General features: G+C 33.8%; 7 protein-coding genes and 4 non-coding genes across 13 annotated transcripts; 5 read left to right on the top strand and 6 right to left on the bottom strand.

Annotated features, from left to right (window-relative positions):
- Positions 1-4,128: 4,128 nt before the first annotated feature.
- On the top strand, positions 4,129-7,802 carry LOC132036457 (uncharacterized). The gene is made up of 4 exons (XM_059426805.1): positions 4,129-4,666; positions 5,658-6,107; positions 6,581-6,890; positions 7,344-7,802. The coding sequence occupies exons 1-4, from the start codon at positions 4,256-4,258 to the stop codon at positions 7,481-7,483; spliced, it is 1,311 nt and encodes a 436-aa protein (XP_059282788.1). The 5' UTR covers positions 4,129-4,255; the 3' UTR covers positions 7,484-7,802.
- A 2,190-nt stretch (positions 7,803-9,992) lies between these two features.
- On the top strand, positions 9,993-16,348 carry LOC132036290 (EH domain-containing protein 1-like). 2 transcript variants are annotated; one of them, XM_059426593.1, is made up of 16 exons: positions 9,993-10,218; positions 10,309-10,388; positions 12,055-12,123; positions 12,221-12,278; positions 12,450-12,505; positions 12,586-12,625; positions 12,742-12,809; positions 13,123-13,236; positions 13,337-13,439; positions 13,532-13,581; positions 14,219-14,347; positions 14,431-14,682; positions 14,771-14,850; positions 15,350-15,476; positions 15,579-15,722; positions 15,913-16,348. In XM_059426593.1, the coding sequence occupies exons 1-16, from the start codon at positions 10,134-10,136 to the stop codon at positions 16,096-16,098; spliced, it is 1,641 nt and encodes a 546-aa protein (XP_059282576.1). In that variant the 5' UTR covers positions 9,993-10,133; the 3' UTR covers positions 16,099-16,348. The 2 variants fall into 2 exon arrangements, with proteins under 2 accessions (XP_059282576.1, XP_059282577.1); XM_059426594.1 differs by having other exon boundaries at positions 9,994-10,218; positions 12,745-12,809.
- Positions 16,349-17,228: 880 nt separating this feature from the next.
- On the bottom strand, positions 17,229-17,318 carry LOC132038809 (small nucleolar RNA snoR114). Its single transcript, XR_009410284.1, has one exon. It is a non-coding gene; the product is annotated as a small nucleolar RNA snoR114 (small nucleolar RNA).
- Positions 17,319-17,320: 2 nt separating this feature from the next.
- TRNAG-GCC (transfer RNA glycine (anticodon GCC)) lies at positions 17,321-17,391 on the bottom strand. Its single transcript has one exon. It is a non-coding gene; the product is annotated as a tRNA-Gly (tRNA).
- Positions 17,392-34,393: 17,002 nt separating this feature from the next.
- Positions 34,394-37,266, top strand: LOC132037236 (upstream activation factor subunit UAF30). Its single transcript, XM_059427729.1, has 3 exons — positions 34,394-34,538; positions 35,520-35,713; positions 36,809-37,266. Exons 2-3 carry the CDS (start codon positions 35,540-35,542, stop codon positions 36,935-36,937), a joined length of 303 nt encoding a protein of 100 aa, XP_059283712.1. The 5' UTR covers positions 34,394-34,538; positions 35,520-35,539; the 3' UTR covers positions 36,938-37,266.
- Positions 37,267-37,725: 459 nt separating this feature from the next.
- LOC132038810 (small nucleolar RNA snoR114) lies at positions 37,726-37,814 on the bottom strand. The gene has a single exon (XR_009410285.1). It is a non-coding gene; the product is annotated as a small nucleolar RNA snoR114 (small nucleolar RNA).
- A 2-nt stretch (positions 37,815-37,816) lies between these two features.
- Positions 37,817-37,887, bottom strand: TRNAG-GCC (transfer RNA glycine (anticodon GCC)). The gene has a single exon. It is a non-coding gene; the product is annotated as a tRNA-Gly (tRNA).
- Positions 37,888-39,058: 1,171 nt separating this feature from the next.
- LOC132038669 (grpE protein homolog 2, mitochondrial-like) lies at positions 39,059-45,158 on the top strand. The gene is made up of 6 exons (XM_059429357.1): positions 39,059-39,337; positions 40,623-40,788; positions 40,883-41,073; positions 41,179-41,346; positions 44,505-44,633; positions 44,809-45,158. Exons 1-6 carry the CDS (start codon positions 39,188-39,190, stop codon positions 44,887-44,889), a joined length of 885 nt encoding a protein of 294 aa, XP_059285340.1. The 5' UTR covers positions 39,059-39,187; the 3' UTR covers positions 44,890-45,158.
- Positions 45,159-45,469: 311 nt separating this feature from the next.
- On the bottom strand, positions 45,470-49,114 carry LOC132038671 (thioredoxin-like protein HCF164, chloroplastic). The gene is made up of 4 exons (XM_059429358.1): positions 48,832-49,114; positions 47,744-47,959; positions 45,930-46,033; positions 45,470-45,797 (listed from the first exon to the last, which is right to left on the bottom strand). Exons 1-4 carry the CDS (start codon positions 49,027-49,029, stop codon positions 45,515-45,517), a joined length of 801 nt encoding a protein of 266 aa, XP_059285341.1. The 5' UTR covers positions 49,030-49,114; the 3' UTR covers positions 45,470-45,514.
- Positions 49,115-52,362: 3,248 nt separating this feature from the next.
- Positions 52,363-59,628, top strand: LOC132036044 (trigger factor-like protein TIG, Chloroplastic). Its single transcript, XM_059426265.1, has 13 exons — positions 52,363-52,787; positions 53,985-54,068; positions 54,411-54,539; positions 54,785-54,873; positions 55,628-55,811; positions 56,088-56,178; positions 56,359-56,513; positions 57,364-57,456; positions 57,567-57,659; positions 58,416-58,496; positions 58,581-58,730; positions 58,893-58,988; positions 59,178-59,628. The coding sequence occupies exons 1-13, from the start codon at positions 52,497-52,499 to the stop codon at positions 59,253-59,255; spliced, it is 1,614 nt and encodes a 537-aa protein (XP_059282248.1). The 5' UTR covers positions 52,363-52,496; the 3' UTR covers positions 59,256-59,628.
- Positions 59,629-59,731: 103 nt separating this feature from the next.
- On the bottom strand, positions 59,732-64,398 carry LOC132036045 (phosphatidate cytidylyltransferase 3-like). Of its 2 annotated transcripts, none has more exons than XM_059426266.1 (11): positions 63,979-64,398; positions 62,844-63,076; positions 62,600-62,751; positions 62,283-62,424; positions 61,926-62,082; positions 61,179-61,226; positions 61,014-61,097; positions 60,447-60,575; positions 60,305-60,361; positions 60,073-60,153; positions 59,732-59,958 (listed from the first exon to the last, which is right to left on the bottom strand). In XM_059426266.1, the coding sequence occupies exons 1-11, from the start codon at positions 64,048-64,050 to the stop codon at positions 59,869-59,871; spliced, it is 1,245 nt and encodes a 414-aa protein (XP_059282249.1). In that variant the 5' UTR covers positions 64,051-64,398; the 3' UTR covers positions 59,732-59,868. The 2 variants fall into 2 exon arrangements, with proteins under 2 accessions (XP_059282249.1, XP_059282250.1); XM_059426267.1 differs by having other exon boundaries at positions 63,982-64,398.
- Positions 64,399-70,147: the final 5,749 nt, after the last annotated feature.

Genomic DNA, 70,147 nt, shown 5'->3' with positions numbered 1-70,147 from the left:
TTAGGACTTAAATCCAAATCCTGTGATTTAAAAAACATCCGCAAAAAATTGAAAAAGAAAGAAAGAAAGAAATGGAGAGGATAAAGAGAAGTAAACTCTTTGGTTTGTACATATATCTACTTCTGAATTTTATAATAATACCCATAAATACTACTACAATAAATATGAGGGGCCGAATGTCTGAATATTATTGGTCATGTCTTCAGTTCTACATCTCATCCACTAGCAAAAGCTTTAAAAACGAACTGTTGTGGCATTATCTGTGAGCTAGTTTGAAACACTTACTTCAACTTAGATTTATAGATTAACTTAGTATTTGTTTTTCCTTTTTCAAAAGATCCTCTAAAGCATGTGGTTAAAGACGTGACAGACCTAAACTTTTGTAAGGAATGACGTTACCCCTAATCTATAAGTCAAATCAAAAGAATTAAGACCAATAATGATACAAGGAGCAAAATAATTTGTCATCATCCTGGAAAAAAAATTATTATGAAATTGGAAGGAAAATTATTGAATACAAAAAGATTTATTTACCTTTTGTGTAAAGGAACCAGTGATACTCTTTATTTATTTATGGCGTGCAGTATTTTAGGAACAGTTCATCTAAGATATTAAAGGAGATAAATGAAGAGTGTTATGCTATTGACACAACACATCTATTTTGGACAAATAAAGTATTACGTAGTGACCTATCCTTTAAGGCCAGTTATAACAATTTTGTTATTTTTATAATAAATGTATTTCTATATCATGAATTGACATAATTCTCTTGTGTTGACTGTTTTGAGTGGTCTAGCTACTGTCCCCAACCAGATCCTCTAATGGGGTTTTGTCTAAAAATATAAGTCCTTGAATGAGACTACAAATTTATGAGACTACAAATTTAGCATGAAATATGCTTCTTTTTTGGTGGGACAGCGTAACAATCAAAGCATCATAAATAGAGGTGAAGCCAAATTTTTTAGTTTATAAATTTCAGATCATAATTTTCTTTATTTACTAGTTTTGAATTAAGTTATGTGTATATATTAAATAACTTTTTTAACACAACTATAAAGTTAGAGGCAAAATTATTGAGTTATGCTGATCTCATGGTTAACACCGTGGCTCCAACAATCATAATAAGTGGAGTAAAGGTTAATTTTGTTAGAGAAAAATATTTCACGTCCCTCATTAATTGTGTCAGAACTTCTAAAAGAATTTATAATATCTCGTGGCCACAACCATTATCTTAAGTTTTTTGATTGGACTCTCAATAGCGCCGGCTAGAGGGTAACCTCTAAGGCCGGTGCTTTAAGCCCCCAAATTTTGAGGGCCCCATTTTCTAATTATAGTATGTGTGTATGATATTTATTTTTAAAATAAAAATTATGAAAAAGTATAGTGTAGAATCTGTGAAATATTTACTTTCTCCATTCTAAAATAATTGGTATCTTTCACTTCTCGAGAGTCAATTGATTAATATTCGAAGTTAAATTAGATTTGATTAATTCAATATATTAAAAGTTATAAATTCAAAAACTATACGAAAAGTATTGTAAGTTACAATTTTTTTTTAATATCAATCTTATGAAAAGATACATCTTAAAAATGTCGATCAAAATGTTGCAATTTGACTCTTAAGAAACCAAATATGAAAAGTATGTTGGGATGGAACGAGTAAAAAAAAAAATTTTGAAATTATGATTGATATTAGTGTTGAAAAAAAAATTCATTTAGATCTTTACATTACCTCTAAATATAGATCTTTTTAGGTCATTTACATTTGTTATTCGAGTAAATGACACAAAATAAATTAAGGTCTCATATTGCAATTTGACTTTAGGCCATCAAATTTATTGAGCAGCCTTAATTCTCAAATTCCTTCGTATGAGTTATGTTACAATTCACAACTAGACTTTTAAGTATGTTACAACTGACTTTTTCTTTACTGCTCCTCTTCATTAACCTTCTCTCTTTCTCTGCTTAAAAGCGAAAGAGACAAAAAAAAATTGGTCCATATATAAAACCAATAATAAAAGAGTGTTCTAGAGAATACAGTTCATGTCTTTTACCGATTGTGTAAGGATTTTTAGTGGAGTATAATAATATCATGCACTGTTCCGCCCCTTACCTTCAAAATTTGAGTTGAATCCGCAATTTTCTCCATAAATTTTCCAAGGCTAAGAGTAAATTGTTCAAATGGCATATATATTAATTATAAAAAGCAAATTCAGAATCCTATGTAATAGACTCCATTACGGCTTTAAAAGCCAGTTGTGTTATTTTTAGCTTGAAGCACCGTTGACTTCACTGTCAGTGACATGTTTACGAAATGTACTGACACGAAATATTATTTTTCTAATATGAAAAGTGACATGTTTGGCAAACAACTACTTTGCACACAAGAAAAACACAATCATAAGACATCTAAAACAAATTAATTGGATTGCAACCAATCGGACGGTTCAAAGTAATGGAGGTTGATTGGAAGAATCCAGAAGAAATCCAGTAATGTGTACGCGTTAGACAACTTTTCTGCTTTGTTTTGAGGATGATGAGGAACTAGATTCGTCCAAAAATATTTAATAAGAAAAACTCTAATATTTCAATTTAGTTTAAAATCACAAATTGGAAATTTTTTTCTTACTAAATTATATGTCAATTAAGCTAAGTCACATAAATTAAGACTAAAAGAACGCTAACTACTAAGATCTAATTTATTTGCACTTAATGAAGTTTTGAATTTCTTAAATTTTAGATCATTTAGTGCATTTGTTTATAATAATAAGATTTAAGCATTTATTTGATGAGAATGGTCGATCTTGAACAAAATTTTAATAGTATTAAGAGGTATTTTCGTGTAGATGATTTTCACCACCACCACTAACCACTTTTACCATCACAATCACCATCACCACTATCAACCACCACCATCGTCGTCAACGACCAACCACATTTGCCATCACAATCACCACTAACAATCACCGCCAGTGCCAACCAGTATTGTCAGTCGCTATCACTCCTACCACCTCCATCATTATAATTATATCCACTGCCATCACCATCTCCATCTGTGCTGCCACCTCCACCATCATTATCAGCCACTACAGTCGATCCCTACTACTAACCACTACCACCATGACAACTAGCACCGCCGCCAACTATCACCAACACCATCGTCAACCACCACACATTCTTCAGCCACCAACACAGCCAACTACTAACATCAACCAACTGCACCACTACTATCAACTGTCACCATATATCATACCAGTTACTAAAACACCAACCACCTCCATCGCCGTTTTTAGCCACTAACATCAAGCATCACCACTACCACCACTACAAACCATCTCCACCAGTACTAGTGATACATATATATATATATCAAATAGTGACTTATTTTATTATATTTTTCTAATATTTAATTATTTTTATTTAAATTATTTATTTATTATGCTTAAAAATAAATTAATATGCATATTCAGAAGTTGGAAAAACAAACAATTGTAATTATTCAGTATCGAATCTCGAGATATTATCTTAATATTAATGCAAACAAATGGGGTCTAAGACTGTCTTTATGAATACTCCATTAAGGTGTAGGCCAAAGATGGTCTATATGAATACTCCATTTAAGGTGCATCTTAGTCTAAACCAATTACTACAAAATAAAAAATAAGACAAAAATAAATCCAAGGCATCTACAGTGCCACAAATTCAGATTTCGCGTTAGCTTCAATATCACTCTCAGCTGTAGTGTGCTGTATCTCCACATCAAGATTGTCCCCACTACCTTATATAAACCTTTCTCTCCAATAATCAAAAACCATAAAACCTCCTATTTCTGACCAGACCCACAAATCCCGGCGCTCTCTAATAATATTAATATTCTCTCTACAATTTCATCAAACACCCACAAAAAAATATTAATCTCTCTTCAATTTCATCAAATACCCAGCGATAAAAAGTTAATCTTTCACCAATTTCATCAAACACCAAGAAAAAAATCAATCTTTCTCCAATTTCATCAAACACCCACAAAAAAAAAAAAAAAAAAAGAATTAAACTATCTGCAATTTCATGAAAAACCCAGAGACAAAAAAATTAATCTTACTCCAAGTTCATCAAACACCTACAAAAAAAAAAAAAAATTATCAATCGCCCAGAAAAAAGATTAAACTTTCTCCAATTTCATAAAATACCCAGCCAAAAAAATTAATCTTTAGCCAATTTCATCAAGCACCCAGAGAAAAAAGATTATTTTTTCTCAATGGGGGACGAAAGCCAAAGCCAATCTTTACTGAACAACAAGAGCAAATTATATGCACGTAGTAAATCACATGCATACGATGAATTACGTGTATTTCGAAGATGGCTTAAGTGGATGTGTGTAGATCAATCAGACACTACATCTACTATTCTATCTTGGTTTGTTTTCATAATGTTTGCAATTGTTGTTCCATGTCTCTCTCATTTCCTATTGGCTTGTGCTGATTGTGATGCAAGACATGATAGACCTTATGACAACGTTGTTCAGTTTTCTCTTAGTGCTGTTGCTGCTCTGTCTTTTATTTGTCTTTCTGGATTTGTCAAGAAATTTGGACTTCGTAGGTTCTTGTTTCTTGATAAACTTTGTGATGAAAGTGAGACTGTCAGAAAAGGTTACATGGCACAGCTCAATGTACGTTTTTCTATTTCTTTTTCTCTCATATTATTTCCTCTTTTTTTTTTTTTTTTTTTTATTATTATTATTATTTTTAACCTGTCTCTAGTACCCTGTTGACCTCACTACAATCCTTGGTGTTTCTTTTTTGCTCAATTTTTGTCAAAATTAGCTGACTTGCTTTTTGTGAATTTGATGATCTTCTTTGTTTTTCCTGCTGAAATTACAATCTTTTATTTTCTGTATTTAGTTAAAAAGAACATATTTTGAAGATGAGATTCTGAAGTATGTTTGATGAAAGAGATCCCCTGTTTCTGCAGAATGAATATGTAGGACAAAAGACTAATATTTCTTTACATAAATAGCCGGCTAGACTCACTTTTACTTTTTCTAGGCGGTATACATAGATTATACACTGATTATACACATAGTATACATAGATTATACATATGCCGTTTATTTTTAGTTTAAGTAGTTGGATGGGTGGCTATTTAGGTTAATTTTTTTTTTTTAATGGTTCCTTAAAAAAACAAAAAGGAAGGACAAATCTTTGCGCCTCTTTTTAGAAGTTTAAGTAATATCTTGACTGTCGTGATCCTAAAGGAATGGAGGAGAATGTCCTTTATTGGCTTTGTAGAAGTGGCTAGCGTTAACTAGAAGTTTCTAATATTGGAGGATATTTTCGGTTATTTTCTTTGCATTTTGTAATTTACGCTCCAATGCAGGTCATTTGATTTTTACAGTATTGATGTACGTAATTCGTCAGGATTTACTCAGCCAATAATACAGATGAGATGAACTTGATTTTACTATTTGTTTGCCTAAGTAGTCACTAAAATTGTATTGTCTCTTTGTTCTGCTCCATTTTTCGATACAACCACAGACACAGTTGTTATATATTCTTATCTAGACGCGTCTCCTTTTGTTTGATTTTCAAAACAGAAAAAAGTCTCTCAGAATTATAGATTGAAGAACATGATGTAACATTAACATTTTTCTTGATATGCAGAGATCAGTGAAGATCCTATTCATTTTTGTCATGCCATGTTTCGCTGCTGAAAGCATATACAAAATTTGGTGGTACAGTTCAGGTGGAACTCAAATCCCATTTTTAGGCAATGTCATTGTGAGTGACACTGTCGCGTGCATTCTAGAGCTGAGTTCCTGGCTTTACAGGACGATGGTGTTCTTCCTAGTGTGTGTGCTTTTCCGCTTGATCTGTTACCTTCAGATTCTCCGACTCCAAGATTTTGCTCAGATCTTCCATGTCGATTCTGATGTTGAGACAGTGTTGACAGAGCACCTTAGAATCAGGAGGCACTTACGGATCATTAGTCATAGGTATCGTAGGTTTATCCTGTTGGCATTGGTGTTCGTTACAGCAAGTCAACTTGCTTCCCTACTCATGACCACACGATCAACTGCTGATCTTCATATCTACAAGAGTGGTGAACTTGCGGTATGACTTCTCATCAGCTCTCTTATTTGTCAAATGTAGGATCGTGTGCCTTGTTTTTTTAGTTATTTCTTTGCTAGAAAGCCTCTTTGATAAACTAAGTCAACACATGGGACTTACAGTTTCACTTGGACATCGATCACATTTTTTTTTTTAATAGCATTGAACTGTACTTCACTGTCCAAGCCTTTCTAACAATAGAGCAAATATACAACTAACATTCCCCACCATTCTTTATATAAGAATGTGGTTTCACTTCAAATCAGACACTTTTCAAGATGACTGGTAATAGGCTTGTTGTATCCTAGTTGTCTGCTATATCACGCCTCAAGCTTTCTTTATTTTTCTTTATTTTTCATTTACTTCATATCAATTTCTAACATGGGGAAAAAGCCTTAGTCTTTTGCCTTCCTGGATCGTCACACTTAATTGCCAGTGCTCTAACTTGAAGTAAACATCTTCTTCTTGATATGCAGCTATGCTCTGTGAGCCTTCTTGCTGGGCTGTTAATATTGTTGAGAAGTGCAGTAAGGATTACCCATAAGGCACAATCTGTTACATGCTTAGCAGCCAAGTGGCACGTGTGTGCAACAATAGATTGTTTTGAATCAGTTGAGGGTGAAACTCCTCCAATATCTCAAATAACCAGCAACCAAGTTTTCCCTGTGAGTTCCGAAGAAGGATCATCTGAGGATGTTGGAGATGAGGAAGATGAGCTCGACAACACAAAATTTGTCCACTCATATGCGTATAGCACACTTTCATTCCAGAAAAGGCAGGCACTAGGTATGATGGTTTTACTTGCTTTTTTATCCCCGGTGTTCAACCTACGTTGCTTGGGCTCTTCAAAGATGCCGACGGGAGTTTGTCGGATCCTACAAAACTTGTGCATTTTGGAGGATCCGACACGAGTCCGGCAACCTTTTTGGAGTTCTAATAAACAATTATTTTCAATATTAATCCAACTCCTCAAATGTGAGAATCAAACAAGCAACCGATTTTTATTAGAATCACTTTGTACGTCCTTGTTAGAAGCACACACTCCTCTGAACTCCAAATTATCCACATTCACCCATAAAGCGATAACCTCTTCCTTCGCATCACGTCATGCGTTACGCGACGAAGAGATAGCTTTTAGTAACACTTCTTGTCCCTTCCTTTGAGAAATGCGCAGTACTATTAATGAGGTTCTTTATCACGTGTATTGTTCGGATCGACTAACTATAATTTTTTTCGCAGTGACATACTTTGAGAACAATAAAGCAGGAATTACTCTATATGGATTTATGCTGGATAGATCCTATCTTCATACCATTTTTGGTATGGAACTAGCACTCATACTCTGGTTGCTTGGGAAAACTGTTGGCGCCATTGCTTGAATCATTGGGTACTGAATTGCTATGTTTCTCAGATTCTCCAAAATCTTTGCCGCACCCGTGTCTGATACTCTAAAAATAGACATTTTCGAAAAGTCCAAGCAACATAGTTGAATTGAAAAAGGTTTTGTTTTTGCTTGTGCTGTTGGTGAGAGTGTAACATATTCAATCAAAAAATGGGTGTAACATAAGATGGTTGTGTTGTTCCTTTGGCACAATGAGAGATGGAATGTGAGGGTCAGGTTGTATAGAGCTATTTGATTTATTCAATTTTCTGTTACTCCTTGTACTGGATCTATAAGTGGTGAAATGATGTTATTTACTTGTGTTTTTTTCTTGCTCGTGTTTATGATCATGATCTAAATTTTTCTTGAGCCGAGGGTCTTTCAGCCTCCCAGCCTTCCAAGGGAGGGGTAAGGTCTGCATCTACTCTACCCTCCCACACCCCACTTGGGGGAATACACTGGGTACGTTGTTGTTGTTGTTGTTTATGATCATGATCTTAATTTTTCTTCTCGACACTTTTTACCTATTATTTGAAAGAGTTCACTTATATACACCGACAATGAAGACAATTTTTATATTATCAGGTCGGTCAAAAAATGACAAGAGTACCATAGTGAAAATAAGAGGTCACAATTAGGTGTTGTAGCAAGTAGGGGTGTCACTGGTACGGTTTGGGCGGTTATTTTATAAAATTTATACCATATCAATTTTTCGGTTATTTTATTTTGTAAAACCAAAATTGGACTTTTCGAAACCGTCCCATCATCTCGGTTTTTCTTCGGTATCGGTACGATTTGGTTAATTTTTCAGTATTTTATAAAAAAAGGTCATATAGAATTCACAAGTAGAAGTTGTACATGATACCATGCACACTTGTATAAGACTTTGGCAAGAACTCTCTAGACATTTGATTGTTTAAAAGGTGAAGAATTAAGAAAATATGAATCACGACAAGAATAGAGATCCATCCCACTATTTCATAGTAGTGTGCGATAATATTAAATAAAGACAAAAATTTAGATCACACGAACGGGAAGTAATCAATCAAGATGAGACACAAGAACTGAGTCTAATAAGATTCGGTATCTAATAAAAGAATTTAAATCATAAGAGAGAAAAAATATCTAATACCTTGTAGCTTGCTACTAAAGATTGTTGGAATACCTTATAATTAGTTACTACTTGAGGTGCATGCTAGAACTAATTTAGTTTCAATAGGGGTAACATAACAGGTTTCGTAGTTTCATTAGTGTTAATTACTTGTTGCCGACTTGTAGTCATTTTCATCATCGAAGGCACAAGGTGAAAAATTTAATGGTTTATTAATTTTAAACGTGAATATATAAAATATATATTACACCTATAAATGTATTCGGTGTGGTTTGGTATTTTTTCAGTTTATTTTTATAGAATAAAAGACCTACCCAATTTTTCGGTACGGTTAGAAATTTATATAAAAATCGTCGGTTTTATTAAAAAAATTAATAATCGATTCGGTACGGTACGATTCGGTTCGGTCGGTTAAGTTGATTTTTACAAAACCATTGACACTCCTAGTAGCAAGTAACCTCATTTAACTAATATATTTAGATGAAAGATTTTTCACACTATTAGGTCATCTTGTATACTTGTATCAAGTAAAGACACTACGTAACGTGTTTCTTTCAAAATTATAAATTTCACTTTTTTATGAAAGGTTACCGGTGATGGTAAGTTTTGAATGAATTGATAGCGTAAACTTTTCACTACATTGTTGGCGTCCCTGTTCTTTTGTTCACAGCACTTAACTCTATGAGTTGAGACTTGGGACCAAAAACTGAAAAAGGGTGTGGCCTATTATCTTTGCTACTCCCAAAATTATTAGTATAGACTATTCACCATTTTATTTCTCCTTTAACTTACGTCTATATTGATAAGGCTGGTAAGGTAACTATAATCCATTTTAAATCTTGAAATGTTTTGTATTAAGAACCAAAAAAAAAAAAAAAACTGATATAACTAGCCGTCCACGCAAAAATAGCCACAAATATGTATATTGGCGAGCGAACATAAATATTTTTAGCCGATCAATCAAATTTATAACTTTCCAAAAAACCAAACTGTTATAATTGATACTCTACTCCCTCCGTCCCATAATAAGTGTCACCTCAACCAAAAAAAATTATTTCATAATAAGTATCACCTTAGTAAATCAAGACATAAATTGGCCTGTTTTTTTTTTCAATTCTACCCTTAGACAAAAACTAACAAGTTAAAGTAGCATCTAAATGATGATTGGAAAAGCCACATAGTAGCTTGGTATTATTGTATTTCTAATATCAAAAGATTTATAACTTGTGCATGCTCTAATCAATAGAAAAATATAATTTATTTTATTATACAAAAATAATTGAACCATTTGACGCATAATTAAGGCATTATAAATGGCTTCTGCAATATGGCCCAATGGGCTTTTGCTATTGTAAACTGACACTTTTAGACTAATGGAAAAAAGTCGCAGTAGCGTAGTACGTAAAATTAATTGAGCAAAATGATGGGGTTCTCGTAAACTGAAACTGATCAATAGTTAAAATACAAAAGATAGATCTTAGAAAATTTATTTCTTCAGTAAAAGTGGCATTTGAAAAAATAGGAAATCATTAGACAAATGGAGTTTGATACAAGTCCCATTAATCGATGTTCAAAAGAACACGAGAAGATCTATCAACAATGGTTCACTTTTGCTGATTCTGGTTAATTTACTCTCTCTATTTTCAGTGTTGTTATTATTCAAATAAGAGTTTTTTTTTTTAATTTGGAATAATGGAGTTAATTGTGTACAGATGGAGATGGACGTCTCACTGGTGGAGATGCTACCAAGTTCTTTGCCATGTCCAATTTGCCTCGTCCAGAACTCAAGCAGGTTTCCTTTGTTTTTCTTTTCATGTTTGTAAATTCTTGAAATGTTAGGTGTTAACTGTGATCTTTTTTTTTTTTTTTTTTAATTTGATTATTTGCTATCCAAAACTGCTATCATTTTTCAATCTTGAATAGTATTTTTATATAATGGTAGTGTTTAGACCAGCTTGCCTGTGCCTAGACTATTCCACCGTGTATCTACTACCTATATCAGTAGTAGCTACTACCGGGTAACAAACAAAGGCGGAGCCAAAATTTGAAGATTATGAGTTTGAGATTTTTAGTAGGCGTTTGGCCATAGATTTCAAATATTTTTCACTTTATTTGGAATTTATGGAGTTGGAGTTGGAGTTGAAGATGGAGTTGTGTTTGGTTATATTTTTTTGCAAAGAATATTTGGAAATTGGAATAATGTTCATGATTGAATGTACTTATATACAACTTCAAAAGTGAAAAGTGAGTTGGAAAACAGCTTAACCTGTTTTCCAAATTTGAAATATAACTTCAAGTTGGATTTGGAATTTTCATGGCCAAACTCTGATTTTCGAATAAAGTGTATTATTGGGGTCTAAATTAATGACTTGTACATATTAAATGAATTTTGTTACGACAAATACATGGTTTGAACCAAAACTAGTGGGTTCCGTCGAACCCTCTTCCTACACTTTAGCTCTGCTCATGTAGACTGACGGGAAGGAAATCGTGTAGCATTTCTGCTGGGATTTGAACATCTTCAATCTTTCATATTTTCTTAAAAAGTATGTCTAAGGCCTTATTCATCTTTTGGTAGTTGTATTGAAGGATAAGGTCTCCCCAGTTAGCTTCTAGGTGCTCCTTTGTTAAAGGCAACTTTTCAGTTCTTCTTCGAATCAATAGGTGAATAAATCCAAGTACTTTGGCTCCTAATTTATTGATGTGATAGTTGGATCCCAAACTTTAAGCTGCCGTTTGCCATCTAAGGTTCTGAAAAAGGTGATACTTTAGTCACTAGTCAATGGAAAGCTATTGTGCTAACTTCATTTTTGCAACTCATGAGAATGACCGAGTTATCACCTAAAAGATCTCATGAAAATAACCTACGATCTGGAATGCTAAACAGAGGATGCAAGACATGTGAGCAAGCTGTGCAATTTCTCAGGTTTTAGGCCTTTTCTTAGAAGATTAATATTGTCATTCGGAATGTTGGATAACTGATAATCATATTCAGGTTACTTGCTACCTTCTGGTGGCTAAAAAGTGAAAAATATTGAACCAGATGTTCAAATTAATGCATTTAGACAACTTCTAGTGATAAATAAGACTAAATTTAAATGGAAAAAAGGTGACCAAAGTTGGAAGGGAAACTGAATTTTCTCCCTCTCTTGCGCCTAAATCCTTAAATAAGGTGATTCTTGATAAAATAAAAATATAAAGAATCCGTAAATAAGGTGATTATTGACTTTTGTTGCTATTCATCCAGCCTTGTGAGCGATAAATTGTATTTTGACATATGTACAGACATTATATTAGTAGCTAGTGCTGAATCAGATTGACCTGTTTCAACAATTTTCTTTCTGATAAAATAATCAGATTGATCTCTTAAGTTTGTGGTTTCCTCCCAGTTTTGACAATTCATTTCTACCGCTTAAAATTGTTTCAACAATTTGTTTCATTTCTCTTCTTTTGCTAAGGTGTGGGCAATTGCAGATTCCAAACGACAAGGTTTTCTCAGTTTTAGAGAATTTGTTGTTGCAATGCAGGTACTACTTTTTTCTGCGCTCTCATTACAGTTTTTTTTTTTCCAGTTAATTCTAATCCATCTGAAACAGAGATCTTTCTTTGCTTTTCAATCTGTAGTTGGTCTCTTTGGGGCAATCTGGCCATGCAGTAACTAATGATCTTTTAAATGCTGATGGTAACTTGCATATTTTCAAGTTTTGTATTTTATAATGTATGCTAGTTATGTTTTTATTCACTCGTTAACAATGTCTAGCAGATTAATCGAACTGAATTTGTGAATTATTCCCAAAAAAAAAAAAATTGATTCCTGGTCATATACTGATCTTACATGTGAAACCCATTGCAGTTGACTTTGAAAATTTGCCAACTCCTGTAATGGAAGGTCTGGATGTTCTTCTTGCTGTAAGTATGCTAGATTCACCTTTTACCTTATTTTTCATTTAACACTGAACTGTTACCTAATTTTTATTATTTTAAAACAGAAGAAGAAGCTGGCACCTAAAAGCGAACCTGATCAGATTGGTAATATACGATATTTCATCAAAGAAGTTATTCTATTTTTACTTTCTTTGTGTTCTTGGAGTGTGAGGAATGGAGGTAAATGTTATGATTGCATCTAACTAATTTGGACTGAGAAGCAGGCAGTGCTCCTGTCCCGGCCACACCAGCAACTAGTTGGTTTTCATCATCAAAATCTTCAAAGAAGGTACGTCCTCTTTGTAACTAGTATAACTATCAAAATATTGCATCTTTTTCAGATTACTGAACACTGTTCCAAGTGTTATAATATGCTATACAAGTTCCAGTAACATACTCAAATTCTGCATGTGGTGTTTTCTCAATCAAACTAAGTTGTCAAGAAGTATCTTTGTCTTTATCCATCAGTATATTGGTCGAAATTATTGCATGGGATTCTCCTGCGCCCAAACTTCCCGAGCACATCCTACAACATGTTAGGACTTGTTGATGCTTAATTCTCGGTTTGCTCCTGAAACTTGGCTCTTTTCATCAACGTACAGGTCTCTTTAACCGCTGTCACTTCAATAGTTGATGGACTAAAGAAGTTGTACATCCAAAAACTAAAGCCGCTAGAAGTTGCATATCACTTCAATGATTTTGTCTCTCCTTTGTTGGTAGGTGGTGCATTTCATTTCAGTTATGCTTCCTTTTTATTGGTACGGGAAAAGTGTGATAAATAAACAGCTGAAGTGCTATGGTTATGTGCTGTAATAGGCGAATAGTGATTTTGATGCCAAGCCAATGGTGATGCTTTTGGGTCAATACTCCACAGGCAAAACAACATTCATTAAACATTTACTCAAAATGAGTTACCCAGGTTAGCTAAAACTCCTTTTTTCTTTGTGCAAGTGACTTGTTTATGTATACAAGAGGCTCTTGTTTACGTTTTTGCATCCCATATGTCTATAGGTGCTCACATTGGACCAGAGCCTACAACAGACAGATTTGTGGTTGTCATGGTATGTTCCCATTTTTTACTCTTACTGACCACTATGTTTATAATTTTCTTTCTGTTAGTCTACCATTTATGTTTCCATTTTCCATGTTAAGGAGCTCACTGCCTGATGCTTTTTCGCAATAGTTTCACCTATGGGTGGCAAAATTAGCCCATGAGAACATGGCCTGCCCAACCCCCTCAAGTTGACCAGCCCATTTATTAGTTCAGTCCCTTTTAGCCCAACCCATTTCAGCCCATCTGAAAATTGGGCTGATATGTAGCCCATTGGCCCATAGAAACTTTGTCAAATTTTTTTTTTTTTTTATTATTATTATTTATTTGATATGTTATACATAGCCATAATAAAGAAAAATATTAGGTACTTAAAAAATTATAAAAGGACAAAGAAATTAAAAGTTAATAACAATTGGGCGTCTTTGGGTTATGACCCGATTTTTAGCCCATTTCAGACCAAGTAACTTTTGGACGGGTCCATAATCCACCCACTTATTAACTCATCCATTTTGACCCGCCCAACCCGCCCATTTGACATCCCTAGTTTCACCAATGTGATACATGCTTGCTAATACTTTTCTCAAAACTTGCTGCATGCTGAATCTCTTGTTAGATTGGTGTTCACTTTCAACTTTGTTATACAGAATGGGCCTGATGAAAGAAGTATTCCAGGAAACACAATTGCCGTTCAAGCAGATATGCCATTTAGCGGTCTGACAACTTTTGGAACTGCGTTTTTGTCAAAGTTTGAGTGTTCTCAAATGCCGCATCCTGTGAGTTATGGATCAATTTACTTATAAAAACAACCTTTAACAAAACTCTGAACTGAACTTTTCCCTCTCTCATGTTAAAAAAGTTGTTGGAGCATTTTACTTTGGTGGATACTCCTGGAGTTTTATCTGGGGAAAAGCAGAGAACTCAAAGGAGCTATGACTTTACTGGTGTGACTTCCTGGTTCGCTGCCAAGTGTGATCTCATCCTTCTTTTGTTTGATCCTCACAAGCTTGATATAAGTGATGAGTTCAAACGTGTGATTTCTTCGCTTCGAGGTCACGATGATAAGATACGTGTGGTTCTGAACAAGGCTGACCAAGTTGATACTCAACAAGTAAGGCGATTTTTTTCCATCATTGATGTTTTCCACTTCTTTCTTGGATATGCTACAAGTTGATTTTATCAATTGGTCTCAATTGCAGCTTATGAGGGTTTATGGAGCATTGATGTGGTCTTTGGGGAAAGTTCTAAATACTCCTGAAGTTGCTCGTGTCTACATAGGGTATGATCTTTATAGTTTTACAGCTAGCCCAGTAAATGATTTAAATGGGCTTATTTTAGTCAACGAAACGTAATTGGGTTCAAATGGGCTTATTTTAGTCAACGAAACGTAATTGGGTTGCAGCTAAGCAATAGTATGAGAACAAAATTATTCAGAACGTGAGGACCTAACTGGTCCTTAATGTTTCGTCAAACTTCTGGTAATGAACTCTAAATCTTAGATCAATTGGTTGGACTTGCAAGTGTACTCCTTATAAACTTCACATTTGGTTAATAGATGCTATCATATGTTTAAGACAATTTCCCATCCCCACGCCATCAATTTTCTCTCTAGTCTCTATGCTCAAGTCCAGATTTAATATGGACACTTGAAAGTAAATATCTAAATATGTGTGTTCATTTCAAATAATGTCTTCAATTTAGATGGATATGCATAAAACTTTATTTTCCTTTTGTAGTTTTACATTTTTCATTAACTTTGTGGTGTTTCGCTTGCACAGATCATTTAATGACAAACCAATGAATGAAGCTGCAACAGGGCCACTTGGGAAAGAACTTTTTGAAAAGGAACAAGATGATCTCCTTATGGACTTGAAAAACATTCCAAAGAAGGCTTGTGATCGTCGTGTAAATCCTCAATCTCACTTTTTGAGTCTTTATATTGCTCCTATACTCTGCTCAAACTATGCTTTAAACAAGGATTGAAAAGCAGGTTTTTATTGTGTACAGATCAATGAATTTGTAAAACGTGCTAGAGCTGCCAAGATACATGCTTATATAATCGGTCATCTCAGAAAGGAAATGCCTGCTATGATAGGAAAAGCCAAGACCCAACAGAGATTGATCGATGAATTGGAAAAAGAATTTGGAAAGGTTTCAACCTCTTATACCCACACTTGCATATGCACTAAACTGTCATATACATGCCCACTAAGTAGAAATTTTTTATTATGTGACTCACTCAACGGACACTAGTTGTGTGAGGCACACAATAATTTTATTTGCATATAATTGGTATATTGAGCACTTGTATTGTGTGTTAATGCCCAATTCTTCCAAACAGGTTCAAAGGGAATTTCATCTGCCTGCTGGGGATTTTCCAAATGTCGAACACTTCAGGGAAGTTCTCAGTGGTTATAGCTTTGATAGATTTGAGAAGTTGAAGCCCAAGATGATACAAGATGTTGACGATATGCTTGGTTATGACATCCCCGAACTTCTCAAGAATTTCAGGAATCCTTATGACTAACGCGGCCCTTATAGCTGGTAGAATTTGCAGTTATTTCTACCCGTATTTGGTTTGTTAATATACAACTAAGTCATTGTATGTTGTAACATTATTCCTTTTTGGTCTCTCACATTGAGAATTTCTACAAACAATTTTGGGTTTAACAGGGAGTTGGGGACCAATGAACACATTATCAGCCAGCAATTATGGTGGCACATAAACAGAGATTCTTAAGAATTTTGAATACAGGATGATCTTTATTTCTGTGTTAGCATGTGCCCTTCTTTTCTCTTGTTGTGTTTTGTTAATCAAAATGCAGGGCTTACCTGAAGAGCAATAGAAACTGCACTGGACTCTAAAGTTGGCAGAAAGAGGAAACATACCAAGAAATTCTCTGTAATATAGGAAAAACTTATACCTCTAGTTTGTCATGGTTAAATACAAAACCAGGTAAAAATATGCAATAGAGTAATCTATTATGATTATGTGATATTAGTGTGTGTAAAACACTTGTCATCTATTCATTGGATTGGTGCAAACATCACCTGTATAGATAAGCTTTTTCCAAAATGTAGGAAGTGGACTTGTAATATAAAGATCTTGAAATCAATTTATTTTCAATAAGGTTAAAAACGTATGAAGGAAGTGCCAGTAAGACCCAGTACGATTGTTGTCGTATGATCAAGGTCACGGGTTCGAGTGGAAATAGTCTGTGCGGACAATAGGCTCTTGTGAGACAACCTTCCTCGGACCTCAAGATGTACGGCAGGCAAATTTTTTACAGACGGATCGCTTTTTTTTTTCCCCTTAAAGGTTAAAACGTGCGTTAATAGATTTGATTAGGTGATACAGATGTCTATAAGATAAAGTGTATTCATCAAACTGGATGTGTGTCAATTATTCTCCTGGATAGGTGACGGACTCAAAACGTGAAAATCTAGAACTCAATTTTGATGGTCTTAACTATTAATAACCAGTAGCCATAAAAAAGAAAATTGAAAATAAATAACGAAAAATGCCCTATCGAAATGTCAATCAATAGTATATGCAGTACCACAAGTCCACAAAATTTTCATGGGATGAACTAATTATATATATTACACAAATATATATTACACAAAAATAAAAATAAAAAGTGAAAAAAAAATGAAGAGCTCAGATGCGCTATTGTATCGGTCTTGGAATCAGACAAGTGCGGCGACCCTAATCACCGCTTGATGCACATATATTCATCACAGCTCAATGCACCAGCCGGGAATCGAACCCGGGTCTGTACCGTGGCAGGGTACTATTCTACCACTAGACCACTGGTGCTTGTAGTGTGTTTTAACGTTGTTAAACTAATCCTCTTAGCACAACCCTTAAATGTAAGATTACACACTCAAATTACAACTTGTTCAATTAAGCACCTGAATACGTGATAAGTATCCAATTATACACTTTTAATTCAAAATTTAGAAAAGCTTTTGCACAAGTTATCAAGCATCGATTTAGGTAGTTAAGCAAGGTGTAGCTATGTATAGAAGCGCTGGGTACCGAACCTCCTTCAATGGAAAATTACATTGTATATATCAGTGTTTTAAAAGGCAGTTTCGGAACTCGCCTCGGGGCTCGCCCCTGGGCGGGACACAGGCAAACGCCTTGGGGCTTACGTGTTAGGCTTAGTTCTGTGAGGTTTACGCCCTAAGCGCACAATTGTATGCCCTAAACACACCTAACTCCCAGTACTCGGGGCTCGCCTAAGAGTTCTTACACAAATTATGTGCCAAATTCCCCTGTTAACATTATTGACCCTCATAATTCTTTATTAAATGAATGATACTTAATAGTTTGCTTCATCTATAGAAATAAGACGATTGAGAATAACTCAAATAACGAACCGTAGTATTGCATATTTACTATTTGAGAACACTACGAGGGTGGACATCACTTAACATTTCTTTTAAAAATATATAGCTAAATTTTACATCTTCACTTGCCATTAGTCTTCACGTTTTTGTCATGTGCCTCAAAATTATCATAGTTTATTATTTTGCTATTTGAAAGTAATTTTATTTTTATTCATGAAGCAGTGATGTTTTAATTATAATTTGATAAAGCTTATTGATTATTTCTTTTAGGAAGGTAAATTGCATAGTATATATGATAGAAGTATGCTTTAGAAATTGTGATTCTTTTATTGTTTAAAAGTTAAGGGGTTAAAAAGGTTTGTATCTCACAATAACTTTTATATCATGCAATTATTTATACTTGTAAAATCATATAAGAAGTTTTGCATTCTATGAGTTTTCTTTAATCATGTTACTAACTTTTTAAAACTATTTATTTATATTTTATAATTTTTGTGTCATCATACTATTTTACTATATTATAAATTAAAAAATTAAAAGATCCACGGGGCTTACGCTCACCCCCTATTAAGTAAAACACCCCGCCTCACGCCCTCGCCTTTTAAAACACTGGTATATACAAGGTTAAAATCATATTTTATGTACATATAATAGATATTGAATCTCCTTGACTTCTTCGTCTGCTTACTTCATTATATTTTGAACTCCTTATTGAAAATTTTGACGACGTCATTGTAGTTGAGTTAACTACTATATATCAAGTATGTCATCTCTTTAATTATACACTTTAGAAACATGTGATTTTATTAGTTTATTGAGGTAGTGTGTATAACTAAAGAACGTGATATATTTTTTTCAAACTTTAAACAGACAATATTTAATAATCTATTACTCGTTCGGATGCTTAGTTCATTGCCAAGTTTAAGGCGTTGTCCCTTTATTAAAGCCAACTACTACTACTACAACTACTTAGTTATACGGGGCTTTTAATTAAAGGTGACAAAAAGGTTTGAAAATTGAGTTGGGATAACTCTAGTTTTTTTAATTGAGTAGGGGTGATAAACTTTGGATTAGTAATTAGGGAGTTTTGACTTGTCCCAAAGTTATATTTTAACACTTTGACCCCAAGCTTTCTTTTTTACACTTTGCCCCCAAGTTTTATTTTTAACACTTTGACCAACCCATATAAACCATAAAATACCCCTGCCCCTGACGCCCCCCACCCCCATCCCCCCCTGCCGCCCTGCCCTTGCCCCCACCCCCCACCAAAACAAATGTTTTTAAAAAAAAAAAATTGAAATTTTTTTTGTTTTGTTTTTTGTACCACCCACCCTCGCAAAAAAAAATATTTTAAAAAAAAAAAAGTTTTGAAAAGTTTTTGTTTTTGATTTTTTGCACCACCCCTCCCCCCGCCCTTGCCCCCCACCCCCCACCCCTAAACCCCACCAAAAAATATATTTTTTTAAAAAAGATTTTGAAAAGTTTTTTTTAATTTTTTCTGTGCACCGCCCACCCCCTACCCTCCGAAAAAAATTAATTTTATTTAAAAAAAATGAAAAAGTTTTTGTTTTTGATTTTTTGCACCACCCCCACCCCATCCACCAACCCCCCCCCCCAACCGCAAAAAAAAAAAAAATCTTGAAAAGAATTTTTTTTCTTTGGTTTCTTACTCCACCCACCCACCCCAAAAATAATAATTTTGTTTTAAAAAAAAGTTTTGAAAAGTTTTTATTTTTTGCACCACCCACCCCAAAAAAATTTTTTTGAAAAGAAGTTTTGAATTAGAGAGAGAATATCTCCTTCGTATGTTGATCCTAGCAAATCCGGAAGAAGGTGGACAAAGAGGAGGCGTGGAATCGGGGAATCATTGCGAACGAGGAAAAATAAATGCTCCTTATGCAAAACAGCTGGCACAAAAAACAACATGTCCAAGCCGAAATGCTTCATACTTGTTAATTGCACTGTGTTATAATAATAGTTATTTTTTGGAACTTTATGACATTTTAATGTTGTTCTTTTTAGAATGATAATTTATGTTCTTGGTGTTTGTGAACTTGGTTTATATGATATGTTGATGGTGTTCAAATCACAAATGTGTGTATTCTTGTTAATAAATTGCCGAACAGTTTTCAACAAGTAATGAATCTGTTGCAACAGCTTTGTAACTTGTTGGGTTTTATCCAAGTGATAAAAGATTTCCAACAAGTAAGAAATTTGTTGCAACAACTAAGTTACATGTTGGGGTTTTTCCAACAAGTGAAGTGACTTGTTGCAGAAACTGGGTAACTTGTTGTGTTTATCCAACAAGAGTAAGGACATGTTCAACAACTATGTTACTTGCTGCAACAGATACTATAGTTATTGCAACAGATACTACAGTTGTTGCAACAGATACTGCACTTGCTGCAACAGATATTACAGTTGTTGCAACATATACTACTTGATTCACCCATATTTAGTGATCAACAAAGGGAATCAATGATATTTAGTGATAAACAAAGGAAATCAACGATATGTAGTGATCAATATATAATACTTAATCAATTTGATGGTATTTTGAGTCAGGAAAGATGATCTACTAAGTCAGTATGCACTAAATCCAATGATCATTAGAGTGAATTGATGTGAACTACTTGATTCACCCATATTTAGTGATAAACAAATGAAATCAATGATATTTAGTAATCAATATATAATACTTAATCAATTTGATGGTATTTTGAGTCAGGAAAGATGATCTACTAAGTTAGTATGCACTAAATCGAGTGATCATTAGAGTGAATTGATGTGAACTACTTGATTCACCCATATTTAGTGATAAACAAAGGAAATCAACGATATTTAGTGATCAATGTATAATACTTAATCAATTTGATATATTTTGAGTCAGGAAAGATGATTTACTAAGTCAGTATGCACTAAATCGAGTGATCATTAGAGTGAATTGATGTGAACTACTTGATTCACCCATATTTAGTGATAAACAAAGGAAATCAACGATATGTAGTGATCAATGTATAATACTTAATCAATTTGATGTATTTTAAGTCAAGAGAGATGATCTACTAAGTCAGTATGCACTAAATCGAGTGATCATTAGAATGATTTGATGCGAACTACTTGATTCACCCATATTTAGTGTTAAACAAAGGAAATAAAATTTTATAATGAATTTAGCAGAATTTGGAAAACACATAAAAATAGGAATACAGACCAAGGGATATGAAGAGATGTGTGACGGTAATAATTTTTTCTTTTGCAAGTCTATGGTAGGGATCTTCTTATGACGGATCCTAGTTTCAGTGTTAAGAACTTGTACTGGCGTATGAGTAATATTTTTTAAGAAAATTACCCCATCTCTTGTAAGCATACAGCTGCCATTATTATGTAACATAAAATCCAATCCTATGACAAAGTCTACATTGATATTAAGGTCTCTTACCCATATTTATCTGAGATGGAGAACTCTGAGACTGCGCCAATTCGAACTTTACTGCTTGTAGTCTTTGTTCTAATGTCTTCACTTGGTCCAAGAGTTTCATTTTTTCTTGAATCAAAGTCTCTTTTTGCTGATTCAACCTTTTGGCTACATCGGTCATAGTAGAACAATGGTCACAAAAGATTATTTTGTCTGTATCTTTTTGGACGTTGAAACAAACTATAACCCCTATTGGTATCAGAGCGAGAAGATTTTTGGAGCCTTAGCCTTATTTACAATTATATGAGAAGACCTTTTTCTGCTAGAAGAAGAAAACTAGCACCTGTACCTACTATTAGACAAGAGTTAATGAGACAACACCGTTTAAGCTGGAGAGAGGTTTCCCTTTTGGGGAACCCGAAAACTATTTCACACTAAGAGAAAATTACTGGAAGTCCTAAACTATTTTACAGGGGAGTTATATTACAAAGGTTGAAAAAAGGTAGGACATTTATGAAAGGGAAAGGGAATAGGGAGAAAGGTGGTCGATGTTTTTTTTTTTTTTTTTTTTTTCTTGAACTTGTGCTCTTGGGGCTGGAGAGATATAGTAGTTTGGACCCAATACTCCCCTAGCATAGTCTAATGCTTCAGTGAAATTATTAAATCCTTTGAAAAGAGGTTTTCGTATGTCTTTTATAGAGTCTAAAACTTCTATCCAGGTTTGAAAAATGCCATTAGTTTTACCGTGCACTACAACATAAAATTTAAATTTTTTGTCTAGATTTCGGTCTGTAAAATATTGACAAAGTGCATTTATAGTGGCTACGAAATGACTAGCGGACATTAGCTAGAAGACAAAATCAAAAGAAAGGAAACATTTCAGGAAAAAGAAGTGAAAGAGACATTTGGCAAGAAAAAGAATTGAAAAAGACATTTGGTAAGCATGGTTCAGAAGGAAGATGAAAACAATAAATATGAGACAATGACATGTGGAAAGGTTATATTTCAAGATGAGACAATTACATTGAAGAAACGAAGACTCTGGTAAACAATATCAAAAAAATTATAAAACTGGGAGAATAGGCAGAAAATCAAAACTACACTTACATGATAAGAGGAATCAAGGGGTGAGGGAGTACCGAGTAGGATTGTTTAACATATTAGTAAAAAATCACATACTCTTCATTGTCTTTATTTCTATTGAAACAAACTATAACCCCTATTGGTATCAGAGCGAGAAGATTTTTGGAGCCTTAGCCTTATTTACAATTATATGAGAAGACTTTTTTCTGCTAGAAGAAGAAAACTAGCACACCGTACCTACTATTAGACAAGAGTTAATGAGACAACACCGTTTTGCTAAACATATAAGTTTTCACCATCGCATGATTTATATTACTAGAAAAAGACTAGAAAACCTCAGAAGCTCACGAAAGTTCCTTACAGAACACATTAATTATTTAGACACAGCATATAGAGAAGAATTAAATCATAATACAACAGTATTAAGTTTTAGAAATAATCTCCTTTGGGAAGTTCATTTTACCGACGACGCTATATTTCGAACTGAAGATTATCTTAGACGGCTGGAACAACAAGTAAACTTTATGCCTCTAGGTTAATAGATGCAAGATTATTATTTAAAAGTCAAACAAGAATTAAATAACCTATACCCAGAATATATTAAATTAAGTAGTACCAAAGAAAATCAGTTAAGACTACAAGAATTAATAGATATAATATCAGGATTAGAATATAAATTACTCAGATACATACAATCTAGAAAGACCTCGAAGAACCAAAATAGATTTCGACCATATTAATTGCATGAGAACGTTACCCTTTGTTAAACAAATACATATTAATCATTGGTATTTATATAGAGATATAAAGAAGAAACGAGAATATCAACAAGTAGAAAAAGCCTTAAGTGCATACTTAGAAATACTCAATTCAGAAACATTATCATCACTAATAAATAATAGACTCTTACAAAGTCAGGTTAACGAAGAAACAATCTCTGCTATAACGTGGGAATTACACGGTATAAGAGAGGATATAGAAAGACTTACAACTAAGATAGAATACCAGACAAAAGTTTGTAAAATAAAAATTCCGTTAGGATAGCAACACACTAGAAAAATAGATACATTAAAAAATCTAGAATACTTAGATTTAAGAATATACCCAGAAAAGAAATATAGAACATTAAAAGACCATAGTGTTATAAAGTGTAATTTTAGTAACGGAGAACATATATTACATAGTGAAGACAAACAATTTAATACACTAGTTGATTTAGTTATAAATCTTAGTGAAAAGACTCAAGAAAATAATAAAGATATCATTAGAATATTAGAAGTAATAGAATCTTCCCGGACTCATCAAAAGAAGAAGCTAGAAAAATTAGAACAGAATTTCGATTACTTAAAAACGCAAGAACTAGAACTAGAAAGAAAAATTCAGATTTTAGTTAACAAAATTAATATAGAAAAATTACCTACAAAAACAGAAATAGAAAGGTTAGTTAAAATTATTATAGACAAACCAAAAGAAATAGAACTAAAAACAACTAACATAGTCTCTAAGATAACACAACAAGTAGACGTATTAACCAGTGACATTAAAGAATTAAAAAAGACAATAGCAGAACTAAAAGAAATCACTCTTTCATGAGTAGACCAACATTAGCTCAAGAAGAAGCCTCAAAATTAATAGAAAAGTCTATACCGTTACCAGCAGACTATAAAGAATATATACCTAACGCTAAATCGGACCAAATAATACTACAACAAAATATTACTATACTTTCATTAATATTAGAAATAATAAAGAAAATAGAAACAATAGTACCAAAGTTAGAATTACTAGGTGAACGTGTTCGGTGGTTAACTGAACAACAAAAAGACAAAAATAAAGAAGCGTTCAAAAGTAAAGAAGTTGAAGAATTAATAGACCAATTAAAAAAGGTAGAAATAACACCTCAAAAAGAGAAAGTTAAAGTATTTAGAAAACCAAAAAAATGGACCTTCTTTCAGCTAGACCAAGAAACGAAGGAGGATCAGAAAGGCACGAAAGACAAAGAGTAAATTTTTCAGATAATAGAATAGGTAATAATTTCTTATCAAGAATTTTAAGTAGAAGAACACCAGAAGAAAACAACCAACAATTAAGTGAAGTAATCGACGTAGACAGAGATATACAAATCTTCCAACAGAACCAGTTAAAATTATTAAATCCAAAAACTTTATACAATATAGGACAGTTTTCAAGTACAGCCCAATTATATAGACATTATAGAGAAGAACAAATATCAGCCATAGGAGCTAAAATTACTACCATAAATTTAATAGACCCAGTAGCTGTAAGACAAATAAAAAATACTGGAAGAAGTCTAATGCATATGGGATTAATAGTAGTAGGATTAAAAGGACTAACTAGAAAGAACTTAGGAACTAAAGTTCTAATAGTAATTTATGACGATAGATGGTCAGACATGAAGAAATCAATAATAGGACTAACGGAGGTAGACATGACAAATAATGGAGGAATCTTTTATATTAGCCCGGATTTTATAATGAATTTAGCAGAATTTGGAAAACACATAAAAATAGGAATACAGACCAAGGGATATGAAGAGATGTGTGACGGTAATAATTTACTAATATGCGTAGGATTTCTAGGAAAAATGACTAATACTAGTAATATCAAATTTAAAATTAAGGTAGAAGATGTAGTAGAAGTAATGGGAAATAGAGGAATAAGACTAATAAAACCCATTAAAATAAATCCTGAAGAATATGCAGGGATGGAATGGAATCTAGAAGATTTTAATAGGAAAAAGATTCTACGACGTAATCCCACTTAATGTATACTAATTCTAAGGGAGAGACATCTGTGCGTTTTACTAATTATAATTATACGCCACAAAAAGACATAGAAGAAGAAAGTACTTTAGACGAAAACGAAATTACTGAAACAACTTTTATGAATATAGAATTAATGCAAGACGAGTTTGCGGTAGACATAGCTATAGAAGAAGCAAAAAGACTTCAAAAAGAAAACAAAAATATGCTTTTTAGATGCAAAGGATGTAAGTTAGGAGAATTAACAATAGAAGAAGCCATAAGTCATTTCAAATTATGTGAAGCCCGAACTGATAATTGGGGATATAGAGTACAACAGATATACCAAAAGAAATCAGACGATTTTGATAAAATATTAGAAGAAATGCAATACAGTGACGAAGAAACAGAGATAGACTCAATAATAAGTCAAAAAGAATTAATGGAATCTAGCGCATCTAGTTCTAGCCCATTTCAGAGAACAACAGGAGAACAATACACTATAGACACGAGCACAGGAAATGTACCTAGAAGAAGAGTTTTTAGAACAGGAGGAGAACCCTTAGACAATATTAAACCATCGGAAAAAAAAAGAATGCCTATAGAAGAACCTATTATTCTTCAAGAAGGAGGTAATAAGGGTAAAATATTAAATATAGCAAAGACATGATCCACAAAGATGGAATTCGGTAATAGACCTTTGGAAAGGAATAGTAGTAGCGAGACTATATAAAAACGTATAGTGATACGATTTAAACAATGTATAAATATTTAGAAACCTTTTTAGGAGAATCAGCCAAAGCTTTATGGGAAGCTTATAAAGAAAATTTTCCAATGGAATTTCAACAGTTAGTATCCATGGGAGCAAACCCATATAATTTTACTAATAAAATACATACTTTAATTACAGGGGAAGACCCAAACAGTGGCTTATTAGTGCTACAAAGAAATGCAGTAATAAAATTAGAACAACTAAGCATAAGTAGTTGGTTTTATATTAAGAAATTTTTAAACGATTATTTTTACTATTGTACTATTAGTGGAAATGCATTTGATCAAGAACTAGGTAAAAAATTATTTAACAAACTACCAGGAGCCCTAGGAAGAGAAATAGAAGATAGATGGAATAAGAGAGACGGAGTAGTGCGAACCCTAATTTAAAATGGTCTATAGGACATAGAATACAACATATAATGGATATACTACAAGAAAAATGTACCCATATACGGATACAAAAACGGCTAAAACAAAATGAAATGAACTTTTGTAAAAGCGTAGTTTACACTACACAAAGCTATGATAAAGACAATTATAAAAAGAAAAAGCATAAAAAATACAAGACACAATATAATAAAACTATCCTCAATATAATAGAAAGAAATATTATCTTAGAAAATCAAGAAATTTAAAGCCTTATTTAGACAAAAATAGACATGTAAGAAAATATCGAACAGAAAGAAATTATAGAAATAAGTTAGAATGCTTCACTTGTGGAAGTGTAGAGCACTTAGCCAATACATGTCCAAAAAGAATAAATAATAAGACAAGAAATTCACAGCTAATTGAAGATTTCCAAGAAACATTAATAAACGTAGACGAATATATGTCAGATACAGAGAGTATATATTCTATAGTGAGTGTAGACACTGAAGAAAAAATCAAAACGACTATCGACTCGAAAGCGGATGAATTAATTAATGAAATAGGATTGGAAAATCTAGACCTAGGAGTAATAGATAATTTAGCAAATATAGCCGAAGATCGTAACCATGAGTTCGAACGAAATAAGGGATTGGATAGCAATTCATGTTTCTTTTGTAAATGGTATCCTAGTAGAGACAAAAGAGCTAAATGCAAAAATTGTTATATAGAAGGATGTATAATGTGTATAGAAAAAGAATTCAAAACAAAAATAAATAAAGAGACAACTCATAAGAAAATTGAAGACCCTACTATTAATCTAAGAATAATAACATTAGAAACAAGAATCAATGAACTAGAAACTAGATTATGTAACCTAGAAAAAGGAAAACATAGAGAAATGGAGAGTGAAGACGAAGAAATAAGATTATCAAATATACAACCTATGATGAAACCATTAAGAATCATACCAGAAGAATCGCAAGCAGAATTAATGAGTATAGAAGACCATGAGGCATTAGTATGTAATGAAGACAAAAAATTAGGAACAATAAAGATACTTGCCAGAATTAAAATAGATGATTATGAGATAGAAACGTTAGCATTAGTAGATTCGGGGTGCACAAAGTGCATAATAAATAAAAGAATAGTTCCACCTAATTTAATAAAAATTCTAGAAAAATAAATAAAAGAATGCAAATGGATGGAACCCATAACATAGGGAGAAGTATTAGAAAAACACACTCAACTTTGGCAAAATGCTATAAATGGATGGAGTCTATGACCCCCCCGGACTATTTTTTTGTGTATTATTGAGGGTATTATATGGACAAAAAAGAGTCCCTCAATATTGGGTATTATTGAGTCCACGTCACCAATAATACCCTCAAAATACACAAAAAAATAGTCCGGGGGGGGGTCATAGGACTCCGCAAAGTCGGGAGTGTGTTATAGCAATGCCAAAGTTAGATGAACACTTTTCCCCATAACATATATAGACATTATGTTCACAAAGCCTATATTAGCTTTATAAATACATGTTCAGAATTTTACAAACCAAGCTATAAAATGGATAAAATATGGGTAAGAGACCTTAATATCAATGTAGACTTTGTCATAGGATTGGATTTTATGTTACATAATAATGGCAGCTGTATGATTACAAGAGATGGGGTAATTTTCTTAAAAAATATTACTCATACGCCAGTACAAGTTCTTAACACTGAAACTAGGATCCGTCATAAGAAGATCCCTACCATAGACCTGCAAAAGAAAAAAGATAGTTGTTGTAAAGAGTGTCAAGAAAACAATACATGTTGTAAAGATAAGCCAGAAATAAAAAATTTAACTCTAGAAGAAGAAGAAATCCTGGAAGAAGAAGATTTGTTGGAAAAGGATTATACTTTAATAGATATAGAGACAGAGTTATATAATTTTAAAACAGGAATAGAAAGAATAGGAATAATAAAGAATCAAAAAGACCTAGACAATATAATAAAAACACTAGACGAAATAGAAATTATAGGAGAAAAACCATTAAAACATTGGAAGAATAATAGAATTGTATGTAAATTAGATATAATAAATCCAGACTATATAATTAAAACAGCCTCGATTGAAGCAACAAATCAAGACGTAGAAGATTTTAAAGTACAAATAAAAGAACTATTAGATTTAGGAGTAATACGTAGATCTACTTCTAAACATAGATCTGCAGCATTTATGGTAAGAAACCATAGCGAAATAGTAAGAGGAAAAGCGAGAATGGTAATTAACTATAAAAGACTTAATGATAACACTAGAACAGACGGATATAAGTTACCAGACAAAACAGAATTAATAAATAGAATACAAGGAAAGAAAATATTTAGCAAATTTGATTGTAAATCAGGATATTGGCAGGTACGAATGCATGAAGAAAGTATAGAATGGACTGCATTCACCTGTCCTGAAGGACATTTGAATGGTTAGTAATGCCATTTGGATTAAAGACAGCTCCACCAATTTTCCAAAGAAAAATGGATAATATATTTGGAGAATATAAAAGGTTTGTATTAGTATATGTAGATGATATACTAGTGTTTAGTAGAGATATTAAAGAACATTTAGGACATCTGCAAACAGTATTTAGACTATTTGTAGAAAATGGAATAATAATTAGTAAGAAAAAGATGGAACTATGTAAAAACTATATAAACTTTTTAGGAGTAGTACTAGGAGAAGGTAAAATTAAGTTACAACCTCATATAGCCAAAAAAGCTTTAGAAATGCTAGATAAGTTAGATAATGTTAAAGACTTACAAAAATTCCTAGGAATAGTCAATTACGCTAGAAATTTTATAAAAGATTTAGGAAAAATAGCAGGGCCATTATATTCAAAAACTGGATCTAATGGTCAAAAACACTTTAATACTGAAGACATTAAATTAGTACAAAAAATAAAAGAAAAAATAAAACACATTCCCGATTTAAACATGCCTCTAGAAACAGACTATCTAATTATAGAAACAGACGGTAGTTTTGAAGGATGGGGAGCAGTACTAAAAGCAAAACCCAATAAATATAGTAATAAGAATGAAGAAAAAATATGTGCTTATCAAAGTGGTAAGTATAAAGAAAAAGGAAATATGAGTAGTATAGATGCGTAAATTTTAGCCGTAATATATGGATTAAATAGTTTTAGACTATATATTCTAAATAAACCGAAATACTAGTCGAACATCGTGAAGCTATAGTTAAATTCTACCAAAAGATAAATGACAAGAATAGTAGTAGAAGGCGATGGTTAAATTTTTAGATACCATTTCAATTTATAATTTAAAATTTGAGCATATAAAAGGAAAGGATAATAATTTAAAGGACCAATTAAGTAGATTAACGATTATCGCTAACTAATTTTTTATTTGAACAAACATGAGACCTTCCGGTTCTCGGACGACAGACAAGGGGAAAGGCATAGACTCAACCCAAGACACATACGGATTTACGTATTAGGTAACCTTCATTTTAGACCTACATCTTTATTAGAAAAGAATACTATGGAAAGAATACAATTCGAGCCAATAACTTAGTAGCTTACCAACCATCAAATTGGACTTTTAAAGTATTACCAGAATATGTAATAGATAGACAACAAAGATGCTTAGTGGATAATTTATGGATTTCGCATAATAGAAAAGACGCTAGTCATTTCGTAGCCACTATAAATGCACTTTGTCAATATTTTACAGACCGAAATCTAGACAAAAAATTTAAATTTTATGTTGTAGTCCACGGTAAAACTAATGGCATTTTTCAAACCTGGATAGAAGTTTTAGACTCTATAAAAGACATACGAAAACCTCTTTTCAAAGGATTTAATAATTTCACCAAGCATTAGACTATGCTAGGGGAGTATTGGGTCCAAACTACTATATCTCTCCGGCCCTCGGACAAAACCGGACAAAATCCCCCAAGACAACGTCCAAAAAGATACGACAAAATAATCTTTTGTGACCATTGTTCTACCATGACCGATGTAGTCAAAAGGTTAAATCAAAGAAAAAGAGACTTTGATTCAAGAAAAAAATGAAACTCTTGGACCAAGTGAAGACATTAGAACAAAGACTACAAGCAAGTAAAAGTTCGAATTGGCGCGATCTCGAGTTCTCCATCTCGATAAAAATGGATGAGACGGTGTGCATTCCCCAATGAATGCAATTAGACCATTGTATCGGGTAAGGATACAGCTAGTCCGGTTCAAACGGTAGCCGGTAAAGACTTATCAAATCCGTTGATGGCTGTCACTTTGCCAAAAAGTGAAGATGAGGGATGTTCATCTCTCCAAACCAGACGAAGATTACCAAAGACACTTACGCAAGGGGCGACTTCTACAAAGAAAAGCACACTTGCAAAAAAAAGAAGAAAAATGAAAAAAATAGAAAATATAGTAAAAGAGACACTAGAAAAATTCTTTCAGACAAAGGAACAAGATAAACATATAGTAAAAAATTATAGTCCAGAATTATCTCCAAGACAAGGGATGTCACCGGTCCATAATTCAGATTTTGAAGGAGATGATATTAATTTCCAAGACAGTGCATTCCAAGACTCGCAAGATCCAAATGATGTAGACTCAGGCATGAGCTTTGACTCAATTGCTCTACACAATTTAGACACTTAGATCGTATAATGAAAGAAATAATAGAGCCTAACAACTACGTGAAGACATTAGCTAGAAGACAAAATCAAAAGAAAGGAAACATTTCAGGAAAAAGAAGTGAAAGAGACATTTGGCAAGAAAAAGAATTGAAAAAGACATTTGGTAAGCATGGTTCAGAAGGAAGATGAAAACAATAAATATGAGACAATGACATGTGGAAAGGTTATATTTCAAGATGAGACAATTACATTGAAGAAACGAAGACTGCAGAAACAATATCGTAGAAAAGAAGACTTTGGGAAAATTGAAAGGACGTTTTAAAAAATAGACTAGACTTTATTAAAGTAGCTTTAATAAAGTAGAAGTTTTATCTAGAAATGGACGACTCAAGAACGGACAAAATTATAAAGTATCTTTTGAAAAGTTTCACGTGACGATGGGCCCAAAAGTACCCGCTGAACTCCAAAAAGATTCTTCACAAATTTGAAGTCATAGATTGACGTCCGCCAACTCCTATAAATAGCAGTGTTTGAAGACGAGCAGATCATCGATCATTAACCAAGAGCACAAGTTCAAGAAAAAAAAAAAAAAAAAACATCGACCACCTTTCTCCATATTCCCTTTCCCTTTCATAAATGTCCTACCTTTTTTCAACCTTTGTAATATAACTCCCCGTAAAATAGTTTAGGACTTCCAGTAATTTTCTCTTAGTGTGAAATAGTTTTCGGGTTCCGAAAGGGAAACCTCTCTCCGACTTCAAGTCATGTAAGTCTTACCTATATTTTACGTACTAATCTCCCTACTATGTAAATTATTTTATGTTATGTGAATAATGTTTTAGTAATTATTTACTTTTCTTATGAATCTATTACTCTTAGTATATGGTTATTCTCTTAATTTCTTAATATATTCGATGGATTAGCCTGTAAATTCCTAGGTGTTTGGAAGACCGTTTTAATGTCCAAATGATAAGGGACTATGTTGGTCATGGTAGCCAGGGTGTGGTTAAAGAAGAAAGATATTAAGAATCAAGATTAAGAGAAAGAGATGAACAGTGTAATAAGATTCATAACTCAACAGTAAAAAAAAAAAAAAAAAAAAAAAATTATAAAACTGGGAGAATAGGCAGAAAATCAAAACTACACTTACATGATAAGAGGAATCAAGGGGTGAGGGAGTACCGAGTAGGATTGTTTAACATATTAGTAAAAAATCACATACTTTTGCTGTCTTTATTTCTATTGAAACAAACTATAACCCCTTTATATATATATATATATATACCTACTAACATCCTTAATGGATTAGATAGTAATTTCATGAATTAGATGGGCAATTCGAAGTGTATTCTTCCTAAATCGAGTGATCATTAGAGTGATTTGACGTGAAGTACTTAATTCAACCATATTTAGTCATAAAAAAATGAATTCAATGTTATTTAGTATAAACAAAGGAGTTCAATGTGATCAATCTCGTGAATATGTTGCAACAATGGAGGAGTTGTTGCAACATATGAGATACATGCTGCAACATCTGAGTAAGTTGTTGCAACATATGAGATACCTGCTGCAACATATGAGTAAGTTGTTGCAATAATTCAAACAAGGTAATTAATCTATTGCAACAATTACGCAACTTGCTTAAACATCTGATCCATCTATTGAAACAGATTAGTAACTTGTTGCAACTTCTTCAACAAATGTATGATCTGTTGCAACAATTAACTCATCTGTTGCGACATGTTTTTTAGCTTTTGCAATAATTTAAGCAATTGTTTGATTTTTTTCAACAAGGTGAGTAATTTGTTGCAACAACTAAGTAACTTGTTTAAAAAGATTAGTAACTTGTTGAAATAGATTAGTAACTTGTTGAAATAAATTAGTAACTTGTTGCAACTTCTTCAAAAAACTGTATGCATCTGTTGCAAGAATTAGTAAGGAAAATAAATAAGTTCATAAACAGAAATTGTTCAACAGCCACCTTGGCTCCAAATATCATAACTAATCAAAATAAATAAGTTCATAAACATCATTCACAAATAATATAAAGGACAAAAAAAAAAAAAAACAGGATTTATTAAACAACCACCTTGGCTCCAAATACCACAATTTAAGTAATAATTTATTCAGCAACTGCCTTCTAAACATTAGTTTCTTCATCTTCTAGTTCTTCATTTGTATCTACTGCTTCTTGGCTCTGTTCTTCATCTCTTTCTGAGGATTGATTGTCAGTTTGGCTGTCAATTTGACTATATCTTTCCTCAACATTTGCTGATTCATAAATAGATTGTCTACTTGTTGCAACAAGTGTAGAACTTGTTGCAACAAGTGTAGAACTTATTGCAATAACTACAAATCTGTTAGATATCTTCTACAAACAGAACCAAATAACTTAAGCTATGTCCAACAGATTTGTACTTGTTGAAACAGATTGTCTACTTGTTGCAACAAATGTAGGGCTTGTTGCAACAACTACAAATCTGTTGGATATCTTCTACAAACAGAAGCAAATAACTAAAGTTATGTTCAACAGATTAGTGAGTCGTTGCAACAGATTGTCTACTTGTTGCAAAAAGTGTAGAACTTGTTGCAACAACAACAAATATGTTGGTTATCTTCTACAGACAGAACCAGATAAATATCAGGACAAGAACAAAAAAACTATCTGTTGGATATATTTTCCTAAACCCTGAACCATACTAGGACAACAATAGAAAAACCATCTATTTCACTACAAACACACAACAACAACAATCTGGATTTTATCCAAACTTTTCCTAAACCCAAAAAAATAATAATCAAAACTTCCTTTCAAGATTTTTTTTTTGGAGTGGGTGGAGGGTTCAAAAAACCAAAAATAAAAACTTTTTTTTAAAACAAAATTATTATTTTTTGGGATGGGTGGGGAAGTAAGAAACCAATAAAAAAATTCAAAACTTCTTTTCAAGAAAAATCATTTTTTTGGTCGGAGGGTGGAAAAAACAAAAACAAAAACTTTGCAAAACTTTTTTTTTTTAAAATAATTTTTTTTTGGAAGGGTGGTGGGTGCAAAAAAACAAAAAGAAAAACTTTTATAAACTTTTTTTTAAAAAATAATTTTTTTTGGGGGTGGGGGTTTGAGGGGTGGGAGGAGGAAGAGTGAGGGCTGTTAAAAAAAAATCAAAATGTTTTTAAGAAAAAAATAAAAAATAAAAAATTTGTTGCGGGGGAGGGGTGTGGGGTGGGGGGAGGGGGGGGGTATGGGGCGAGGGTAGGGGTGGGAGGAGGAGAAGGGAGCTGGTGATTTTTTTGAGATTAAGTTGAGGTTTTTTATATTTTATAAAAGATTAAAATGTTTTAAAAATTATAATTGAGTCCCAATTTAATTTAATCATATTTTTAAGATAAATTTGACCGTCACCGTTTCTAATTGTCACCCGCAAGTTTATTCTTCCTAGTTATACGGCCAAACCCCTCGCAAAGGAAATAAAGAGGAGCGCAAAAAAGAATTCGCAGAAACAACGAGCATCAATTCTTAGTTCACAAATTTCATTCCTACAATCTCACAAATTCGCAAGCAGAGACGAGGTTTGTGGCCTTTTCTCCCTTTTAATGTCTATTTTACCTCTTAAACACTAACTTGTCTCATTTTTCTACTTTGCACTCCAATTGTTTGATGAAATGCCTCTTAAATATTTTAGTGTTCAATTATGCTTATGCATTTCATTTATGAGCTCTCTAACTGGAAAAAATGCCTCCTACGTACCATTTTAGAGTACATTTTGTTTTAACTCAATGTGTTTGATGAAATGCCTCTTACGTATTTTAGCGTTTAGTTATGCTTATGCATTTCATTTATAAGCTCTCTAACCGAAGTTCTAAGTAAAATTTTGGTTTTGCTTTTCTAAATACCTGAAAATTGAAACCTTTCTTTGGTCTGAGTATGAATGCTCTTGCCGTTTCTTTTGTCCTTGATTAGTCAAAGACGGAGCTAAAATTTTGAGTTTATGAGTTTTAAATTCTAAAAAAAAAAAAAAGCCTATTGATTTACATATTAAGTAAATTTTTAAATACATTTGGGTTCTGCCAAACCTCAAATATTTCTCTTCTTTCTTACTTCAATGATATTAGTATTTCAAAGATGAAAATATGAAGTCAAAACTATTTTTTTTTTCCTGGAATGAAATAAAAAAGATACGTAGTAACATTAGCAACAATGATATGCTTTACTTGAGCTGAGGGTTCTCCACGAGGTAGGGGTAAGGTCTGCATACACTATACCCTCCCTAGACCCCACTTGTGGGATTACACTTGTATGTTGTTGTTGTTGTTGCAGTAATATTAGCGATAAGAGGAACAAGTTATATTTCTACAATTTTAAAACGAATAGCGTTGTAGATGATCTTTTTAGAAGAGGGTGACTCTAACAACCTTTCTAGTTATTTCGTTCTTTAGGCTTGTAGCCCTGCCCGGTTGTACTCAGTTTATTGTGTTGGAGGAAAGCAAGAATCTTTTGATATTCAGAGCGGACGAGAATTATCTAATTGGAAGATTTCTTTCTCTTTGCAGTGAAACGAGAAGCTAACAAGATGCTGCCACAGCGGATGAAAAAGGTTATGGCAGACAACCCAAAGAAATTAGCTAATTTGATTGACCTGGTAAATCTCCCTTCAACACTTAGAGATTTCATGGGTCAGTCACAGACCTCCCGCTTGGGTTGTTTTAAGCGTGTGTGGTCTTACATCAAGGAAAACAATCTCCAGGTAACTTATATTTGCCTTTGTGTTGTGGTTTTTGGTTGCAGAATATCCATATTTACTCCATTTCAAAGACAACCTCTTTAATATTGGAGATGTCTTCAACTGTGTGGCCTTCCATAAATACTTTTCTTTTTCCTTTTTCCCATTTAAACCCCCAATTTATTAAGCCACATCAATAAATAAACAAGGATACACTTGAAAAGGGGGGATATCATGGTTGGTGGTGCTTCCGTCCCATTTTATATTGCAGTATTTGACTTATTAACGTAATTGTTGAAAAGTTGGTTTTATTAGAGAAATCATTGGATCAAAGTTTAAAGATTTGATTGGTGTAAAAAATTTGAATCCTTGAAAGTAGTAAATTTAAATAAAATGATGTGACACATCTCGAAGTAGAAAAATTGCCATATGATTTTAGGAGGAGGAAATAGTTTCTTGTATTAGCAAATGGTTCTCGTTTAGAAACTGCTTGATTGATCTTTAGCGTGGTTTTCATGCAAATGATGTTCTGAAATTTGATCTTAAATATAGTGAGAAATGCTTGCATAGCACTAAAGTCTAGTGTAGAACCAGGAGGCTGTTTAAAGTTTACCTAAGCAATCAACACTAGACCTATGGTTTTTCCCTGCATCTGTAAACAAACATTGCTAAACTATGTGTACTCTGGACTGTGGAGGTGACACAAACATGTATAGATAACTAGGTGAACTCTTTGATCACTTCTGTGCATGTTATATCTATAATATTTCTCTATTTCTCACATCATTAAAACTATTCCTTTTATCAAGCAATTTTTCCCCGATGTGTAAAGAAAATCTCGACGATTTCTCGTTCACTCAGTCTGTCTCATGTTTTTGCATAATTTCCACTTCCAATTTAGTTTTAGATGATTTTATTCTTTGGCTGTGGTTGTGGTCCTTCAGTTGCCTGCATGCCAAACCAACATGGTCATATGATATACGCATTTCTAATAGGGCAGTGACAAGCTATTATAGATACTTCTCCTGTTTCCGTACTTCAAATATTACACTTTTATCAGTTTTTAACTGCAAATGTTTTTAGCTTTATCATGACTTCTATGTGATGTTTTGCTTTTAGGATCCAACCAACAAGAACTTAGTTAATTGCGATGAAAAGTTGAAGAGTATCTTGTTGGGTAAGCCCAAGGTTGAGCTGACTGAACTACCAACACTGATCAAGCTGCACTTTCCTAAGCAGCCAAGATGATCGAGTTTCTTGTAATGTTTAATTTTCGTAACTTAATCCTCGACCTTATACTAGACTCCATGGATTTTATGGAGACTTAGATTATGTATACTTTCCTTACAGTTATGAGTTAGCCAGGCTTCTTTGATGAACTTTATATTAGGACTGAGCCTGTCTTTATCGGAGAGAGATTTGATTTACTTTGGCTATGCAAACTTTACTCTTGGAAAGATTCTGCTATATTGATAGTTAAGCTACATGCCACACATTACTGTCGTATTCTGGAAACTGCTACACTTTGCTATAGTTATGTTTTTATTTATTTTATGAAGTGTACTGTACTTGTTGCTACTCGAGTTTGTAAGCAACCCCATCTGAAAGAACTGTATGGAACTGAAAACAGAGTCAGTTCTTTTTGGAATTTAATTTGGAGAATTATAAATGTGCACTGTGCATATTAGAATTTCAACGTCCTAACTTCTCCTTTAACAAAATATCCCAAAAGAAGAACCGATATGCGAAGTTATAAGCAGAGACTTTAAGCTCTTTGATTGATAAAGTAAGAGCGCACATATATTTGGAACTTCTAGAGGGTCTTCCTCGTGAAAGAAAAAAAATGATAAATACTTACTCGCATCTGACATTTACACCATATCGTACTTATACACATGGACTATCTACGATTGAGGACTTATAACCCAAATTGAAAACTATGCTTAGATGCAAATATGAACTAATTATGTATGTTACACAGAAATAAAAAAAAAAAAAAGTAAACAAAAGAAGGAAAAAAAAATAAAAAATTGGAAGAGCTCAGATGCGCTTTTGTCTCGTCTTGGAATCAGACTAGTGCGGCGACCCTAATCACTGCTTGATGCGCATATATTCATCACAGCTCAATGCACCAGCCGGGAATCGAACCCGGGTCTGTACCGTGGCAGGGTACTATTCTACCACTAGACCACTGGTGCTTGTTGTGTTTTGCTATGTACAATTGCTATAAGTCCTAGTTTAGACATGATTTGGTTGATATTTGAAGGAAAAAAATATTATTTGAAGTTGCAATTGAGTGAAAATTATTATTTCACTTGAATGCCCTTTAGACCTCTTTTTCAAACTTTAAATTCTCTATTATAAAGTTGATGTTGAACTGATTGATTAGATTATAAAACAAAATAATTTTTCAATATTATTTGTTGAAGCAAGCTATTTATAACAGGAGTGCGTGAACATATAGTATTACCTTACCTTGTCATCCACTTGTAAATTGCAATCCCCAATCCTAAGTTCTTACCTCTTCATCCCTTTCTAATCATCAACATACTTGCTGTCCTTTCCTAATTTATAAACAAATACCATCCTAATAGTGTATGAAATGAAAAGGAGAATGCGTTTTTGAAATATTATTTGAAGAACTATAAAATTACCTTTCAGTTCTAGCGTCTTCTTTATAGTAATAGCTTTCCAAAAAAAAGTATTACCAATTTTCAAATCCTATTCCTTAGAGCACCACATATATATGGTTATCAAGGATATCTAAGATCTTCGATTTAAATTAAAGTGCATAATTAAAGCTTGATAAAGTACTCATATAAAAAGTGGATCAAGGCATGATTAAAATTTATTAGTACAAACAACAACATAACCCACAGGTGAAGTCCGGAGAGAGTAAAATGTATCTAAACCTTATTCCTACCTCGTAGAGGTAGAAAAATTGTTTCCAATAGGCTTCAAGGAAAAACATTTCATCATATTTTTTTAAAAAAATACGAAAATGATTTATAAGATAGTACATTGATTACAATATATTGCTCAAGATTTTTCATAATGTTTCTTACTTTTAAGAATATAGGGTGCATTTCTCGTACTTGCTCATGAATTCGAGCCATATAAAATAAGAGGTCTTATGTTCTAACCATGATATGAAATTAGTCGAAGTGCTTTACTACCAACTTGGGATTTTCAGCACGAATTTAAATTTAATGGAATCGCAATACAAAGAAACCAAAATTAAAAGATCTTCAGCTTTGAGTCCCTTTTTTTTATTTGTTTTTCTTTTTGCTTGATAATATAAGTGAAAAATTATTTTTTTAATTTAATTTTGGTGTTAGAAATAAAATTTTCTTTTTCCTTTTCCAACTCCAAGTACAGCCCTCTTTCTTCTCTCTCTACTCCTAAAACCCTTTCTCTGTTTCATTATCCCACCGCCATTCCAATTCCATTTTTCTTCTTTTTTTTGCAATCCATATTAGCAAAACCCTAATATCAGATATGTCGTTGAGTAGAATCTCATCTCGTTTATCAAGAAATTTGTTGACACAGTGCCGCAATTCGTTGCTTCTCTATTATAGGCAAAATCAACAGCACCATGTTCCCATAATTTCATCTCAATTTCACTCAATTCCTCATATAAAAGAAAAGGTTAATCTTTGTGCCCTTTTTTGTGGATTGTTATTGAATTAGGGTTTTGCTAGGGTTTAAGGGGAAATTGTAATTTATCTGTATAGCAGGCTTAACTTGATGGTACTTTTAAATTCAGTTTTTTCTGTTAAAGTTTGTGCTTTAGCATGGTTTGCTAAAGAAAAGTTTTGATCTTTGTGCCACCCCAATATTCTTTGAGTTCTTTTCCCTTTTTGTGGATTAATGAGTTAGGGTTTTGCTGGGGTTTTAGTGGAAATTGTAATTTACTTGTACAGCAGTATTAACTTGATGTTACTTTTAACTTTTCAGTTTTCTCTATTAAAGTCATTACTTTTAATGGTTTGCTAAAGAAAAAGGTTCAATCTTTGTGCTGAATGCTCTTTCAATTCCTTCCCCTTTTTGTTGATTAATGAGTTAGGGTTTTGCTGGGGTTTTAGTGGAAATTGTAATTTACTTACAACTTGGTTTTACCTTTAACTTCAGTTTTCTCTGTTAAAGTTTGTGCTGGATTATTGAATTAGGGTTTGCTGGGGTTTAAGCGGAAATTGTAATCTACTTGTACAGCAGGCTTAACATGATGTTACTTTTGACTTTCGTTTTCTCTATTAAAGTCTGTGTTTTTTAATGGGTTGCTGCTGAAATTTTAATCTTGGGAAGCTTTGGACTTGAGTTATCTTTGATTCAATAGCAACATTGGGAACTCTCAAAATTAGTGTAGTAGGAATAAGATGTAAAGAAGCTAACAGAGTATTTTGCTTACATAACTTTTACTATAATTTATGCATATACTTGATGCCAGTAATGAAATCTACTATTTCTTCTTAAAAAAATAGTAGGAGGAAAGAAGCTACAATTTGCTTACTTTAAAAAGGGAGTAGATATAACCATTTTTCCTTGGCATTTACAGTATGTAGTTGTTTTTGTTGGTTTTTTTTGTCACAAATGAATTGAAAAGGCAGGACAAGACTTTTATACAGGGAAAAATGATTCGTAATATCCAAAAAACAAAAAGATTCCTAATTGCTTCATTTCATTGTAAGCAGTCAAGCTTGGGAAGAAACAATGATAATATGCTCGTCTTATAAAAGGATTTATGGGCAGTGATTTAATATACATATATCTAACTCCACTCTCTCCCTTTCCCGCTAAGCCTACCACTGCATGGGTTTGTATCAAACATTGCAGCCTCCTCTCGAGCTTGTATCCGCTTACTTCTTATCACATTGAATCTCTAATGTTTTTTCCCTAAATATTGCTGATTCTGCTGACTGTGTTTTTGGGATAGGTGTCTCTAGTACCTGAATCCGCCTTGCAACGGTTTGGATTCTCATCCTCTGCATCCCAACCTGATGAAAAAGAAACATCTCAGTCCCAATGTGAAGGAGGAAACGGAGCAGAGAAAACTTCAGCTTCTGCTGATTCTCACACTCAAGAGGACAAGGATGAATCAGGTAGCGATATGGCTTCCCAGTTTAACATGACTGAGAATGTTACAAGTATAAGATGTACTAAACAAAACGTTTTTTTTTTGTCGTTCTGATTCAGATTTAGAGGTGGAGGACCTTTCTAGGGATGACTTGGTGAAACTTGTAGTTGAGAAGGAAGAACTCCTAAAGATGAAACATGAGGAGTTTCAGAAAATGCAGGATAAGGTTCTTCGGACTTATGCAGAGATGGAGAATGTCATGGAGAGAACTAGACGAGAAGCAGAAAATACCAAGAAGTTTGCCATTCAGGTTAGTATTTATAAGCACATGCTATGCTAGACAGGCACGATTAATTTTTCGGTAGTCTAAGTTGCACTTCTATTTTTCTCATCTTTTGTATTAATAATGCTGCAGAATTTTGTGAAAGCCCTTCTAGATGTTTCTGATAATCTGAGCAGGGCTTCTTCTGTTGTAAAAGAGAGCTTTTCCAAAATTGATGTATCTAAGGACACATCTGGTGCCGTGCCACTTCTGAAGACACTTCTGGAAGGTGTTGAAATGACTGATAAACAGCTCTCGGAGGTACACTCTTACCCATATATATATTGTATTGTTGATCTATCCTCTTTTTTTTGTTTTTTTCCGTGGATTATGGAAAGCAAGTATAGCACTTCCACTCGTCTGTGCTTCCTTGGGTAAAAAGAGGGAGGGGAATTGAACTTGAGAACTAAATTGCGTTATCATGTTTTCTCTTTGATTGATTATGAAGTGTAAGAGCAGGCAGAGCAAAAGTTTCTGCACTTTCAAGGATAGAAGAGTCACTTTATTAGTAAATTTGTTTTGTCTTTCAAAATCGTTCGAAATAATTAGAAATTAATCATTAGTACTCTATGTGAAATAAATAAACAAACGAATGTCTCCTAATGGTTGACCCTTTTGATTTGTTGGGAGAATAAAAACAAAATCAATCAATTATAGATTTCTTAAATCCCTACACAAAATAAATGACTTCTGAAAAATATCAAACATAATTCGAGTATAGCAATAATTAAGTATTAATTCCAACTAGTTTGTGTTGCTTAAAGAAAAAGGAAGCTTATCAACTACAGGCTACAAGTACCTTATCAAAGATAAACTACAATCCCCTGCTGTCGTAGGCAAGGGGTTTCGAACCCGAGACCTCCATTATGAAAACCCCATGCTCAACCAACTGAGCCACCCTTGCGGGTTACCTCTCCCGTGTGGTTTGCGAGCAATTGCACAGGAGCTGGGTTTACCCTGTGCGCACCCGAAGGGTAGCGGCTGCGGGTTCCCATGTCATCAAAAAAATAAAATAAAAAAATAAATGAATAAAAAGCTAAATCAATCAAGTAAGCGTTCTTTTAATCTCGCACTTATCCCTACACGAATATTCATCTCTAATAAGAGTGGAACGAAGTCCTAATCCCAACTAGAGTTCTTTTGCAAAAAAAAAAAAAAACTGTCTGAGTTCTAACGAGATTGAACAGCGTGCGCTGTTTGCTTCCATTGGATATTCGTTATTTCCTATATCCGCATTAATTTGAGAGATCATATTTATAGGTCTACATCCTTTCCTTTTATCGCTTTCAATAATCATATTGTTGCACATATTTAAGCTGCATATTAAAGCGTACTTAAGACGGGGTCAAACCATCTTGGACGACATTCACTTATGTTTTCCTCCATGTTGCCACTTGCACCCTCTGTTGAGTTATCAGACATTCATACTAGTCTTGCATCCAATTTCGTATCACTGCATATCATTATTAACATCCCCATTTCTCTGACATTCACTTCCATATGATATTGTTGTTCTTACAAGTAGGTTTACCTTTTGCCTTTTATTTTGTTAGTATTAGTATCTTCCTATCACAAGGCACTTCTATCACATTTCACTGTTTCATCTATTTTAATTTAATTCGATGTGTTCATCTTCACTTATCATTTCATTCTCCTCGAAAATTAAGCCTAGATATCTCTATTTTTTAATGTAGTATCTTCCTATCACAAGGCACTTCTATCGCATTTCACATTGTTTAATCTCACTTCACCTTAATTCTTCTCATGGCTGTTAAGATTGCAATGTGTTTGTTTTGTTTAACTTCTACTATCATGAGAACCTTACTCTTGAGTGCTTCTCAGTAGTTGTAACTGTTATTGTCACTAGTTTCATCAGTTTAACACAAAATCTTTCTGTAAATAGCATGCACTATGGAACATCGTCTTGTATTCTATTGGTTTGTTGACTTTTATTAGGGTAAAATATGTGTACATTAGTAAGTCAAGTTTTGTAGGGTGTCGAAAGAAGTTCATAAGTGAAAAGTAGGTCAAAATATGATAAGACATAGCTACTTTGATACTTTGTCTTTATTCCAGTAAGAGTGGATGGATTTTGGAGCACGAGGGCAAAGTATCTAATTTTTGTTGTGAGCGCTAGCGACTCACTTAACAAGAACTCCCCTTTATGTTGGGAAAGCTGTAGGACAACAACTATTGTTCTTGGAATTAAATTTCCATCTATAAAAATATTTTGATTATGTTCGGAGAGCCGAGGGTCTACCGGAAACAGCCTCCCGACCCCACAAAGGTAGGGGTAAGGTCTGCGTACATCCTACCCTCCCCAGACCTCACTCGTGGGAATACACTGAGTATGTTGTTGTTGTTCGGAGAAATCATACTCAAAGAAGGATTATTTGACTCTCCATATAGATAAATATGTATTATAAATGGGACAAATGAAGTAATATAAAATAATATTAGGAGCTGCTCCTTCCGTTTCAATTTGTTTGTCTTACTTTCCTTTTTAGTCCGTTTAAAAAAGAATGTCTGTTTTTGGCAACTCTTTAATTCCAACTCTCCACATGGCATGTTTAAGACCGCAAGATTAAAGGGCATTTTGGTACATTTCACATATCTTTAGTTGACAACCACAAGTTTCAAAAGTCTTCTTTACTTTCTTAAACTCCTTGCCAAGTTAGAACCAGACAAACAAATTAAAATGGAGGGAGTATTAGTTAAAATTGCTGGAGGGCAACAAGATTTCCCAGCTTGAAAAAGAGGCCAGCTTTTTGAGCCGCACTAAGATAGAAAGTAGGTCAGTGAAAATGACACAAAGTATGTATTCTTAAGCTACTTAAGTGTTATGTGAATCCATATCCCCCAACTAAGGTTTGAATGGGGCATGGTGATCATGTCAGTCAGCCACTATATTCATGAAATTAAGCTAGCTAATTCCCTAATACCCACTTAGGCTGAGTAATATCCAATAAATTTTGGCAAAGGAAGCTATTGCTTTAGATTTTCTTCAAGCGAATGCCACAACTGGCTTCTGAAATAAACATAAGATGCAGAAAACAGGTTCGCAATATTCACATGCAGCTGCGGGAGCTGCAAGAAAAATATCTTGGACATTGAAAAATCACAGATGCAGGCTCGCTAGTTTCTCCAGTTTCACATTGAAGTTGTAATTAATTAGGAACATGCATACCTCTGGGAAATGATAGTAGCCGTTAGCTTCCACACTTTGTCCATTGACCATCTGCCTAGAGTACTTTTGTCCTATTTCAAACTTCAATAGTGTTTTTACACTACTTGTTGAGGTCCAGCGGGTATTATAGATGCTCAATGTTATTATTGCTTTTGCACTATGTGATGGATCTTTAATCCTTTCCGCATGTAGGTTCTCCTTTAGATCTAAGTTGCTTCTTTTGTCTTTTCAGGTATTCAAAAAATTTGGTGTTGAAAAATTTGATCCTACAAATGAAGAATTTGATCCAAATAAGCATAATGCAGTATTTCAAGTACCCGATCCTGAAAAGGCTCCCGGAGTGATTGCTGTTTGTCTTAAGGTATTGTTTAGTATTTTCTTCTCAATTACAAGTAATTTGATTGTTCTCTTGCATAGTACTGTAGCAACATCTTAAAAGCATTTGTTGTCTTTACACATCTCAAAAGATTGTGGAAATCTCTCTCATTGGAAATCAAATGAGCAGCTGACAATTTACTTGCTCTTTCTGTTTGCAGCCAGGGTACACCTTGCATGACCGAATTATTCGGCCTGCTGAAGTTGGTGTGACAGTAGCCGTGGAGAGTACTGGGAACTGATCAAAGTACCAACACCTAAATTTGTACCGACGTTTAAAAATCAGAACATTTTTGCTCTTAGGCGATTTGAGCTCTAGATTCTCCTTCGGGGAAGGTGTTCATTGTGCAGATGTTAAGTTACAAACTCAATGTTTTTTTGCCCTTCATCTAGAGTTTGTGTTAAATTGGAACAATAAGAAGTCTCTGATTCACAAGGCATTCTTGTTGCGGGTGGAACGCTTTCCCTCTCCACTTCCTTACCAATACGCAAGTGTTGTATGTTTGAACTTTACACTTGGATGTAACTTATTCCACATAAGAGGCCGATGATTTCTGTTCTTGCTAAATCGGATCTTCGAATGAAAGAAGTGAGCAATATTTTTCAGCTTATGGTGAAAATAACGAGAAACACTTTCAGCTTCTGCTTGTTGGTACCATTTGATATCCAACTTGATGCATTTTTGTCTGTGAGTTGGCTGCTCAACGATATTGTGCAGTAAACGCGTACATTCTTATATACAAAGAGGTGCACAAAAATAATGCCAAAATTACAAACTAGTAAGTGGGTTTTGTTGCTCCTTTTCTCTTTTGCATATGCAAAACAACTAATGACACTTTCAGCAATATGTCTCCGTGTGACTGAGCTCTAACCATGGCTTCTCGGATCAGAAACTTGATGGACCTTGCGATTTTCAGCACTTGTATATCGTCCCACAGCGCGAGCATAAGGTATCGATTCTTCCCCTCGTGCAAGGGCGTCCACATTCTCAAGTAAATACTGTCTTGGAAGGCGGCCGACAACATTACCTTCCTCATTTCCATTTTTATCCAGGAATGCAAAATGAGGAATACCCTCAACTCCAAACTCATCAAGCTCTTGTTCCCACTTCGTGTTATCCACATTCAACATAACAAAATTCACACGGTCCCTGCATTAACAGCATGGACTTTCTTAGTCAACTTAATATTGAAAAAATGGAAATCTCACTCAAAGATAATACCATTATAGTAATAGGAAGAAAGGTCGGATTATCAGTGATCAATAACAAAAAAAGTTTTACTTGTACTGCTGTTCAACTTTATAGACATCTGGAGCTAATTCTCGACAAACTTCACACCAATCTGCATAGAATTCTACAACAGTAGGCTTTCCATTGTTAAGAGCCTGCATGGGAAGAGATCAAATTTAGATCAAATATAGAAACAGAAACCATAACAAAGAAACTATAGTTGAAACGACTCAATAATGAAGTACATATCTATGACTTAAAGGACATAATAAAAAAGACTATCGGTTAGCTTACATTTATTTGGTTAGGGTAGGGGTTTGATAGTTATCTGATTATGCGGAAGTAGATTACTGTCAACTAAGTATCATGAAGCAAAGGAGAAAACAGCTTCAGTGTTATCAGCTAACAATTGTACCAGCTTCCAAAAATAAATCACAAGACCGACAATTCAATTACTGGGGGGTTAGGATATGAATCATATGATTGTGGGAGCATGAGATGTACTCTAGGCTATGTCATAACTATCAATCTAGTTAACTTGTAGTTGTGTTTATCTGTGTGAACTAATTATCCCTCTGATCTGATTTGAATTATGTACTTATCGACATTTGCTTTAGCATAAAAACAAAATCTTGAGAAGACCGACTTAACTTTTGCTCTAATTTAGTATATAAAATCATGCATAAACCTCATGCTGGAGGGCACTCTCTCATGGCTAGTACAAAAGCGACTAGATTCCCGCTCTGTCACTTTATATTAGTACATAAGAATCACAGCTTCTGTTTACTTATCCAAAAAAGAAAAAGCTGAACTTCTGTTAATGCTTAACGAGGGCTAGTGCGTATGAAGCTGACTATAGTCCTTTGCTTCCGGAGTTGCAGAATTTCAATTGATATAAAAAGTGTTAAGTGAGCTTCATGTCCCTCTTAATCGGCCACCTACAAACTTTTCTGATAACATTGGGGCACTATGAATCTCATCAAATCCAGTCTCTCACTCTAGGATCAAACATTAAATCATTTTATCCGAGAGAAGGTAGCTCGTGGCCAGCTCAATGTCCATCATTTTTCTTTCTCATCATTAGCTTGCTGACACATTAACGAAACCACTATCTATCTGCAGAGTTTCTCAACACAAAATCTAATATGTGCCTTCCCTAGTTGACTCAGACGGGCACCAGTAGAGAGTTATTGGGTATTTCATATTATTATCGCCTTGTAACTGTCTATGTGAAGCAAAACATTTCCATCGGCACAAATAAATCACCTATAACCTTTATTTGGTGATAAGCTTCCTAGAATCTTCAACAATATCTTATAAATTAAGCGAAAAAGGGCCAAAATAGCCCCTGTACTTTATGCTGAGGGGCACTTTTACCCTCCGTTAATAATTGGGCTGTTTTTTGCCCCTGCCGTTACCAAAAGTGGCATTTTTTCCCTTTCAGCTAAGGGATTCTTAAAAAAATAAAAAATTCAAAAATCATATGGGAAAGGGCAAAAGTGTTCTCTCCATATAGTTTAGTGGCAATTTTGGCACTAAACTATACGGATAAAACACTTTTACCCTTTTCTGTAAGAGTTTTTGAATTTCTTTTCTATATATTCTATTAGCTGAAAGGGCAGGAGCAAAAAACAGGTCAACTAGTAGCGGAGGAAACACCCCTCGGCTTAAAGTACAAGGGCAATTTTGGCCCTTTTCCCTAAATTAAACCAAAAGCAAAATACTCCTATATAGCCTCTTTAAGAGAAAAAACACCAATTGCAAGTCCATCCAATGGTAGAATACATAAATCTACAGGTCCTACCAACATATGAACACAACAAAAAAATTATCATAAGAAACGATGGTCATGCTTGTACACTAACCTCTTCATACGGCAGTGCTACAGCCGTGATATCCTTCAAAGAAGGAATACCTAAATCTAGTCTTTGCGAAGAGAAAAGTCCAAGTGCTGCAAGGACAGACACTAGTGCTACCCGCCGATTAAAGTCTCTGGTTGGATATTCAGGACCAGAAGACGGAGCAGAGACTTCAGCTTTACTACTCTCAGTGTCAACACTTGGCTCTGTTGACGACTCCTCCTGTACAGCAGACATTTATCTGAACCATCAGAGCCTAACCAAAAGTATTGCCATCAAATTTATGTACCTATATCAACTTGAAGATTAGATTGCACTAGTAGCTTTACTTTCTATATAAATGTTTCATCTCACCAACAAAACCTCAAACGCTGCAAAGTTGATATGAAAGGACTTGAGTTATTTCTTTTTGCGCAGCAGATTATACAGGAAACTTTAAGAAAGATGAGAGTTTCACATATAAGCAGGTATGGTTGTGAATCGTTAACACTATTTTTTCCTTTTCATGAAGTAATAAGTAAATCAACAAATCTTTTTCTTTCCTTTAGTGGTCAATTAACAACACTATTCATAAACGCTTCCCTCAAAAAGGGCGGAGCTAACTGCAATGGCGAAGCCAGGAACTTCGCTAAGGGCCCTCAAGATTAATATATATATCTATAGAAAGTAATTCTTTTACTTCTATACACAATATTATTTTATATATACATAGTATAATTTTTCGACTAAAGGTATTCAACTCACCCCCCTTCAGTCTATGTAGCTATATACTGTATATCCAAAGTGAAAATGATTTTTTACGTATATATAGTAGATATTAAATACCCTTTGCTTCTTGGTATGTTTATGTCTTTATATTTTGAATCCAGTTAGTAAAAATTATGGTTCCGCCACTGCCCTCAATACACAGTTTTTGACCTAAAAAAGGTCCATTAATAAAAGGGGTTGCTCAATTTCTTCCTTGTTCAATCACACTAAACAAAAGATATAATTTTTAACTTGACAAAACTGCAAACTTTTGGTCCACTACTCACACATCCAAATAAAGCTTAAGGGGTTTGATGAAAACAATAAAGAAAGTGAAAAGATTAAACCTTTACTGCATATTCAGATGGGTCGGAGTTTGGTTGGCAACAATCGCCTGTTTTGGGGTCGGGTTGGCAGTATATTCTTTGATACTTGAGAATATTCTTCAGCTGATAATTGGAAGGTTTCATAAAGTGCAAAGTTTGTTGGGTTCGAAAATGAATAGGCCTGTGGATTCCAATGGGACTAGAGGCTACCCGAGCCATGGTGAATCAACAACTACTACCTTTTTGCTTCTGTAATTTGGACAATCTTGGCTGTGTTATGTAAAGACTCTGAGTTAGTGGACATAGATGCTTGTTTTTGTAGATTTTTGTGTTACTTGTGTTGACCATGCCAAACGACGTCGTTTAAGTTTTTCCTTTCAAATTATAATGGATTACTTGTCAAAATAAAAAATGGTATTTTTTAAAAGATACTGCTACTTCATTTGCTTTGTTTATCTTACAATTTTGTTATTATTATTTTCCTCTCAATTCTACTTTTATGACATTTTTAGCCTACAGTCTATCGAAAACGACCTCTCTATTTCACAAAGATAGGGATAAAAGGTGCGTACATCTTACAGTAGGTAAGCTATTTTTGTTGTTGTTATTGTGGATATGTAAATATAGTTAAAGCGAGGAAAATACAAAATGAGAGGCTTATGATCAGGGGCGGATTTAGAGGAGTGTGGCAAAAAATTACAGTGTGTATATATATATATAGGGTGGATCTTCTGTGTCTGTCTGTGTACATATATAAGTTTTGAATACCTGAAACAAACTCAAAAGGTTATCTTAAGTGGTTCCATCTGAGTGAAAATCTTGAATCTGTCACTGCTTATGATAAAATTCATTTACACTTATTAAAGAGTGTAAAATTTACTTTTCTTTTTTTTTTAATTACGTAATTAAACAAACCGCGAGCACTTATATATAACTAACTTTTTAGGTAATTTAAGTTTGCTTATAAAAACTAAATTGGTTGAAAATTTGCACATCTATATATATAATAAAAAAGGCATACAGGCAATTGATGTGCATGCACTCTCATGATATAACCATTGTTATTTATCTTTTTTTGTGATTTTTTTGCCTTTTTTCCCAAATACTTTTATTTAAATTATTTAAAAAAATTATAATTAAATGAGGAAGAGATAATTGCATAACTAAATGAGGAGCACATTTAGTCTTCTACGTCATAGTTGTAACTGTATACTATTTTATATTTATATCATTAAATAATTCTCAAAGATAATCTCCTCAATTACTAAAGTAAATGCAAAAAAACGTTTAGGAAATGAAAGATCAATAACTATTAGTAAGAGAATGCATAAGAACTGATAACCGATGATGTATTGAAGCTTTATTTACTGTTAATCAATGTCAATAATGTGATAGTGGAGGATTAATATATACTATTAGGTTCATTCTCATCTTTTCTTTTCCATGCCTATGTTTTCACTTTTCACCAATACCAGAGACTAAATGTCCTTTTCGCCCAACATTTTTCGTATGAAGACATGACTAATTGCTTGGATCAAGATAACCTTCATATAGTTACGTGTCAACGATGAATAAAATGGTTGATCTATAGTTCATAATGGTATGTCAATAATTTTTCCCTTATCTTTTGTTGTATCTACATGTTTTTTTTTTTTTTTTCAGCGTTTCTTATGCTTGTGTACTTCTTCCTCTTCACAAAATTCTCATCTTTAATCACAGGAGAAACAAATAGACATATGGATAATAACAATGCCTACGAAAGTGGGCTGATGAATTGGACTACAAAGAGACAAAGAAATAAACAATTTCAGACGCTCTACCTCTCTTGAATTTGGGTGACACTCAATCCCTCTTTTGTGTTAATCTTTCTATTTTTCTTTTTCTCTTTGAGTGAGTTTTGTGGGTTCTTTTCCAACTTTATAGGGATGAAGATATAAGTCTTTGATGCTAAATAAAGCTGTTGCAAGAAATAAAGAATCAACAAATAATTTGGGTTTATCAAATAATTCTTTCGTATGTTTGGTGTTTTTCCGAATGATGATCAACTCTCTTGCTCCAAGGCGTACGCGCTACAACAAAAACTATTGTGTAACTATATATTAGAAGTGTTCCAAAAGATTGAAGATCGGAGGCATAACCAGAATTTCAACTTTACAGGTTATATTACTAATATTACAGAATATTATCAATCGAGATAGAGAAATTAGGTGCATAGGTTTTGAATCCACATGCGAAGTAGTAAGCGATTCTACGGTCTCTTACATGAACAAGATTATGCTTTTTCATTTTATATCAGCATTAATGAAATTGCAGTTATTTGCTAGCAAAATATGTTGCAAATTTGTTCATATTTTCTAATTTTGAGTTTATTATTGCATTTTAAGAAATCCTAGATGAAGGGGATCAGCCTGATAATTGGTAAAAATATATATGCTTCCTACGTTTTTTTTTTTTTTTTTTTGGAGTTCTTAACCAAGGTTTTAAAAAAGGGGGGGGGGGGGGGGGGTGAGTACTAATCATGCTCTCTAAAAAGTTCAACCGAAGCTAAAAGAAAATTAAGAAAATTGTAATAATGATATTAATGAGTCCCATATTAAAAATCGTAATAAGAAATTTGAATTATAAACTCGCTAACCAATTTGCTTATCGAAGTGCTCTTTTAAAATTGAAGATACAAATAAGGGTAAGAAATGGAAATTGGATGTCAAAAGATTACTTTATGTACTAAAATTTAGTGATTGTGTTTTAGGAAAAGTAAAAATATTTTTTAAATTTGTTTCTCATGATGGAATTTATTCATTCTGGAGAGTTGAAGTGGCACTTCTTAGACCAAAGGCTTCTATTTTTTCTTTTCTTATTAAAGTCCATCTAAATATAAGTAATGATACTCACATTTTTATGCTATTTAATTTTATTTATGAAATCAACACTTGGTTGGATTCGAACAAGACAAGGCGACAATTGCTTCTATATAAAATTAGTAATCTTTTTCATTACTATATTCCAAAAGTCTCTAAATATAATTAGTAATAAGTATTATTATTTGCAATAACTAATAATGTTGTTTCCAAACTACATATATAATTACTAATCGTTTTTTCTCTATCCCGAAATTCCTAATACAACTAACATAATTTAACAATATTTACTTTTATGACCGCGCGAAGCGCGGATATATTCACTAGTATGATATAATGTGAAGTTAGTACAAGTTACAACCTTCCAACTCCCATATTTTTTTTATAACCTTGGTATCCCAGAATAGTCGTACTTTAATTAATATATTAAATACTTTTTTGTCTGCCGGTATATGTATCAAATAATTGTATCTAGCAAAGTTTGAAAAAAGTATATTTTTTTTTATTTAAATTTGAATTTGAAATCTCATAATTCTGGATCAATTCCTTGACCACTAAGCCGGTTTTAGGCAAGTCAAATAGTTTTTCTATTACTGTTCTTTTGAACTAATTTAGAGCTTTTTTTTTAATTGAGAAATAATGTGATTTAAGTACTTGTCATGAAAATGTAATGTCATACATTTTAAATAAAAGATAGGACTATACTTTTCTACTCTCACCTTATCCTACTTTGGAAATTGCTTCATAGGAGACAGGGAGTGTTATCTTCAAGTACATCATCATCAGTATTCAGTTCTGCATTTTATTTTATCTCAGAACTGAAAAAAAATGGTAACTCCAATTTCCATCCAATTCAATCCCTCAATTCTCTCATTTCCATCAAATCCTTCACAATCTATCAATACAAAAGCTCAATTCTTTCAATCCAATGATAAATTATTGCTCAAACAAAAGAACAATTCAACTTCCCGCCAATTTCTTCAACAACAAGTTTCATTGCACCAATTATCTTCAACTAGATTTGTAGCGTCAGCAGCAGCAACAGGTGTTGTTGATACAGTTGAAGATAAACTTCCAGCTGATATTCATGTTACTGAAACCCAAGAACCCAATTCCAGAGTAAGCTAATTTGTTTTTCTTATTGGATCTTTTTTATTTTTGCTTTCTTTTTTCAACCCCATGTTTTAATTCTTCACAAAGGTTTGATTTTTCGTGATAGTTTTCTAACTTAGTGACAACTCAGAATGGGTGGAACTAGAGTATGCTTATGGGTTTGGCCTAAGTCAGTAGCTTGGTTCATAGGCTATATTTGTCTTAAGAAATCCATTGAATATGTATAAATATATATATGTCTTAAACCATTGAATTTGTATAAATTATTACAGAGTAGTTTAGAATTCAGTAAGTTAAAAGAACTAGAATTCCAAACCCATAAGGTTCAAATCCTAGCTCCACCTGACAAGGGTAGGCCATTTGTTCTCTTTCTAGGACCCTTTTTTATTTTTTTATTTTGCTTTCTTTTTCAACCTCATGTTTTAGTTCTTCACAAAGGTTTGATTTTCGTCCTCACTCCGTTCGTGTCAGTTTTCACTTGTCTAGAGTCAGAAAATATGAACTTTGACAAAACATTTTAAAATGTACTTGAGAAGAATTGCAACTTATATAGTACATTTCATATAATTGTTGCATATTTAAATATTAGTTTTAATGTATTGAGTTGATATAATTTAATTTAGCTTCGAAGATTAATCAATTTGACTCTTAATAAGCGAAAAGTGTCACATAAATTGGGACTAGGAGAGTAACAACTTTCGAGCCTATTGACAAGTTTCTTTATTTTCTTTTTTCAACTTCAAATTTGTATTGGATTCTTATCTTGTGCATAATTGGTATTCTTTCTGAATGAACTTTTGTTTGTATATTTGTCAGCTACTTGCTAGGTCTTTGTATCTTTCCTGCAAAATTGGCAGGTTTTATCTTTCATCAAATTCAAACAGTAGCTATTGGCAATAGTTAAAGAGTCTGAAGACTCAGAATTTCCTGATTTTTGTCTTCTGTTGCAAATTGAATGTGTGATAACTAAAAAAGTATAAAATGCATTCCTGTAGTTAAAAATGGATTGTGGATCCATTACAAAGTGCTCCCAGTACATCCAGAAAAAGTCAAATTTGGGAATATGAGTTTAGCTTGATCCTATCTATAGTAATGAAGTACCCAAAGGATTGAATGTTCATATGTTTTTTTGCTTTAATTTCTTGAATGAAGTGTGTCATTATCACGGCCATCATATAACTTCAATTATTTTCTTTTCCGCAGGTCAGGTTGACTGTAGAAGTTCCAACTGTTGTATGCGAGGATTGCTATAGAAGTATCATAAAAGAGTTCATGAAACGTTCAAAGGTGCTAGATGAGAACTTTTTCTAATTTATTACTGTTGTTGCCAACGAGTTGGGTAGCCACACTCTATTTTTAAGCTAATTTACTGCCTTGAGGAGAAGACTATGACCTTTATGATTGTTCATGAATGTTGTTACATATGTTTTGAAAATTTTCATCTTATACTGGATGTCAATTCTGATTTTCCATGATCCATATCATTTACTGAGTATGATTTAGAATTCCATGTTAAATACTGGCAAAGTGCCTTCCTTTGAATCTGTCCCATCTCTGAATTCTAATTTACAGCTGTTATTGAAAGTAATTGAAGTATTTGGTCATATAATATTTGATTTACATGTTCAGGTTCCTGGATTTCGTCCTGGGAAGAATGTTCCAGAAGATATCCTCCTTGGCTTTATCGGGAAGCAAAATGTTCAAAAAGCTGCAGTTGAAGCTATTCTGAAAAGAACACTTCCACATGCCATGTCTTCGGTGCGTCATGCTATTTTTACCATTTATTAATCTTGTAATAGTTTAAGCTTCTCATCAATGTTGGAATGCCGGGCCAAAGTAGTGTCAGTGAATACAGTTTTGGCAGTTCTAGGAAGTAATTTTTGCATCTTGCTTTGCAAATATTTGATTGCTTATTAGTAATTATAGGGAAATTACATTGTTCTAATGAGCTTTCGACTTTCTTTGTTTGCTAACGTTGATGCATGCATGCTGTTAAACTGTAGGTTACTGGAAAGGCGTTTGAAGACTCCATCCGCATTGTGACCAAATTTGAGGACATGGAAAAGACTTACCTGTCTACGAATACCTTGAGGTTTGTTAAACACTCAAAAGTGGAAATAGTTGGTAACTTTATTTTCCACAGCTACTGATTTTTTCTGCTAAAATTGAGTGTTTCTTGATCTAGAGTTGATAAAATGACAAAATTGGTCCCTTATCTTTGATGGTAGGTTCGAAGTAGTCCCTTAAGTATCACCTGAGCAGTTTTGGTCCTTTAAGTTTGCTTAAAGTGAGCACTTTTGATCTCCGTATGATACTTACCAAAGATTATTAAATTTAACCAAAACTGTGAAAATAAAAAATATTTAGGGGAACACACATTAGAAAGTACAATTTTTGCAGTTCATATTATTTTTGGTATATTTCTAGAGTCTAGTCTAACTTTTCGAGCTGCAACTTCTGTTATTTTTTATCTATTTTTGTGCCTGGTGCAGTTGTTTATGTTGCAGCTCCTGGGATTTTGAATAAAATTTCTGGTGTTTCTGGTTAAATCATCTTCTTTTGTCACAGTTCGGTAAATATCTTACAGAGGCCAAAATTGCTCACTTTTGACAAACTTAAAGGACCAAAACTGCCCAGGTGATAGAGTTGCTAGTTCCTATGAAACACTTCTTTAAAATTGAAAGGTGAGAAGAGTTTGATCTAGTTAAATATTAGTACAGTATCTACAGCCTTTGGGAAGATATGTCACTTTCAGATTCTGGTCAACTTGACAAAATCATATATGCTGTGGCCTATTGCCATGAAAAGGGAGGCAGTTCTTGACCTGTTATTACTGATGGTTATAGGTATGATGTGGTTGTTGATGTGGCTCCTGAAATCAAGTGGAAACCTGACGACGCATACAAGAATCTTAAGGTGGTTGTTGAGCTTGACAGTGATATGGATGCTCAGCGAGTTTCAGAAAAAGAGTTTATAAAGCGTCACAAGTCTCTCGGTGCATTGAAAATTGTTACGGACAGGGGTTTACAGGTATCACAATCCTCAGATAATACTGTTTACAGGAATATATTCAATAAAAGTTGTTTCTTCTTCCTAGCATACTCAATTACAAAGTATTGATCATATCGGTGTTGCTTTGTCCAATTTCTGTGCATTTGGCGTAAACTTTGGAGGTTAAAGTCCAGAGACAAACATAAATGTTAACTGTTCAAAAAAAAAAAAATCCAGAGACAAACATAAGCAATTGAGACGGATTTTCTTTTATGCATAATATTTGTTTACCATAAGTGTCCAAAAAAATTCCAGGTTGGTGATGTTGCAGTGATTGACGTAACAGCAACTACGATTGAGCAGGATGGATCAGATGCTAAAAACATACCAGCTGCAGAGAGTAAAGGTCTAGTATTTGTTTGATAAATTATTTGTAATCAAATTGCTGTCTACCAAGTAGGTTTTTACTTTCTTCTGTGAATTATATGACTGAAGTTTTTCAAGTTCCACTTGCTCCAACTTTTGGATTATGTAAGTTGCTTCTCTTAAGTGTTTGAGCTGATTGTATTCTATATCTATGGTTCAGGTTTCAATTTTGATACAGAAGAGGGAGATAATGTCCTTCCCGGTTTTCGTGACGCAATTGTTGGTATTAAACGTGGTGAAACGAAGTCATTCCCTTTGGTATTTCCAGACTCATGGAAACAAGAAGATCTTCGTGGTGTTCATGCTCAATTCACTGTGAGTTCCTATGCCACCTGATTAAAGAATTCAAGTGAAGTCAATGTCATGTAAATAGTAATGTTTTCTTTAATTTTTTATCATCTCGCTTTCCTTCTAGACAAGATTTCCTTCTCTCCTTTGGTGCATTCCCTGTCTCGCTGCCTCATGTTATTGTCAGCTACTAATACTTCTACAACAACAACAGCAATAACGCCTCAGTCCAAGACAAGCTGGGGTTGGTCTTATGTAGGGGTGTCAAATAGGCAGGTCAAAACCGGCTGAGTTAATAAATGGGTTGGGCTTAAATGGGCTAAAAGCGGGTCATAACCCAACCCGCCTAATTTCTTTGAAGTTTTAATTTCTTTGTTTGTTCTTTTATAATTTCTTAAGTACCTAATAAAACTATTTTTTCCTTTATTATGACTATATACAACATATCAAATGAAAAAATGTCTTTTTGAAAATATTTTGACAAGGTTTCTCATGGGTCAATTCTTTGTACAGGTTTGGGGGGTCATGTTTTTATGGGCTAATTTTGCCACCCTAATCATATGGATCTGTAACTATAGAGAAGAACTGCATAATCTTGCTGGTCATTTGAAATTGATTTGTAATCTAGTTTTGAATTTTTAACTCTTAGCTGTGGGACATTTTCCCGTCATCTGCATAAGGATTTCCCTTGGTGTTTCTAAGCAATTCCTCGACCATTTTAAGGCTGATTGGTCGGGGTTCTTTTCTGAGATCACTTCAAGTTTTTCACTTTTTTGTCGAATTAGGTGGAGGGGGGAAGAAACCTGTTTGTAGATGATTAATACGTACGATTAAGCTTCTTAATTTAAGTCCTCCTTTCTGTTTTTTTTTTCATCAGGTTGATTGTAAAGAACTGTTCTACAGAGATTTGCCCGAGTTGAATGACTCGATTGCTGAAAAGCTTCTTCCAGGATGCAGCTCCATTGAGGAGGTGAAAACTACTATTTTTCTCATACGTGCAGAGGCTTACAGGAAAACAATTTATTTTCCTGAATCACATAGTAGTTGAGGACATTAAATTTTCTGTTACATAATTTACAGGTCAAGCAAGCGTTGCTACAAAGATGTCTCGAAGTTGAACAGGCAGCTAAAGACCAAGCAACTGATAATGCCATCCTTGACCAGCTATACAAGGTTTCCTTACATTTCCTTTTTACTATTCAGCAGTCGCATATGTATAGCAAATAAAAACGTGCAACCCGTGCTGGCCCATGTGTTGTTTGATTGGCAAGTTTCTTCTCATCAGCCAATTCTTGCAAATCACAAGCGGGTTGGGCTGAATTTGGGCGGGTCAAATGAGGGTGAGTTAATAAATGGGCGGCTTATTGACCCGCCCAAAAGTTACTTGGGCTTAAATGGGCTAAGTGGTGGGTTATAACCCAACCCGCCCAACTCTTATTAAGTTTTAATTTATTTGTTTGTTTTTTTATAAAATTTCTAGTACCTAATAAAACTATTTTTTTCTTTTTTAGGGCTATATATAACTATCAAATAAAAAACAGTATCTTTTTCAAAATATTTTGACAAGATTACTCATGGGTCAATTTTTATTTATAATTTTTTTTTAAATTACAAAGGGGGGGAAGGGGAAATGGGGGAGCGGATTACAATGTGGGGATTCAAACCCTCACTAACAAGGTGAAAGTTCAGGTAGCCAACCAACTGAGCTACTAAATCCCTACCATGGGTCAATTTGGGATACATATCTGCCCAGTTTTTTGGTGGGCTGACATAGGCTGAGCTAATAAATGGGCAGGTCAATGACCAGCCCAAATTTGGGCGGGTCATGTTTTCATGGACTAATTTTGTCATCCCAACCTACCTTTATTAGATTATTGTTAATTAACCTTTTTTTAGTATGAATTTATGACATTGTCTCTTATTCTCTAGATGGTTGAAGTTGAAATTCCTCAATCTCTCTTCCAAGAGCAAGGGAGACAACTCTATGGAGCTCAACTTTTACAATTGCAGGTCAGATCTGCATTGACCAATCAGTTATCTGTCCATTTATAGACTTCTATGCATGCTCTCATATGAATTATTATCTTTGTTTAGGCAAATATGAAACTGAACGAACAGCAGCTGGCATCGTTATCAAGCCCAAGGGCTGTGAATGAGTTCCTTGAAACACAAAAAGAAAATATAACAAGTATCATAAAGCAAAATTTAGCTGTTGGTGACATATTTACACGTGAAAATTTGCAGGTACATTCTTTATGTGATATATTATCCACCTATCAAAATATCCTTAATCATTTTTTTGTTAATTTTAATGCTTTAGTATTTCCTTCTATTTGGCCCTTTAAAGTTTCTAAAAATTATTACTCGTAGATTTACTGATCATTAGTCATTTCCTGGACTTTGCAGTTTTCAACAGAGGAGTTAGTGAAGGAGGTTCAAAACTCAATTCAAGAATTCCAACAGCATCAACAGGAGTATGATGAGGACCGAGTTAAGCAACAGGTTGGAACTTAACTGAATCATCTGACAATTACCTGTTAGATATTGTTGACTACAGAATCTCAAGCGATTTGATCATAATAGAGACACGGAGACTATCTTAACAAAAAGTACACAAGTTTAAGCAAGTGTTATGTTGGTTCTCCATATTAAGAAAATTGCATAGTCTGATGGTGCTTGAATATTAACCAGGTACAAGAGGTACTTGAAGGGGCTAAGGTACTTGAATGGCTAAGGGAAAATGCAGAGATTCAGTACATAACTAGGTGAAAAGACATAGATGTTCAATCTTCCAAGAAAGGATAAATTTTGACTTATTTTGATGCTTCTGAGAACTCTGTGGCCAAATGATCAAAGAATATTGGCAACTGATGCGGCCAAATGCTTCAAGCAAGTTTCAGACTTACAGTGCTGCCCGATAGTTGGGTTGGGTTGAAGGAGCTTCTCAAAATCCGAGCATCTTTTTTGAACAGATGCAATTTCCAGGTTGATGAATCGCCCTGATTTCCATATTGCATTCTAAAAAGTCACCGTTTTAAAGTTGGTGAACTGAAACTACATGTATTTTGAGAGGCACTCTAAAGCTGTTTATTTGTATACATTTGCACCGATTCATTATTAATTCAAACCTTCCTTTTACCTAGTCTGAGCGTACTTGTGCTTGTTAGATTATGAGATTAAGCAATTTATGTATCTGCTAGTATCTGAAGCACCCCATATTATTTAAGGTTGATCTTGGCAAGTAAGCAAGTAAGCATACTAATCACAGTAAATCGGTGCAAAACTCTCTGACAATTAGTTTAAGAAGAGAAACTGTGCAGAAAGGGACACCCCAGATATCTCTACCAATAAGAAATACTTCGTGCAAAATTGATGACACTGTTCAATAATTTTCCATCTGCCTCTGCCTAAAAATCTGGCCTAGCCTATAGTAAAGTGCTTTCTGATCCTCAAAGTTGAGATTCCTTACTATCTGCAATAGACAAATAATTCAGTTATAGATAAATTATCCACAGGGTATTCAAGATCTTCCATTAGTTCACTTCTTTTATCATTAGCAGCTGTTGACTATAGAATCAATTATTACCTGATCTAAAATCATGTCAACAGAGTAGTCTTGAGGAACAAATGACTGGTAGTAAATGTAGACAAATATTGCCATCACCATCTGCACAGACATAACACTGCCTTACCTTAGCTTACACATTTTTGACCTTCAAATTAGAGAAAGTAATTTGGGGTCCACAAAAACAATCAAGTAAATGCTTCAACTCTCTATCATGTTGGCAAATATTTTAAGGTGAACCGAAACATTTTACCTGGCAATCCATTCTATCAGTGAAACCGCCGTGTCCAGGAATATAGTAGCCAAAATCCTGGACGATTCGACATAAATGAAGGAAATGAGTGACTAAAAAGTACAAAGATAATATTCAATTTCCAAAAAAGAACTGTACAGACCTTGATGTTAAAGGCTCTCTTGAAACCACTAGCAAAAAATCCTCCAAACGGAGCGATTATAGATGCAAATAAACCTAGGCATAAAGCATGCCATTGCACTGGAAGTATTGATATCTCCTTCAGAGGGAACTGTAAGATTTCACTAAATGATAGTAATGAGTATGTAAGTTCTGTAAGCAACAGAGCAATTTCAAGTTAAATGTAGAGAGCTAGCTGAGGAAGTTTACGACATTTGCTTAGTGCTAGATGAGGGACTATCAGTACAATTTTGTAGAATAGTGTTTTCACAAAACTGATGATGACATGACTTGAGCTTAAATGAAACAGACGTGACAATTCATATAGCGACCCTAACTTGTTTGGGACTGAGGCCTAGTTTCGTAATTTTAATTTTTGTCAAAGAGGGAACTTCAGTTGATATACATTCCGGCAAAGCTATTGGTGGGAGATAGCAGGTACCCAGTAACGGTTGAATTAGTCGAGGCGTAAGCAAGCAGGCCCAAATACCACGATATCGGGAAAAAAAATCATAATTTTTACAGAAAGGAATTAGTGATGCATACTCACCCATCGAAGCGATCCAGCTATAGAATAGTATTCTGGCTTGAATAGAGGACCAGGATCACACTGAAGCCAACCAGTCGATAGATCCTGTATTTACTTTTTTAGATTGTTGATCATCGAGAATTGTACTCGATATCTTTCTTTAACTTGATAGATAAAATATCTCACCTTTCTTGGACATGTCAACCATTGGAAACGTCCGAGGACATTTGCAAACTGCATAGAAGCTGAAAATTTCAATTATACAAAACTCACATTTTGTTAGAGTAGTTTACATTAAAAAATTCTGTGTATGCAATTGTAGAAAGAGTAGGGAAGATCAAGCAACAAGCCAAACACCACCTAAACACATGCCAAATGTATAGATATAAACATTTGAAATCTCATGAGAAGTCAACTCCCTAGCACAGAAGCTTAAAGAATCAAAATGCTTGGATTTAAGCAAGTATATACAACAACTAAAAGCAGTGGAACAAGAACAGAACAAGCTCAAGTCCCGCGTCTGTTACCAATAGCCCGTTTGGCCAAGCTTCTAGAATCTGCTTTCTTTGAAAAAGTATTTTTTGTCAAAAGTGCTTTTCGGAAACTACTTTTGGAGATTAGTAGTTTATGTTTGACTAATCAAATTGAAAAACACTTTTGTCAATATTAAAATATCAATTTGCGCTGCCAAGGTTCCAAAAGTGCTTCTGGGAAAAACTAATTTTTTTCAGGTTCTAAAAAACAACTGCTGCTACTGTTTTTTCCCAAACGCCTAGTCAAACACCTCAACTCTCTAAAATAACCACTTTTCACTATGCAGAAGCTTGGCCAAACAGGCCTCAGAGTCTTGGATATAATGACAAAAACTACTTCCACCTCGACCAAGTGTAAGAAAAATTAAGCATTTGGAAGTCCTGAAAAGGTGCTGCTGACCAGGAAAGCTGTTATCATGGTGGCAATAGATGCTCCAATGAAGCCTTCCCATGTCTTCTTTGGAGACAGCTTGATTAAAGGAGTCTTACCGAAGAAAAAACCAAAGAAATAAGCTGCTACATCGTTCATAGCTATAAGTGATGCTGGAAGAAGGAACCTGCAACAGTAGAATTAAATGTTTATGCACTCTACAGTAAACAAAACAACCTAATTCCACGATAATTAACATTATCTCTAGCAAAAAAAATTGATAGTTCATGCATCTTTTTCAATTGATATAAACCAAAGGAGCATTTAGGCATAAACAGGAGTAAACAATATGCATATCATTACATATCGACTTCCTGAGTATATTACCAGAAAATGCCTTCAAATATGTTGGCAACAGTAAAAGAGGATTGAGTGAAGACCACAAATAGAATCATGTGCGTCCATGCATACTGACCAAATTGATACTTGTACGTCTTCTTCTTTAACGTTAGTATGAACCAAACAAGTCCTACAAATACAAATGAGCATCATATAATTAACATCTCGTTAAAAAGCTTGTGATAAAGAATAGGTATCAAAGAAATATGTTATCCCAAGTGATGAATGAAATTACAAGGCTATAAAAGACAGACTGTAGAAATCAAAATTTATTGTATCGAACTGTTTTAGGAAGATGAACGAACCTGCAATATAAAGAAAATAGCAAAAGAACATCTGATACTTTATGACCTTGCTTACTAGCTTATGGGAGAATTGATCTATAGTTGCAGTATTCACAAGCTGTTGGCTTAGTATGCGTCCATATACAAACAACATGCCCGTGAAGAAAAAGTACCTGATCGTACAATGTAAAATGCATACTCTCTAGTTATATATCCATTTTGAGTTGTCAAAATCATGGTTAATTAAGAACAGGGGAATTCTTACCAATTTAGTAGCCTAAATCCAGGAAGACACCTTTCTTCATCCGTTCGTCTAAGTAGGTTGAACAGCTCGGAGGTCATGATGATTTGGATGACAACGACCATTGCACAAATATACAGATGACCCAAGTATAGAATGATGATGATGCCTATGAGCATCCATAGAGAAGAATACGTGCGAATCCACATAGTTCTATATTTGTTTTGATCTTCTAATTTGCTTAGCACGGGAAATATCTGAAATGGAAGAACCACGTTCAACTTCTCTAACCAAATAAACACAAAATGTGGCAGAGTAAAACTCATTATCTTCCATCTAATCAGCTTAATAAATCGATTAAATCAGCAGTGGGCTACCAAATCCAATTCATATCTCCTCACCAATAAGATTTATGGGGAAAACGAAAAAGAAACAGAAGGTAACATAAGCAGGGCATTTAGCTTAGCAGTGGTAATCATAATGAAATCAATTTAGCAATACTATCATATAAGATTTCTACAAGTTAACCAATGCATCGTGTAGTAACGAGGAAACATCAACACGCAAAACTTGTAAATGAATTCTCTTAAAGAGATGCCAAGATCAATGGACATTCAGGGGTCGTCAAAGTTACCAAATTTTGTCAATATGTTGTCTTCAGCTAAAGGACACTTAACACTGAGTGCAAAAGGAAGACAATGGGCAAATCTTAGTTGTGGAAGATTCATCAAAAGCAACATTTTAAGGCTACTATTGCAACATTTGTTGAATTTTTAGCATCTAAATTTATTAGCAGACCTACAACTTACAAGCAATCCAGATATGTACAATCAGTACCTCCTAAAACCACGATGATAAGTAAAGACACTCAGTGCCCCTTAAAATAAGTTCTCACATTTTAATTGCTTCTCTTCTTGTTCTTTTCATTTGTCACTTTTTTTTCTTTTTTGAAGAATTAAACTAAATAGTCGCCTACTCAACCGCTTAAATCAAACATAGCCGGCAGATGTATAATATATGTATAATATGTGTATAACTATGTATAATATGTGTATAACTATGTATAATAAATGGTATAATCTACGTATACCGGCTAGGAAAGTAAACAGTAAATCTTTCTGCTATTTGTTTAAAGAAAAGATCAAAGAAGTTGCTATACCACCTCCTGCGTACGTCTACGCCGAATTCGAGTAGGTGTTGATGGTGATGAAGGCATCATATGCTCCTGCATTCTTCTTTCTCAAACAAATGATATATTAATTATGAACAAATCTAGAAACTAAACGAAATATTTGTAAAGCAATATGCAGAATGAAGCTGTAACGCTGAGGTGATCACTTGTGTAAGTTATTAGTCACAGAGTTAGTTGTTAATCTCTTGGAATCACAAGCTACCTTACAATTAATTAAACCAGTTTTAGATCATGAAAAATGGCGATCTCTAGCTGCTAATCTATCGCTAAGGTGTAATGAAATACAATTGAGCATAATTTTTTTTAACGAAATGGTAGCCCTTTGTGAAAAAACTTTGTCCGCTTCAATTGCCTATTACTGTTGGTCTTTTCATAGCCACGTGGCACCCCATCCAAGAAATAAAAGAATGGATTTTTCTTTAAACCATATAAGTATCTATTGTAGTTACTCCGTCAAACCCAATTTATGTGATATTTTCATTTTTCAATAGTCAATTTAATTAAATTTTAAAATTAAATTTGGTCAGATTAACTCAATATTTAAGATTAAAATTTATATATTTGAAAACTATATTACTATAAGTTTCATCTTTTCTCATATAAATTGTTATATCCCGCACTTTTGTACGTCGGGACGTTTCGAGCTAATTATGAAAAGTTAAGGACAAGACTATTTAGAGACGCAAAGTTGAGAATTTTAACCACGATTTTATTTTAAAGCATAAGTTGCTTGTTAATTTGTTGGAATGGGATAGTAAGAAAAACGTGGGGTCGAAAGTGGAATTATGGAAACGAGTGTTTCATGAAATATGGAGCCAAAGTGAAGACTTGGAGAATTAATTTTCATGAAATTAAAAAGCCATGTGACTTGCACATGACTAGTGGACCATGACACTTATATTATAAGATGACTTAGCTAACATTTAGTCATCTTCATAACTCTAGAAAGATGAAGAAACATGGAGAAAAACAAAGAGGGAATTTTGTTCGGTTCAAGGGGTGGCGAATTTGGCCATGGAGATTTCACCACAAAAAATTATTTTCTTCCATGTGTTTCCACTCTTTGGAAGGTGCTAAGTAACATGAGGTAGTTGTTGAATTGAGCAAAGTTCTTATTCTTGTGAAACTTCACCATGGCCGTATGAACAAGTAGAAGGAAGAAGGTAAGTTCCAAGTCTCTTTTATGTGTTATGCATGATTTGTTGATGTTGTAGTACGTAGAAATGAATGAAAAACATGAAGATATAGATGTTGAAGTTGGACCGTGGATGATGATTGTTGGCCGTGCATATGTGTGTGTTGTGTAGGAGTGGTGAGTAATTGAATTCAACATGTTTATGTGTTGTTGTGATGTGTAGAAAATGAATGAAACTCATGGAATGTTGTGTGTTATGGAGTGGCCGAATAGGGGCTGCTTGGTGTGCATGAAATGAGCTAATGTTATTTGGTGTTTTGGTTGTTGTCGTCATGCTTTATATGATGTAAAAATGAAGTTGAATGATCCCAAGTTGAAGCTAAAACCGTGTGGGCTGATTTAGGAATTAATATGGCTTTAATGTGGTTTCTTGAATTTGTATGAATAATGATGTTAAGGTATGGTTTGTTGATGTAGTTTATGAATTCGGAAGGAGAAAATGTGTTGTTGAGATCCCAGTGTAGTTGATGGATTTCGGGTAAGTTAACTTGTTGTTTGAGTTGTTTGAACATTATATGGGTTCCTTGGGATGTTCCTAAGACGTATTTGAATGGCCTCGGATTATTATTGGCATACGTAAGCATTGATGATAGTTTGAATACATGAAGTTGAATTGAACATAATTGAAATGTGTTGGAATATTCGAAGGAAAGTTATTGACATTATAAGGTATTTTGGAATGGATTGTTAATGTTGTTGGAATGGTTGTTGATGTCGTTGTTGAAGAATTGGCCGAGTTTAATTCTCGGGGTGGTGTATTTATAGAGGAAGTCTTTGCCGAAATTTCGGTAGACAATTATTAACCCAAAATTGGGATTTCAAGTCTCATGAATAGTAACGGGTAAAAGTGACCATTTGCAGATTTTTGACGAAACGGGATTGGAGTTTTGGCAAGCGTAAAGGACAAGAAAGGTATGTAAAGCCTTCTATTTTCTTTTCATGGCACGACATAGATGTGTTAGCTTCGAATTCAACTCTTGGAGTCGCTCCTATCTCTCGGAATCTACATAAAAAATTGAGCCTTTTTTCATTCAATGAAATTGAACTCAACAAGGCTACAATTGACTAGATTGTTTTTAGACATTTAGAATTTGTACAAATTTAGTCCGGTCACTCTAAAACACTTTCTAATGACATTATGAGGTTCAACGAACGTGATTTAAGTACGCCACCTCATTTGACCCGAGGTGGGCCCACTACTTCCGGTTTTACCCTTTTGTGTTTATGACTCATCTTCGAGCGGATTTAGAGGAAACGTTTTAACTACTCCTCTATTGGTTACTTAAAATCGTTTTAAATACTCCGTTAAGTCCTATAATGTGTTCTGATATGTATCACGAATCCGAACGTTCTGTTCCGACATAACCCTCCGTGAGGTCCGAAAGGTACGTGCTATGACTCCGTCCGTTTTCATTGACTTGATTTGTTATTCGATCTGCCTCATCGAGTCTCTGGATATACATATGTTATTTTTATTGCATTAGTTTCTCACTACTCCACTCGTGGACGCCTCAATGTTTCCCACCGAGCCGGGCCGGAGGATATGTTCTCAAGCGTATTTCTCTGCATTGTTCGCCGCGCCCCGATGTGAGAAGGTGGTATATACGTACATGGGTTGTGGTGTATGATGTGCCATGTACGCTTATCTTCGATATACGTTGATTATGTTCGATGTGGCCACTTGGTATGTTACGATCTGTTTCGGAGATATTCCTTGCTCTGAAGTATGATGTGTTTTGGCGCGGGACAGAAGGGAGCGCCTCTGTTCTGTTCACCGAGCCCCATAGCGGGGCCGGCTTTGCATATGTTTTTGCGTACGCATCACTTATGATTTCGATACGCATTTTTGATTACCTATGTACCTCGTTTGCTTTACGCACATTCTTTCGATTTTAGTTTTACTTATTATAGTCTACGCTTTACATATTCAAGACATTTTCATCGACCCCCTTTCTTCGGGGTGCGTTTCGTGCACGCAGTACGAACGTACGAGTTGTTGATTATTTGCTTAGGTTATTTGCTGTTTGCTGAAGTGCTCCTTTGTCCGGAGCCCGTATTTTGGTATAGACTTTTCGTTACATTTGTACATATTTATTCGGGTACGACGGGGCCCGTCCCGTCATATGATTACGTTTTGTTCCGTAGAGGTACGTAGACATGTGGTGTGGGTTACGTATATGTTCGTGAGTTTTGCGTACGATTATAGCTTATCTATATGTTGTAACGCCTTATCGGCCTTCGTGCGCTATATGTGACTCGATTAAATGATTGTTTCCGTTTACTTTTAATATTTTGCTAATTTAGGATAAGGTACGTGTAAGTGCCCAGCTAGGGTACGAGTCGCGGCCTACGGAGTTGGGTCGTGACATAAATTTGGTGAAAAATACATCTTAATATATTAGTCAAAGTTCATGCAGTTTGAATCTTGCAAAAAATATCACATAATAGAGGGAGTATATATTTTGCTGTCTTTTGCAAACACAATTAAAAAGAAATATAATCCAAAGTAGTAACCATAGTCAGGAAGGTAGCAATGCACCCCAAGCAAGTTCCATCATGCACTCACGTGAAACATAGTATCTTATTTCGCTTTCGGTTGCCTGTCTGGTAAGAATTAATTTCCTTATCTTGTCATGGCTTTTCTATTTCCGTTATTTGGATAAAAATTTACTCGCGCTTCATATTTACTGTAACTAAGTGATAAATTAAATAATTTAGTCTTAATAGTATGTATAAAAACTTGTGACATCTATTATTGAATTAATATAAATATTGGGTGCAATGGGTTTCGGCTGAATTCAATAGTTTTTGCTTAAATAATATATTTGTGTTAAGAAATTCATTAAATGTGTACTCATATTAATTTAGAACTCAATTATTAGCACTTAAATTATCATTCTAAAATTTTGATTCCATAAAATTGAAATTCTAGCTCCTGATTGTGACATTGATATATATATTATTTATCAACCTTAAATAGTGAATATAATTAAGCAAAAGTCATAATCTGAGGAGCAAATTCGATCTTTCGGAAATTAACGTGTAAGGCTGCATTTCATTCCACGTGACATATACAACAAGAATTGAGGCAATAATATATATAGATAATTTTATTTTGCTTATTTTTGCCCTTTAACATCGTAGAGGGTGCTCTTATAGATTATTATTTCAGTTAGTGTACGGAGTATTTTATACGTCCCATATTTTTTAATCTAAACTCGATCTCCAAGGTAAAGATTAATGTTTTCAAGAGGAATTGGACAATCTTTAAATAAAAGTGTAAATATATGGCACTTCAGGACCAAAAAATTCTGCAAGTTTCTCATTTCAACTTCTTTCAGCAGATAATCTATTTCTTTTGAAAACTCTTCAAGAGTTTCAATAATTCTCAATTCATCAACTTGCACTAACCAATATGACAGTTTTTGACTTTCACAAAGACAAAAGGATAAATAGAGTCATTTGTGCCCTTAGTCAGTAAATATTCATTAAGATGATAAAATCGCGTTCACCTTGCTTAACTTAATTCATATAAGAATTATGAATAAATTTCTACAACTTGTATATCTTCTGCATTTAAAATTCTTCGGGAATTTTCATATAAATTTTGTCAAGTGACAATATTTATCAAAATGATGTGATATCTTCGGTGTATGCGATCTGGCAGGTCCAATAAGCTTTACGCTTAGCAAGATGCGTCATTTCACTTGATAATAATTTCTATGTTAGTATGCTTTAATAGGCGTAGAATTTAAATCCTCGCAATCTTTTACAATATTGCGCTATATTGTACCAAAGATTTTGTCAATGATATATCATTTATATCGGTTCGCAATATGACATAACTTATTGAGATCTCATCACTTTCATTATTTTAGGTACCTAAACCTCTCGCGAGGTTTAATGAAGTGTTATGTCGAAGGCTCTTCAAGCACATTGCCTCCTTATAATGATCATTGATCATTTGCTCCTCTTTGTTTTCAATGATTATTGCGTTTGGAACCGATTAGTCTACCACGCTTTTATGCATGTCTGTAGACTCGTCCTTCGGGACATGAATTTAATAGGAGCATTTTATTTGAAATTAGAAATTAATTTTGGGTCGGCAAATGCTTGGCATTTGAGTTGAATTATCTTTTGAATGAGGATCACACTAATGATAATTCATAACATATTCTCATTTGCTTATTCTCTCCCCCTTATGTTAGAAAAACTAACATATATCCCATCTTCTTTAGGGGAATTCATCTTTGTGCATCATGGTAGATTAATTAATCATATACCACAAAAAAAAAGCATTAGATGGAAATATCTGGTTCCTAACCCTGAACCAATTGTGAAGGGAGAATTATCATACTTTATTGGTCTGAAGCATTCAAATGATGTTGTATACAATATATCATATCTCAGACCACCACGTGAAGCTTTGTTCTCATAAGCAATGGTTTAGCTATTTATCGCAGGCATTCAACGCCAAACCAGCTTGGTACAAACTAGCATTAACAAGATGAATTATCTTGATTACATAATCTGAAAATTGCGTTCTCAACTCAATCGTTTTTGAGCAAGTAACTTTGCATATGTCAAACTGCAGGTTGACAATAAACGCACATGTGACTCTCTTATCGATGCATCTATTTAAGACATCACATAATAGGTGAACGGGCCCATATTCACCTTCTATATTTTTTCAGAATTTAAGGAACTCAATCTCAACTTTAGCCAGTATAATCAACTTATCATGAGAACAAACAACAACAATAAATTATTGAAGAATCTTCTAGTTCTTCAATATATGTCAAATACTCAATCTGCACATCATATTTGAATCGGGATGATCAAATCGCTCATGCCGATTAATAAAATTATTTATACTAGTAAACTTCAAGTTTACCATGTCATGTGCTATTTGTTTTAGTAAACTTCTGGTTTACTATGACA

The sequence above is a fragment of the Lycium ferocissimum genome, chromosome 11 (assembly GCF_029784015.1).
Source record: "Lycium ferocissimum isolate CSIRO_LF1 chromosome 11, AGI_CSIRO_Lferr_CH_V1, whole genome shotgun sequence".
In the NCBI taxonomy this organism is placed as follows: domain Eukaryota; kingdom Viridiplantae; phylum Streptophyta; class Magnoliopsida; order Solanales; family Solanaceae; genus Lycium; species Lycium ferocissimum.
Note: the sequence above shows the minus strand (reverse complement) of the source record. Positions and strands in the feature narration are given on the sequence as shown.

Coding starts and splice junctions, on each gene's coding strand:
- LOC132036457 (XM_059426805.1), top strand. CDS start 4,256: ATGGGGGACGAAAGCCAAAGCCAATCTTTACTGAACAACAAGAGCAAA. Junction 4,667..5,657: donor GTTACATGGCACAGCTCAAT/GTACGTTTTTCT, acceptor CTTGATATGCAG/AGATCAGTGAAGATCCTATT. Junction 6,891..7,343: donor CCAGAAAAGGCAGGCACTAG/GTATGATGGTTT, acceptor TTTTTTTCGCAG/TGACATACTTTGAGAACAAT.
- LOC132036290 (XM_059426593.1), top strand. CDS start 10,134: ATGGAGTTTGATACAAGTCCCATTAATCGATGTTCAAAAGAACACGAG. Junction 12,279..12,449: donor TGATCTTTTAAATGCTGATG/GTAACTTGCATA, acceptor AACCCATTGCAG/TTGACTTTGAAAATTTGCCA. Junction 12,810..13,122: donor CATCAAAATCTTCAAAGAAG/GTACGTCCTCTT, acceptor ATCAACGTACAG/GTCTCTTTAACCGCTGTCAC.
- LOC132037236 (XM_059427729.1), top strand. CDS start 35,540: ATGCTGCCACAGCGGATGAAAAAGGTTATGGCAGACAACCCAAAGAAA. Junction 35,714..36,808: donor TCAAGGAAAACAATCTCCAG/GTAACTTATATT, acceptor TTTTGCTTTTAG/GATCCAACCAACAAGAACTT.
- LOC132038669 (XM_059429357.1), top strand. CDS start 39,188: ATGTCGTTGAGTAGAATCTCATCTCGTTTATCAAGAAATTTGTTGACA. Junction 41,074..41,178: donor CCAAGAAGTTTGCCATTCAG/GTTAGTATTTAT, acceptor ATAATGCTGCAG/AATTTTGTGAAAGCCCTTCT. Junction 44,634..44,808: donor TGATTGCTGTTTGTCTTAAG/GTATTGTTTAGT, acceptor TTCTGTTTGCAG/CCAGGGTACACCTTGCATGA.
- LOC132038671 (XM_059429358.1), bottom strand. CDS start 49,029: ATGGCTCGGGTAGCCTCTAGTCCCATTGGAATCCACAGGCCTATTCAT. Junction 47,960..48,831: donor CATCTGAATATGCAGTAAAG/GTTTAATCTTTT, acceptor TCTGCTGTACAG/GAGGAGTCGTCAACAGAGCC. Junction 46,034..47,743: donor TAGCACTGCCGTATGAAGAG/GTTAGTGTACAA, acceptor CTTCCCATGCAG/GCTCTTAACAATGGAAAGCC.
- LOC132036044 (XM_059426265.1), top strand. CDS start 52,497: ATGGTAACTCCAATTTCCATCCAATTCAATCCCTCAATTCTCTCATTT. Junction 54,540..54,784: donor TTCCACATGCCATGTCTTCG/GTGCGTCATGCT, acceptor GTTAAACTGTAG/GTTACTGGAAAGGCGTTTGA. Junction 58,989..59,177: donor AGGACCGAGTTAAGCAACAG/GTTGGAACTTAA, acceptor AATATTAACCAG/GTACAAGAGGTACTTGAAGG.
- LOC132036045 (XM_059426266.1), bottom strand. CDS start 64,050: ATGCAGGAGCATATGATGCCTTCATCACCATCAACACCTACTCGAATT. Junction 60,576..61,013: donor TAGCTGGATCGCTTCGATGG/GTGAGTATGCAT, acceptor GAAATCTTACAG/TTCCCTCTGAAGGAGATATC. Junction 60,362..60,446: donor AGAGAGCCTTTAACATCAAG/GTCTGTACAGTT, acceptor CGAATCGTCCAG/GATTTTGGCTACTATATTCC.